We start from the raw sequence: 72,089 nt of genomic DNA on the forward strand, positions 1-72,089 counted from the left end.
CTATGTGTAGTGGATGAGCTGCAAAATGAGGCGTTTTGCGTCATGTGACATTCAGTAAGCAAATGATAAGTTTTTGTTTTTGGGGTGTAATGATGTTGTAGTCCTATATATATATATATATATATATATATATATATAGGGTTAGTGTCAATTAGGAACCCATCATTAAATTAGGAACTCTAGGAACCCATCTTGACCAATCAAAATTTATTATTCATTTCTTTTACTTTTTTTTAAATGAGGGTAATATAGTCTTTTGAACAATAATAAATATTCACGTAGTATTATGATCTGTTGAAGACTCCTATTTTCACTCTCCATTATCATAGGAAAGTTACTAAACACAAAATCATAATATTATTTATCAGATTCAATCGTATCATCAAGATCCATCATCAACAAAATCAATTTCCATATTATCAGGTACGTATGAATTCCTTAATCGCCATTCGCCAATTGTAAGAGTTGTTGTAATTATATTATATCTTAATTACTACGTTTGTTTCAATCTGGGAACGTTATTAGAAAAAATAAATTGAATACAAATTTCAATTCTTTAACATTGCATCACTAAAATTGTTCTTCAAAATTAATAAAAGGATTTTAAACGTAATCTTTAAAGTTAATAAAATGATTTAAATTCATATTTTGCATCGATTTTTATCCCTTACTATGATCAAGGAATGAACATGGTCAAACAGTTCCATTTTTTGTTGGTGTAAATCGATTTTTGTGGAAATCGATTTTGGTGGTGTAAACCTTCAAGGAGTTAACTGTTACAAATCATTTTGTAACAAATCAATTATAGTTCTTAATTATTTTGAGTTTAAAGAATGAATTAACTTGGTCAAACAGTTCCATTTTTTTTTCATATCAAGGTTGTTATATATTAACAAGATAATATTGTTTGTCTTTTGTAGTTATGGATAAAACGAATTCAGATTCGAATATGGATATTATTCCTATTCAATACCAACTTGAAGAAGCTATTCAGGTTGTTCACGAAGACGTGATGGATAATGATGCTGGTGAAGTACTTGGTGTTGAAGAACGTGGTGATCAAAGAGGTAGTAATACTTTTTTTCGTATGAAGATGGCAAGAAGATTTTGTATCAAATGTGGTCGTTTTGGTTATCATGATTATAGAAATTGTCCATTTAAATAAATTTTTACTTTGTTTTTCTGTTTTGTGTTAAACTCTAATTTTGTTCATTCAATAAAATTATCTTTGTTTTGCTATTGAAAAAGAATGTTGTCATTTGTTGATTTATTTTCATATATGTCAATTATTAAATGTTTTTACTTAATTGTAGATTTGCTTGAAAGTGATAACGAAAATTCATCATACAATCAATCATACACATCACCTAATGGAACAAGATATTGGTTGCCCAACGTTGTCGTTGGCCTTAAACCAGTTGTGGGTAGGATATATCCCACATTGGAGGATGCTGAATCAATGTATAAGTTGTATGCGGATAAGGCTGGATTTGATACACGGTTATCTACAATCAAGAGACGTAAGAGTGGTGTTATTACTAATAGGTATATCCTTTGTAACAGAGCAGGTATTTATCGTGGCAAAGATGTTGATACACTAATTATAAAGTCTCCACGTAGCGTTAACTACAAGGTTACCCACTGCCAAGCACGTGTTAGACTAAGAGCTGTAAAAGGTACCCTTAAGTTCGAATTATACGAGTTTGTGGAAAGTCATAATCATGGTCTTGTTGCTGATGAGAATAAGGACTTAACACGGAGTCGTCGTCAGTTGGATTTTAGCGACCATGAATATATACACAAAGTTCAATTGGTGAATATTGGTGCGACAAGAGCCTACAACATACAATCTGCGTTAAAGGGCGGTCATCACATGGTTCGAGGTACAAAAGTAGAGTACACAAATAGTTCTAGGACTGTGAGAGCTTTCATAGGAGATAAAGATGCACAGATGGTGTTAAATACCATGAACGGACGTGTGAAGAACTTGCATAATTTCTCTTTTTTTCACACTGCTGTTAAAGGCGAGTTGCGGTCTTTATTTTGGGCTGATGGCGTTTCAAAAAGCAACTACATCACATTCGGCTTAAACAATGGGTGGCGCTAATGACAGAATTTAAATTGAATGATCATGATTGGCTTAAACAAATGTATGATATTCGTGAACAATGGGTCCCTGGTTATTTTAGGGATATACCCTTGTGTTGTTTGATGAAGACCACGTCTAGATGCGAGAGCTCTAATGCTAGTTTTAAAGTTAATTCTAGCCCTTCCAACACACTTGTACAATTCATGTTGTGTTTTGATTTATCAATGGGTACACAACGGGAAAAGCAAAGAGTTTTGCATAACAAAACTATCACAACAACTCCTCGGTATCGTCTTAACACTCCTATCGAACAACATGCTGGTTATGTATACACTCGGGACATTTTTTTCGAGGTTCAAAAAGAGATGATAAAAAGTGCAACATCGTGTATGATAGGTATTCTTGAAGTTGTAGATGATACCAAAGTTTATTTGATTCATCACAAGAACAAAAGATCTGGTTTCGTTGGAAGGTTTAAGGTATTGTTATATGTATATTAATCATTAATTTTTTCTTTTTACATTTACATACATTATTTATAATAAGTTTTTACTCTGGATATAAAAATGTAGGTTTCCATTAACTTGATTGATACGACTGTTTGCTGCCCGTGCATGTTGTATACGCGTATTGGATATCTATGTCGTCATTTGTTTGTTGTATTCGGAATGGAGAATATTGACAAAATTCCAGATCATTACATATCTAAGCATTGGGACACTTATGCGCTACCAAACAGTGTGTACAGCATCGAAAATAGGATTGGGGTTGACAACGACGAAAAATCAAGGACTAGGATTGAGGTTGTTACTGATGTGCAGAAGTGTTTGGACCGTATAAGGGATCAAGATGAACGACTTAAAGTATTTGCTACAAAGATTAAGGAATTGAAGAACGAAATTTTTGAAGAATTTCCACACAACCCAAACCATAGAAACAAGAAAGCCATGATTGAAGAATTGCTTCAACAATCTCAACCTGAAGAGGTTTGTGTTACGGCCCCTAAAGGTATTAGGAACAAAGGTAGTGGGAAATGCAGGCTAATCGGCGCACGAGAGAAGGCGGTGGACAAGGCTAAAAAGAAAAAACGTTTATGCGGTTATTGTGGAAAATATGCCAATCATGACACAAGAAATTGTCCAAAAAAGAAAAAAGAAAGAGGGAGAAAACCAAAACGAAACTGATGATGAATCGAGTGATGAAGAACATGATATTGCTTCTGAGTGATGCTCTTTTTTTTCATTATTATTTTTGTTCAACATTCTTGTTTAGCACTTCTTTAATTTTGTGTACTTTTGATTTTGATGGTGGTTTAAAACTTTTTTTATTTTGTGTACCTTTGAATTTTTTTGTTTATTATGCATATTTAAATTTTTGAAAACTCTTACCTGTATTCTATTAAGATTATACAAGAATTTTGCATTTCATCCCATTTGTCCAACATCATATTTTAAGCATTTATGTAAAACATTACATGTATGCAATTATCGCTTTTTTATCAAAATACAACGGTTGGCTGGGTATGCAATTATATATTTTGCATGCAGCATGGGTATACAAATCAGCAAAGAATGTAATCAAACACACACGAGCTGCATCATGCAAATTACCAAACTATACCCCTGCAAAAACTGCGTTACCAGCTTGTACCCACAGATCATCACTTGCAGCCTCAGTACATGACCAGATTGCAGTATCCTTCTCGAATTATGCAGCAACATACCAGCACATCAGCAGCTAACTGTTCAGTCAAAAACATTCAGTTTTTCAGTTTGTACCGGTACAGATTTTACTATATTACCCCAGCTGCATCAACATGTAATTACCAAAACTGTCCCTTCCCGTAATAACCCGTCCCGAGGATACTCGACAACCGAGCAACCTGAATCTTAATTGTAATACGGACCAGTTATTGGATGCACAAAAAATAAAAATAACCGACCCGAACTACCCAAAATTAGGTGAATTGTGGATGCTTTGATATATTATTATGTATCATGAAAATATACTGATTTATGCATGATATAAATTAGGTTAATTGTGAAACTTGGATCTTTTCAGATAATTGTGGATGCTTTGATATATTATTATGTATCATGAAAATATACTGATTTATGCATGATATAAATTGGTTTTTGTTTTTTTGCGCAGACGCCAAATTCAGGAGCTGGTGACCGGCCACTGGCAGAGATTCAGAAGTGATTTGTTTCATTTCACTCTACCTGTTTATTTGAATCTGGTTGATTTGACATGAGTTGTGTGTATCTTAAAAGATGTGTATCTGGAGATGGGGATTGAGAAACATTACATGTATGCAATTATCGATTTTTTACATATATGCATTATAGCTTACAACATTTAAGTTATGAGTTATTACCATATTTATAATATACAAGATTATATCAAAAACTGAACTATTATTTAGTACAATATGTCCAGGCAATTTTATATCAGAACACGAAATTTGTGTCGACAATTTTGTACATATATTTAAACTGGACTATTACCTATAGTAATAGATGTTTGTTTTAGTATGTACATATATGTAAACCCAAAAAAACCAAAGAAATAACATTCATATTCAAGTTTCGTTCATACCATAAAATCAACCAAACAAATTAAATAAAAACATTCAAATTCAAGTTTCGTTCATACCACAAAATCAACCAAAAAAAACGACCTAATTTAATTGTGAGCAGCCCTGAAGCAACTTTGCCATCCTTAGTGCTTTGACTTTGTTATCTAGCTCAATCGCCCCCCTTGTCACGACGTCCTTATGTAGGTTGATATCAGAAAGCAATATCCTTGCAGCATATTTTTTCCTCAACCCTGCTATTTGTATCTTCAGTCCCGACTTTTCAGCTTTGAATCCACAATCCCAGTTCTTCTCCATGCTGCTCTTATACTTTTCCATGTGCCTCATGACATATACACCACAATCCAAGTAATTTTTCTTAGTTGCCCAGCCAATTTCTAACTTCTGTGGTATGACCTGGTTCAAGCAAACCATTTCCCATTCCCAACAGATTTCCAAGTAGTCCACAAATATGTGTTCCTGCAAACAATTATATTGGTTTGGTTTCAAATTTTACACACATGTAAAAAAGTGTGTGATAATATTATATAGCTAAATAACACAAAATTTAACCCCTAGAACATACCACTTTTATAGGGGTGTCTTTTTAATAAAAATCCTTGCCGTCCTTTAATCCAACCGGGCTTATTGATTCATGCATGTTGTCTTCTATGATTGCCAAATGCCTCAAATCAAAGCACATTAAATACCAGTGGTGGTTTTCAATTATTGGAAAGAAAACCATGTCATATGGCTTCAAATTCAAGAGACTAGCATCCTGATCAACAACAGCTAACATATTTGTTCTAAACAATGATGTCCTCCTAACAGATGCAAATCGCTTCCCAACGAGCATATTTCTTTTCTGAATAAAAAAATTAATATATATATATGTATGTATAAAAACCAATAATCACATCATGTATTAGAGTTACTAATGAACATAGCAACTTACTATAACACACGAATGACAAAAAAGCCTGTGTAACGATTATGAGCCTCGGTTCCTCTCTTCATAGTTTAATACTGCAGCCCAGCAATCTATAACATTGCTCTCAATCTCAACTTCCGGTAACAACGACATCATTAAAAAACTTGTCGTGCCAATTCTAGAATTTGTTTCAAAAATTTTATCGCAACAAAACATAAATTATAAGATGTTGTCATATAATTGACACATACATAAATAATTTATTAGTCACAACCATACCCGAATTCCCTTGCCACTTCCATCATTTCTTGTTCAACTCTGTTCTCACCAGCCCTGCACATTGACATTTAAATAATTAGTACCATTCTTAATATATGCACCAGAAATCAATTTACACTTGTGTATTGTTAAAGCATTTTTAATGTAAAAATCACTAAAATTATAGAAAACAAGCTTATTATTCATAATATTCTTACGGTTCGATCATCTTCTGATGAAACTCCTTTATTCATGTTGATAGGTCGAATAAGAATTGGGGACCGTAATTTACTTGGAAGATGTCTCAACCTTATTGGGTTCCTCTTGTACAAACGAACTTTAATTGGACTTAATCGATGTGGTGCGGTATCCAATTTTGGCCTACTTGAAACACAGCCTATATTATTAGGCTCTATCAAAGGACAGTCTTGTGTAAGACCTAAACTAAAAGTAGGCTTTTCTGTTTCTATACCAACCAAACCGTTATCATATTTTTTTACACTATCGACGATTTCTGTGTAATAAGTGTCATAAAATTGTGTCCATTGCATGTTATCATCTTGTACGTTGTCCTCTTTTCGTTCTTTATCATCACTTTCTTCTTGATTTGGGCCTTTTGAACCATTTTTATTTATTCCATCCTCTTTAACACCAACCAACCTTATAAAAGTACCATTGTACTTGTCAATCAACTCATTTATCTCTGCATTTCTAGGATACTTCTCATTAGCCTCAACAGCTAACTTTTCAAATAATTTTGTATCCTTAAAAATACAATCAATAAGCTCTTTCATTTCCCCAACATGCTCCTGTATTTTTAATAACTCAGTCATCATATTTACACAAGATATCGATTAATATTAAACTGATTCATGTAATAATACACTTGTGTAAATTTGAAAATGCATCAAATTGCAATCTAGGAAATTTTACATGGTGAAATCCGAAGAAAGACAACTTTATTTTTAAACTATAATTATAACCTACAATAACATAAACCTAATACTAGAAACCAAACCCATAATATTAACATTGACATCTATAATTAACATAAATTACACCTATGTAAACCATACAAACCAGAAACATAGTAAGCTTGATTTTTTAATTAACACTGATCTAAACCTAATACTAGAAACAAAAACAAAACAAATTGGCAATTAAATACTTCACTTTTACATTGAATAATTTGGTCATCGTTTTCACATATATGTGAATTGATTGTTACTACATGAAAACAAAATACAACTGCTACAATACACAATATTAACATTGTCGTCCTTTAATTTTTACTAAATGATTATACCAACCTACCATTTTTGTTATTTCAAATAAGAATTTATGAGTCTTTCGTACCTTTAAGTGATCCGTCTGATTCACATCAACAACTAACTGCCTGCCATCATCAGATACTTCACGAACTTCACCTAGCCCAAACCCTCCACTCTTCAACTCATCAACTTCTCTCTTGCTAAGTTTTTCAAACGTCCAATACTCGATTGGTTGAACTTGACGACACTCACCATTTAACTTGGATGTCATAGTGTTGACATATAGAAGCTACAGATAAACACAACAAAAATAATATCAACAATTCACATGTGCTACCCTATATAACAAACAATATTTTTTTTGATAGGTATAATGAACTAATAGTTTAAAATACGAAGCATACGGTTAAAATGGTTAAAGGACCACAGAAAAATGTTTTCGTACTTGCTCTATCCCATTTTTTCTTGCACTTCTTCATCAATGACATTCCATACCTGCACCAGTTAAGGGCTGCAAAATTCGTTTCTTCGTCTAAATAACTCAAAATATGAAGCTTGCACCATCCGTTTACATGAATCTGGAACATTGAGTTGCAAAAAAGAACTAAAAAATCTATCACAAACATTATACTATCATCATCTGCAGAGTCTAGTATATTGTCAACAATCATTTTAGTAGAAATATTTTCTTTATCAAATCTTCCTTACCATTTTTTACGTATGCTCGACTTGTCGTTTCCTTTTTTTAGTGACGGTATATCTAAACCGGCATTCGGTATGCCCAAAAGATTATGAATGGCATAACTATCAACACTTATCTTAACATCACCAATATTTATTTCCATTATTGTTGGCTCGAACTTATCTACCACATAATGTCCCAGTTTTGCAGGAATCCCGTCCACTTTAAATGATAGTAAACTCCCAAACCCCATTTCAATGATTTTTAACTTTTGTTTTTGTTTAAGTCCAGCTATACATCTATTTAGCTGGTGAGGTGATGAACGTGTCTTTATCCCACGCCATTTTACATATCTTGCAGCATTCTGTTTTGCTTTACTTCCTGCTAGGAACCACGTACCATATAGAATTTTGTTATTATTTCTCAATTAATTTACAAACAATAACATAACTAAATTCATAATTATATTTTACGTAAAGACCTTTTCCAACACTCTTCTTAATTTTCTTCTTAATGAAGTCTTTCGCATCATTTTTATGTTTAAATTTCTTTACCTTCATAACACTTTCACCTGTCATAGCAAAATCACAAAACAAAATAAGAAAAAAGAGAGACTTTCTCTAAACGTAAAGAAACTTTTGGTTAATAAATCAATTACACTTAATTTTGTTTTAAATATACGTATTGATATGCATTCATATCATATTCGCATATATAATAACAATTAGCACTAAACATAAATCAATGCTTATAATAATAATAAAACCCAATATCATACCATTAAATTTTAGTTTCCGACACCCAGTAGAAACACGATCTTTTAAACTCTTTTTCCTCTTAACATGTAAACCTTTCTTGTTCTCTGTACCAGTACCACCTAATACATTGAAATAGAAACATAAAAATAAATTACATTTATTTTTGTTTTAAATATATGTATTGATATGCATTCGTATCATATTTGCATATATAATAACAGTTAGCACAAAAAATACATCAATGCTTATAATATTAATAAAAGGGGAGGTGGGGTATGGAGAAATATTCACAATATGTAAACAAGTTTGTTACCTTCAATCTCCTCAGCTTTTGCAACACTTGTATATACAGCGGTCACCTTCAGCCTTTTTGAATCACTCACTACAACCAATTATTATCCACTCATTTATATTTACATCCCTAGTTTTGGATATATGTAAAATTCACACAGAGTAACAGCTCACTGACCTTTATTATGATAAACATTTACACCATTCAAATGTGTAGTAGTCCTTTTACTCCTTTTTGACTCACTCACTACAACCAATTATCAAAAACTTCACACTTCTTAAAATTTAACATACTAACGAAAACGCAACATACCTCGGCTTTGTTTTTGCATAATATCTATCCATGAACAATTATCGATGACAAAGTCTGTACACATTAACACAACAAGTTGAAATTGAATCCATACTTTACAAAATCTAAAAAAGTGTTACTAATAACATATCATTACCATCATTGTTGTTCTCCTCTCCAATTAATATGGATGATCTTTTCAAAGATCGTTTATTACTTTCGCGACCTAATTGCAAAACCAATAGTGAGTTAAACCATGTGATCTATATATTTTCCTCAAATTATATCAAACCAACAGTCATTGCCACTTACTTTTTCCCATATCTCGGTTGCTTTTCCTACATACATGATAAAACAATATTGGTTGATTCTTTGAAAGTTATGATAGAATCAGCCATTTTTTAAAACATTAAAAACAAACTCTTAATATTAGCATCGACATCTATACTTTACATAAACTTACACCGATGTAATCTATGATAAAATCAGCATTTTATCTAACACATAAAAATCGTACCCATACTATTTATATTAACTAAAACAAACTAAAATTTACACTAGCATATACATAATTCAACATGGTATTTTGATAGTCCAGGTTCAATTAACATTCACACTTCCCAATCAATCAATTCAATCACGAAATCTGTATTAACAAAAAAACTAATCTTTACACTATCATATAAATAAACCAACGGAAATACTACAATGAAAAGATGTAATCGACCGAAATCTAACACAAAAAATACATAATAAAGCAATTGAAATATACTGAAATCTAATACATAGAATTAATAATTAATCAATTGAAATCGATTACCCTGAATTGAAACCCGCAGAGCGCAACCTCCAAGGAGTTAACTGGTGGAAATCGGTTTCCATATGGCTGAATATATACTACTATTAATCAGCATAAATAGGGATAACCTGATACAAATTTGAATTTCAAATTGCATAACTATCGGTGGTGATAAATTGGTCGTCGTCTATGTCTTCTGTTCATGTCTGCACCTTTTTTGGGATTAACCCTAATATAATTCAGAAATACCAGGGGAGGGAAAAACATATTTACGTTTTACATATAATTTTAAGACTATTATACCCTTTACAGATTAAAAATATAACTTTTAGTTTGATTAATAATTACAAATATGCCACAGATCTTATTAACCATAGATATGTGAATTAATGGATGTGATTGGTTCTTTTAGTTCTTAAGGGACGGTGTTGACGCTTAATTTCGTCCAAACATATCGGCCACTACACTTGGCCTTATAAATAACACCATATACAATTATACAAATGAAAACACTTATGGTTAATTAGATATCTTTATTGTTGTTCGTTAATATAAAGATATGCACATGGAATTAGTGTACTAAAGATCATCTATTGTTTTAATATAAAGATATGCACATGGAATTAGTGGACTAAAGATCATCTATTGTTAATCTAATTTCTTTTGTAACGTTAGGGAGTGTGGCTTACTCATAACTTTTTTCCCACTTAGAAATAATCTAAGAAGATCGTGACACATGACAAATACGAATGAAAACTTTGATTGTTTATTACTCTCTTCTTTTCTTGTCGTTCGTTAATAAAAACCGTAAGGTTGTATGTAATTGGGAGGAGTAGATTAAGATTTCTCTCTTATTGTTGTAATTTCTTTTGTTTTAGGTTTGATTAGCCTTTCCTAGTCTAGTCTCTTGACACGGTTGCGAAGAATCCCGTCAATTATTTGGGAAAGCCTTTCTATATATACGTACTATAAATAGATTATAACGAGTAAATTTTATAAATATTATATAGTTAATTTATATATTTGATATCTAATAAAGGATTTCTAATACTAATAACGATGATTATAATAAATATAGAAATCAAACCTCCTAATAAAATAAAAATTTAAGTAGAAAACCATGACAAATAAGTACTTTTTTGATAATGGCTAAACCAAACTAACAAATTCTACTCTTAAATGTACACCTTTGGCCATTGTAAAACTCGAACACTAAATGTAACCCGACTTTGACAAATTTGATTTAGAAACTAACATGATTTGTAGGACTTCAAATTTTCATTAGTTTCTAGCATGATTTGAACCATGATATTGTTATTATTGAATTTTTGATGTCCCGGTCCCCAAAAATAGCAATAATTCTCATATGCTTGAAATATAAGCTACAATTTTTTTATTTGTTGAGCCCACCACCGAGTCTCGCCTTAGTTAGTCTCGAATTAAAACCGAGCTGGTTCAGTTTGGTTTTGAAAGAAAATTGAAAACTTTTTGAGCACAACTCAGTTTCAAGAACGCCAATAGTTTAAGTTACCATATAATAGTTAAAAAAACTTATGCAAAATAAGTTCAACATAATACATAAAAAAATAAATTCAAATTAAGTTCAACCGAATATAAAATAAGTTGAAATAAACTTTAAGCCATTACATAATAATCAAAACAAGTTCAACCGATTATAATAATATATCCAGGGGGTCGGTCATGTGAAATATTAAGTTACAGAGAAATGCGAGCAAAAGGATATAGACCATTGATCATGTGTAATCAATGAATTATAATAATAATAATGACAAACTTGTAATTAACAAAAGATTAATGTACCAATATTTTAGTGAAAAATGGTAGTTTGGTATTTTGTGTGTAGTCTTTTTGAAGTTAAACATGACTTATCAATAACATTTATTTAGTAAATACACTTGTCTTGGGCTTGACCCGTTTACAAACCGAGTTAATTTCAACGAGCATTTTACAGGTTTTTTTCGAACAAGCTTCGAGCCACTTGACAATTTTTTAATAATCTTACTCATGCATGTCTGTCATACAAATTTAACAAGTCATCATATTATTACATCATATGAATACATTGTGTAATGCGATTATGTTAATTCAATGCAACCTACATTACTCTCAACAAACTCTCATGAATTTTATGACTTTTACCAACAATTACATATGTCATCTTTCTTTATTGCATTTCTCTTGCCATTTTAAAAACCAACTTTGAATCATTTCATCAACACAGCTTGGGTTTAAATCCAACTTTGCTCTCGGACAGTTCGATCTTGTGGCCTAAAGGTGTGTTCATATCTTCGAATTTTTAAAAACATTATTGATTTTGTGTCGGTTTCAATTTCGATTTTAATGATTTTTTTATCAAAAATTAAAAACATTTTTATAAAATGAAAAATAGACGATTTTAATAGGATTTTTCTGTTCTTCTTTGCTTGATTTTTCATTTTCTTTTTTTCTTTCGTTTTTTTTTTGTTAAATATATGCATAAGGATATACTATCCATATATTTTTATTTAATTTTTTGTATTTATTTCTATATCTAATGAATGATTTTTGTCTTTGCAGGTGCTAGCAACTTCAGGTATATATCAATTCACTCTCCCTCTTGTAATTTCACAAAGTTATTTATTTTTGTGTTAAGAGTTTACTTTTGCTATTTGTGGTTAGATATACATATTTTAGTTTCTAAAAATTATATAAAGTTTATGAAATTGTTTGTTTTCTTTTTGAAAAATCGCTATTTCTTCACACACTTTGCACACCAAGTTGAATCTGCTATTTCAGATGGCGAATTCAATTATATATATATATATATATATATATATATTTCTAGTTTTTAATAATAATGTAATTAAGAGTTTTCAAAATCTGAATATATAATTTTGCTTAAAGTGTCTATATTTTCATTTAAGTTTTATAAAATAAGTTATATTCTTAGTAAAGTATATTTTGAAAAATTAAAAGCCATATGTTATTGAAGAAAAATATATCATGTGATAATGAAAGTCGTACAAAAGAAACATGACTAAACTGAAATCATTATTTAAAACGTGAATTCAATTTTTTATTTATTATTTTTTAATTTCAGTCTCACGTGCAAAGTTGTTTGAAAAACACCTATTAAAAATAATAAAAATATGTATTAAAGGATCTTCTTCCGCGATTTACTTATAAACATTGTTATAAAAATTCCGACTAGCTAGACGCTAATTAATTTTGATAAAACACCTATTAAAAATAATAAAAATATGTATTATGGATCTTCTTCCGCGATTTACTTATAAACATGGTTGTAAAATTTTCGACTAGACGTCAAATATTTTCGATAAATCATTAGTCCTTATTACACCGTCCGACTAGCGACTATTGATTAATATATAATTGTTTATAAATTGATCCTTGTCATTATATGGCAGGATGCCAGCCAATGCCTTAGGTTTTTTTTGCATGTTTTGCACCTTATATCAAGTCACATGTCCTCTATTAGATATCGACTAAATTTACATGCTAATGTAGTATGATGATGTTGATGCCTAACCAAAAAAAATAAAATAATGATATATGTGTTTTTAGTAGAACTTTATTTATTTACTTTTAGTATTATCATTTTTTATATAATCAATATAGGTTGATTATAGTTGATTATAATGATTAATAAATCGATAGCAAATTTAATAGTTATTATTTAGAAAATAATAAAAGTTAACTTTTAAGACATACATTTTTTTTAAATAAATGAAATTAGTTTTACTGGTATGTAATAAGTTAGATTAATTATTTTATTAATAACTGTTATGTTGATTTAATTAATGATTACTTATTTTAATATTATAATCTTAGTTAATAATTTATATCTAATGAAATCTTATTTTCATAATTAATGATAAATTTAATATGTCATAAAAACAGGTAAATAAAACAATTAAAAGCACATTAAATTATACATGTTAATCTTTTCTTACATGCTTAATAAATGGTTGAAATATATTGGGTTCAAATTACTAAATGAAATAAATTCGCCATTGAAAAAAAAGTGCTAATAATAATTATATTATTTTACAATATGTTGCTTGTAGCATGCTCATCCTTATCCCTTTTAACTTGATGATTGCAGCTGTTTTCACTTTTCAGTATCTTAACAATTATTATAATTTTTTTTCTTGGTATTTATTAGATTATCTAATAAGTAAATTATTTGCAATAACACGTTTCTCTTTTTAGCCAGTTTATATCTTTTACTCAAAAATTGTTTATAATATAAATATATAAATACAAAATAAATGGTAAGACAATTAATAGTATGTTTAATTTTATTTTTACTTTTTATGGTATTTATAAATCATACAACTTATATCTCATAAAAAGAAAACTATTAAAATATTGGAAGTTTTTTTTCTTACCTATTAATTTAAAAATTAAGACTTATTAATACTTAATAAATATACTATTATTATTAGTTTAAAATAATTTATAACTATGGAAATATACGTTTCTTTCTAAAGTACACTGTTTACATTTATCCATTTATGGAATGTACTTCCTAATGAATAAAGAATATTTGTTTCATTGAAGATTTGTGATTCTTGTGTACTTTGTTTTCTAAACTCCAAAATTACACATTGCATCCTTCACCCACAAAAGTTGGATGTTCTAACACGTTATTTCGTTATTTTTCTTCACTATTTGAAAAAAAAATTATTAGGTAAGTTCGGGTCAAGTTATGAATTATAAATATATTAATAGTATGCGAATTTATACAATAAAAAAATCATTCGAATCTAATCAATAATAAAAGTTTATAACTACTTTCAAAACGTTACAACTATACTTTATTTTGGACGTATCGTATCGTCATCCAAGATAAACGTTGTCGTTTTCCGAAAATATATGAAGTCATTTAAGTACAAATATGTCACGGTTTGTTGTAGCACGTGACACTTCCCAACATAAAGCAGCGTCGTTTATAACCAAATCTTTATCGAGTTCAACGAGGACAACCGTTTTCATATCGAAAGCCCACGTGTTGCTAGATTTATTTAACGTTGACATTCCTTGTCTTAAATAACACAAAACAAGGCATTGTCAACTCACATTATTAGACCATTATTTTGTTAGGTGCTTTTCGCTTTCTATGCTAATACATTGAACATCTCATTTGCTTTCTTGATATCAAAAAATGTTTTCCGATTCTTTATGCATTGAATTACGTTACGTTATGTAGGTAACCAGTACACTCTTTTATACCAATTACAGATTCATAACCTTTTACCAGAAAAAGTAAAATAAAGCTATAGAAGTATATAAACATAATTTCTTTCTATACACTCATTCTAATTCTTAACAATTTTCTTTTACCTTCAGAAGAAACTTTACTTAAATATGAATGTGAACACAATTACATGCGTCGCTATTAATAAACCATTATAAATTTTAGATGCGTCTTCCTTAAGAGTGCAATGTGTATAGAAATAGCAAGATTCCCACTTTCCCAGGGACTAGAAATGACTAACTATCATTTTTAATAGAAAGATTTTCAACCGAAATAAATGATAAATAATATTAATTAATATTAAATTAAGAAAAAAAATTGAATTTAATAATTTAATAATAATGAATCACAATGTGGTTGTGTTTCATGTGACCTATGGTAAATTCCTCCTGATTTTCTGCACCCTTCATTTAGTTACGACATCGGCGGTACTGGGTGATAAGATTAATGGAAGACTAAATGAGTACGACCGTCTCTGAGAACCGTAAAATTTTTTTGGGTTGATGACGAAAAAAATTTGGGTCTTAAAATAAGTTGAGTAGTTGGTTTAAACATTAAAAATACGTTTTTTTTTCAAAAAAAGGCATTATCTAAAATAAAAACTCGGGTCTATTCAGGTGTTGGACCCGGGTCCGTCGAGGCGTCGACCACCAGACCCTGTCTCATAGCCGACCTTGTAGACGAGTTTACGGGTTTTATCTCGTCGTACTGTCGTGTTTTCGGACAAGTGTTCTCGTATTAAAAGGCGTGTGTGTACGGATGTGACTTTAGTCAGTAGTCTGTTTAGAAATGAATTTAGTCAGTAGCCCGTTTGGACCGTTCAAAAGATATAATCTATACTATTTAATAAATAAGACTTTCGTTTGCCATGTGTCCACTCATCAGCCCTCCTCACCCTCAAAATCCCGCCTTCCACCCCACTTATTTTTACAATCAGCGCTCATCCCTTACCCGGCCCAATTTTGACATTATAAGTTTATAACCGATTATCATCTACACCTGCCAGCTTTAGATTTTCAGTCTTAAACTGTCCTTTCCATCGATGCCCTAATCCTTGAATCTCTCGCATCTATTTATTTATTATCGATCGTTTTCAATTTTCTCGCTCCCACATCGTAATTCCATAATCGATCTTTCTATCTACGATCTGTCCTTCAACAACTTTAATACATGGTTCAACAATTTCAGTTGTGTTGTTCTATATCTTTATTCAGGTTAGGGTTTATTTGCTTTATGTTTCAAGTGTTGATTTGTTAGATATTGTTTTCTTTTTGTAATCTTCTGCAATCTTTTTATCGAAATCAAAATCTTATAAATTTGTTTGTTAATTGCAAATGTATTTAGTTTTTCTTTGGCCCTGTTCATCGACCATTATTTAGGATAAAGTTAGTTGTAGATATTTAATAGGTAGAAACATTGATGTATATATGTAATGAACTAACACGGTTGAAAATAATGAATATTTTTTGTGATTTTAGAATTCCAATATGTTGTTGCGAATGGTCTCTCCCATTTTGCTTGCCATTGAACTTATATTGGGTTTAGTTTTTACTGTTTTAATTGTTTATTTTATTAATTTAAATGAAAGTAGTCAAAATTACTTTTTGTGATCCTTGATGACAGTATTATTGAGATTGGTCAATCACTCGTCGTGTGAACATTTGAGTCCATGTTTTAGTTAATATTTTTGGACACATAACTTAATGATTGAAGATTAAAGTATGTGCTATAAAGTGTAAAGTTTCTTCTGATCGAGACCAAACTTTTATACCTCACTCAGTTTGTTATGTTACTTATGTTGGTTGTAAACATTCTTAATATTGATTCATACTTCTTTTATTTGACTGGCTATTTATGCTGGAACTGGTAAATAATGGGTCAGAACTTAAATCATGAAATGGCATGGCTACTATCCTTACATGTTGGTTGAAAGCTCGGGGTAAGGCATTATCCCCTGATGCTGAGATGGATACTATTGTCATGCAACCCTTGTTTCAGGATGGTTCAGTGAGCATCAAAACCCGTATAGTCATTGTCTTTTTTACTTCTTTTCATACTGTTGTTATGTTAATATCTTCATGGTGATTAGGAATGTTAACTCTCTTCGCAACATGTGAATTTATAATGGCTTTTGATTTTATATTGATCTTCATTACATTTCTTTTGTAGACAAAGATAACAAAAGAATGTACTTCAATAACCTTGTGTGGCGAGGTATTCATACTTTTGATCAAAATATAGATAATACCATTATATTAGAGAATTGATCAAAATCTAGAGAATTCCATGATCTTATTTTTGCAAAAACATACACATGAATTGTTATTAATAATCAAATTCATTACCAAATTTGTTTCCTAGAATTAGGGATGGGCAAATAGTACTGGGTATTTTCGTACCGATACATAAAGTTTTTAAGAAAACAGGATCGAATAATTCGGGTTCGGTACCAATCAGTATCGGTGTTGGAGTTTACTGAATTTTTGCCTACGATACCGGTACCAAACCAAGAATTTTCAGTACCCGTACCGATACCAAGTTTTTAGGAAATTCAGGATCCGGTCCGGAATGATACTGAGCTCATCCCCACCTAAAATCATTGCAATTTGCAGTCAGTTGCGTGTTATACTAAAATCATTGCAATTAGCGTTATTACCCTACTTAATTAAAATCATTCTCAAATTCATTTTTATGACTTTCTATATAATTAATATCATATATAAATAGTACAGTTTACACACCAATTATAGATCTCTAACTTTAGCAGGTTGACTCTTTTAATTTCTGTTTGAACTTTAAATGTCAACTTATCTTATTTACGGAGTATATGTTAACTGCAAATTTCGTAACGTTTTATACAAATATTTTAGTCCTTGGAAAAACCTTTTTAAAAAATAACAAAACTTGTCAAATTATTTAAAGCGTCAAAAGTTTTTGCCTTGTGTGTTATTCAATTAATTGATTTTTCAAATTCAAATAATGTAACCACCATCTAAATAACTGTAGCTGATTTAGCATGTTGACTCTTTTAATTTCTGCTCGAACGTTATATTTCAACTTACTTATATGGCATAGTAATATACAAATTATGAAAATTATATAACTGCAAACTTTCTGTTACAAACTTATTTGTACAAATTTTGTGTCTAAATTACATGTAATTGTTCAATTACATTACAAACTTATTTATGTTTTACAAATTCCATGACATTTTATACAAATTATGGAAATTTCGGAGAAGACAAATTCCATTTTCAGTTGTCTTACAATGACAATTAATAAATGTCAAGGTCAATTACTATAAAAAATGGGTTGTATTAAAAACATCAGGTTTTCAGTCTTGGACAACTACATGTGACATTATCAAGACTCAAAAGCATAAAGAGAGTAAAATTATTAATATTACATATGGTAAAGTTACAAATAGGATTCTAATGATAGAAATTTATTATTTATATTTAATGTTTGTAAATATAAATGTAACTTGATTTATTATGATTTAATGTTATTCATCGTTTTTATGTTTAAAAAAAACCTTTTGACATGATTAGTTTGCATAATTTATAGTGTACATTTTATTGTGCAACAAGCCTATCAATTATTCTTTTCTTATAACATGACCATTTAATATGATCAAATAAGTTCTCTGATAAATCAATAATAGTTATTATAAAGTATTTATATCATAGTGTATCTAATGTTATATGGTAACAAAGGAAATATCTCATGAAATAGTAACAAACTTTCAAAAGTGTTTCAATTAGGTCACTCATATATATTTTTTTCAAATCGGGTCACAAAATCTTCAAATCGAGTCATACTGATTTTTGTGTGTCAAGAAAGAAATAAAGGATAAGATGTGGGGGTTGGTATTTGCAATATATGTAGTTAAATTTTAAAAAATTTAAAAATGTTAATTATATTAAAATTCAAAAATATAAAATAAAATCTACGTCGTCACTCAACGTCAACATAAAAAAAAGATAAAAAGATTTCTTATGTGGAACATAAAAGAAAAACGCTAAAAATACATGTTAAAACATTTAATTTAATAAAATATGAAAATTTAATGACTTAATTGTAACAATTTTTAAAGTTGATTAACCTTAATTGAAACACTTTTAAAACTTGATTACTACTCTATGAAATTGCCCCGGTAACAAATGCAATTATTTAATCAACATAGTTTTTTCTTAGGAGTAGTAAATTCCTTACTATTATTATATGTACATATTATATAAACATAGGACATCTATGATCTATTATATGATATTTGTCGATTTATGATCAATATAGAAGTCAAAAAGATATTTCAATTGTTTTGAACTTACAAAATTAAATTTGTTAAAGGCGTGTAGTAATAATAATAAATAGGAGTTGGAGATGAGGAAAGGTTTACCCTTTCCCCGCCAGCTGTTTCGTTCCAGCAGCAACTCTACTGTGTGTAACTGTGTGTAACTGTGTGTGACATGTATTTTTAGAGAGAGAAAGAGAGAATCTAGAGAGAGAAACATCTCCCGCTCGCTATTTTCTCAATAATAATAATAATAATTCTGCATTCTCATAAACCCTAATTTACTCGTTTTCAAATTTAGTGTCAATTCGGTTTATGTTCGATTTGATTATACGCATCTGGATCGCACCGAATCCGAATCTGTTACAGGTAAGTTGTAATTGACTGAATGTGAATGGATTAGAATAATATAATATAATATGCATTGTGTTTGAATTGTAGTTGTGGTATTGAATTGTGTGATGTTTGAGTTTGATCGTGTGATTGTGAATTTGAATTTTGTGTAGAGTTTGCGATTGATTCGGAATGACGGCTGGTGTGGAGGTTGTTTGTGGTGAGGTGGCTCGGAAGGTTGACATTGAGGTGAATTCAAGTGTTTTGAGTGGTGGCGGTTCGGTTGATTGTGGTGTCGGTGGTGGTGGTAGTGGTAATGGCGGTAATTTGAGTGGCGGTGGTGGTGGCGGTACGGTTGATTGTGGTGTCGGTAGTGGCGGTGGTTTGGAGTGTGTGGTTGTGAATGATGGTGTTGAGGTTAGTGATGGTGGTACAGGGGATGTTAGTGTTGAGGAAGTTGGCCGATTTAAGGAGGAGGAATTAGGTTTAGAAAATGAGGAAGTGGTGGTTGTTGATCCGTTGGTGTCGGAGAGTGATGTGAATATCGAGAATGGATCGGTTGTTGAATCTCCTGTGGTGCTGGTGAGTAATGGTGTTGATGTGGATGTGAATGGTCATGGTGAGAAGATCTCGGGGGAACATGATGCGGATGTTGAGAGTACTGAAGAAGTGGACGGGCTTACTGAGTCGACTCAGGACACTGTAGCAAGCTCTCAAGTGACAGTTTCTGAGTTAGAGGCTGCTGTTAATGTTGTTGAAGTTGACGAATTTAAGAAGGAAGAAGAAAATGAGGGGGTAGTTGTTGATGCGTTGGTGTCGGAGATGGAAGTTAATGGTGTGAATGGCGACGTAAATGGATCTGTTGTTGAACTTCCTGTGGTTCCGGTGACTAATGGTGTTAATGTGGATGTAAATGGTCATCTTGAGAAGATCTCAGGGGAACAAGAGGCAGATGTTAAGAGCTGCAAAGAAGTGGACGGGCTTACCGAGTCAACTCAGAACACTGTAGAAAGTTCTCAAGAGACAGTTTCTGAGTTGAAAGCTGCTAAGGTTGATGAAGTTGACCAATTTAAGAAGGAAGAATTAGGTTTAGAAAACGAGGGGATAGCGGCTGATCCATTGGTGTCGGAGAGTAATGGTATCGTTCTTGAGTCTACAAAAGAGAGTGTTGCTGAGGTGAAAGCTGCTAAAGATGATGTGAATCTTGTCAATGGATCCACTGTTGACCTTCCTGTGGTCCTGGTGACGGATGCCGTTGATGTGAATGTAGATGGTCATCTTGACAAGATCTCAGGGGAACAAGATGCAGATTTAAAGAGCAGTGAAGAAGTGGACAGGCTTACCGAGTCAACTCAGAAAACCATAGAAAGCTCTGAAGTGACAGTTTCTGAGTTAGAGGGTGCTACTAAGCTGTCTGATGTGACAGTTCGTGCTGCAGATTATGATGCGATGGTTAATGATGGACCAGAGTCTATTATCAAACTTGTTGACAATTCAGAATGTCAAGCAACTGTTGATGACTCTGGTAAGACATCTGAAGATCTGCAATTTCAAGTAACAGATGATGGATCAGAATCATCTGGAAGTCTAATTGAGGGACCGAAAGGTAAAGCAACTGTTGATGTGTCTGGTAAGCCATCTGAAAATTTGGGGAGTCAAGTTGCAGCTGATGAGGCAGAGTCTTGTGAAAGCCCAATCAAGGAACAGGAATGTATGGTGTCGGTTGATGGATCAGATTCCATTGCCTGTTTTGTTGACAACCAAGAATGTCCTGTATCAGTTGACGAGCCAGAATCTGATACAATTGTCATGGAGTTAGATGGAAAGTTAGAAGAGCAACAGAAGCTGTTAGTTTTTACCTCAGTGGCCAATGTAGAAGTTGAACCAAATCATGCCTGCAACGTGATCCAAACTGAAAACCAGAAAGCTGAAGACACAGAAATTCGATCAGGCCTAGAATTAGAAGAGAATCAAGATTCTGGACTTGTGTTGACAGAGGAAGTGGATGCTCTGGCCAATGGGCAAGTTGATAAGTTTGATAGGATCTTGGAGGCGAAGGAGCAGGTCAAAGTAGAAGATGAGATTCAGGAATCTCAAACAGTGGTTATAGACAATGTTCAAGATGAGTTGAACTTGGAGGATAACACAGCAGAATCTGCCAATGTGGCTGAAGTATCATTAGAAGCAGAAACCAACACTGAGGCTGTCATTCATGAGAATACGTCTTCAGAGTATGGAGTCAGTAATTGCATTGATAAACCTCAAGAAGGCTTGCAACTGGAGGCAAGTGCTGAAAATGTTGAAACCACCAGCAAGTTGCTAGTTGAGAAGGACGGTGATTCACTTTCTAATTCTGATGCCTTGACAGTGGCTGAGCAGAAGGTTGAAATTTTATCTCATGTGGATACGGAGGTCAAATCCTCTGAAGGTGTAGATTGTGGATCTGGGATTGAAAATGTTGATGCCTCTGATGATAATGAAACTGAAGTTAAGGATTGTGAAACACCGGTCGAAAATGTTGTTGTATTTGATAATGAAGAAAAAGGAACTGAAGTTAAGGATGCTTCAGTTGGAGATCACTCCACATTAACTTTCTCTGATACAATTGTTAACCATGGAGTTGTGATTGAATTCGGCTCAATTGGGCGTCACGAGTCAAAACCTAGTATACAGAACAAAGAAGTGGAAAACATGAATGGCATTCAAAGTGATAAGATTTCCAACTCTTCTATAGAGGGTGAAGTAGTAAATGATGCAATTGATGCACAAAATGATGAAATTGAGGTTTTAGAATACAACTTCTTGGTAAAGATTCCTAGGTTTGAGGATGAAAACTTAAGGGAGCAGATTAGAAGTGCGCACGCGCTAGTTGTGGAGAAGACACGCCTTCGCGATTCAATCCGATTTGTGGGTCAAGAAAAAAGGGTGAGAAAAGATATCCAGAAGTAATTTTTTACACATTTTGTTATAAATCATAATTCATAAGTATGATGAATGCTATTTTCTTGATGTTTTCTTCTACAGGAAAGGTTAAAAGTCTATAACCAGGAATTCGAGGCTGCAAAACAGAAGGAAATTGCAGCAAGACGGGTAGTTAAAGCAAAGAGACAGGAAATAGAAGCTGTCCAGGCTGTCATTAACAGATGGAAGAATGCAATGTCTGTGGAAGATATTGATTCAAGGGTATGATTCACTTCTTTTGATCATAAAAATTGCTACTTTTTATATAGTAGAGTTTTGAATGTATGTTCTTAAAGCAGATATATGGTGTGGAGTATATGATACAACATGAAATAATTCAACTAAAAGATGAAAAAGAGTTCATCCGTGAGATCAGACAGCTGAAGTCTCTTAGAGATCAACTCGCCTCAAACATGGGAACACCAGAGGAAATTCGACATGCTATCGACACGAAAGATTATAATGAGAAGCGCTTGAAGGTTCAATAATCAGTATTCATATACACATTTTTGTTTTGGTTAGATTTTCAATTGATATGAATATTATTATACACAGGTTTTAAGAAAGGAATTGGAGGACTTAAAGGCCGAGGTTTCAAAAGTTGTAGCGGTTCTAACAAAAATTGTGAAAAAATATGAGGAGTTAAGTAGAGAGGAAAGGGAATTGCAATGTCGGTTCAAAGCTGCGGATGAATTTCGCCAAAAAGCGTATGCTCATTTGAATAGTTTGAGGAAGCTATCATATGACAAGGTTTGTTGTGACTTTTCATACTACATAAATCGGTAGTCAACAAGATAATGCTTTGACTCTGTAGCCATGTGGTTTTTACATTTTGAATAATCACATTATCTGTGTCTTAAAATTCTGTAATGTTTTATTTTTACATTTTGAATAATCACATTATCTGTGTCTTAAAATTCTGTAATGTTTTATTTTTTTGGAGTTTTATTAATATAGCTACTATAAGTTGACATTCTAATATGGTAAATTAGTAAACATGATTAAATACGCGTACGTTATAAAAGTAATGCATGTTATCTTATTCAAACATGTATTTAATTATTTGACCATATAACCGATCCATAGATGATATGCATTTATGAATAATCTCTATTAATAACTGTTTAATTTACAAATAAATGGTTAGGATCACCAAAATTAGACACTATAAAAGGAAAACAGAGTATAAAGACATACATGTATGTGATTGCAATAATTTGGTTCATCATCTAAACGATGAAAATGAGGACTGTATCTTTGTATTGACCCTACTATTTCAAATTTGTGAACCATAATAGCAAAATTAATATTATTATAGGAAATATCTCTTTTTCCATCGGTTATATACTTGTTTGATATGATTAATAGTTCCTTATGAAGTATATTACTATTATGGGTTTGGATCAGATACAAATGAAATTAACGTGCTAAACGTGAGAATCAAGTAGAGTAATTATATATATAAGTAGAGTAATTATGTAATTACTCTATGATGTAATTACATAATTACTCTACTTGATTCTCACGTTTAGCACGTTAATTTCATTTGTACGTTAACCTTCCCCTTACTATTATATAGATTCACATTTATAATGATACGAAATTATTAATTGATTTTCCTTGAATTTGCATATCCTTAGAAATTTTGATTACACTTATACCTTAGATGATGTTGCAAGTCAGTTACGTGGCATGGACCTGTAAAAACCGTTAAAACGAATACCTCATGCCATATATACCTGTTGTCAAAAGGGGTGAATTTAGAAATCGATTCTTATTCCTGTTTGCAAATGTGGATTTTCTTAAATGATGATTATGATACATTTTTTAGTTTTTTTACCGAGTATGTTTGTTTGTTTGTTTGTCTGTCTGTTTGTTATATATTTTTATTTTTTAAAACTTGCAATCAGAAGTGACAATAGTATAAATGCCGCTCACACGCACACACAACCAACAATATGATTACTCGTTATACATTTAATGAACCATAATAGATTTTGTCGTATGATGATTATGAGCACGTGTGATCTCCCTTGAGTGCAGTACATTTTGAAATTCTTATAAAATGCGTATAATTATGATATTAAATGATGCCCATTTACACGTGCAGAACACAAATTTCCGCCAGTTCAAGGGGGACTTAACAACAGCAAGGACTTATCTGTCACAAGGAGACCAAGACGCGCTTCATCGTTTATGCGCAAATCAGGTTATTTAATAAATTCTTTTGTTTTGTCATGCGCAAGCATACATTTAATATTTGGATTAACACGTGAATCGTTGTAGGTGGAGACATTTATGGAACAATGGAACAACAATGATGAGTTCAGGCAGGAATACATCAGGAGGTGCAATTGTATAGCTAGCAGGAAACAAAAGGCGTTGGATGGGGCCCCACCTGTTTCTGTTGACGTGGCACCCGTGCTTCCCAGTAATGTGATTGAACATGTTAATATGAGCCCGGTTTCTCTTCCAGCTGAAGTTAAACACGTGGCGGTTGTCTTACCTGTTGAACAAGAAAAGGATGTTTCAGTTTTACCGACCGAAAATAAGAACGTGTATAATAATGAGAATGCATATAATAATGAAACCCGTAAGCCTGTTGAGAACAAATCTGGCCCGAAGAAGCAGGAATTGAAAAACAAAAGTGTCATAAAACCGACGAACTTGGGAAGTGCTGACGTGGCAAAAGAGGAGGCTGAGGTGACAGAGAATGTTCCGACAAAAGAGGAGATCGAGTTGGCTCGAAAGGCAGAGGAGTTGAAAAAAGAAGAGGCTGCCAAACTGAAAGAGCAACGCCGCATGGAGGAAAAGGCCAAGGCAGTTGAGGCGCTCGAGAGGAAGAAACGAAATGCTCAAAAGGCCCAACTTCGGGCTGAGCTGCGTGCCCGTAAGGAAGCTGAGCATAAAGAGAAGGTACGCTTTAACTATTTTTGTTTTCTTTCTATTGGCATTTTGTTTGTTTACAATGTTACTCGATATACCTATATTGCATTTTAGTAGTTGGTCATGTACTCATTTATGACTTTTAGAGTGTAATAATGTCTACCGCTTCATTAAAGGATTAATGTCTTCAGAGTTTGTTTGGTTTCATTATGTCACTCTACAACTGTTTTTATAACGACAAAACTTTTAAAGTTGAGTGATTGTATGACGACAAAATACAGATATCTGAAAAAAAGATTTCGTCATGTATTTTGGAAACAGTCTTTTATTAAAAAAAATACACCTTGTTACATGTACACAGAATTTCCATAAATAAACAGACAAAATAAACAAAAGAGTTGTTTTTATTTTTGGGTGGGGGGTGGGATTGGGGTAGGAAAACAGAAAACTAAATGGGTTGATGATGGTCATGATCCATCTATTTGATTAGCTGGCTCAATGGTCAGAATTTAGGGGTGTTCATGGTTCGGTTTCAAACCGCAAAACCGCCCAAACCGGCCAACGGTTTGGTTTCACGGTCGGTTTTTTTACCTAACTTTCGGTCGGTCGGTTTTAAAAGTTTCAAACCGTAGTGAATGGTTTGGTTTACGGTTTATACCGAAAACCAACCGTATTAAACCGGACCGGACCACAAGAATTTTATATATTTAAAGTTCTGAGATATTTCATATATATATATATATATATATATTAGACATGATTATAAATTTATAATTAAAAACTGTATTTAACTTCAGTTAAGTTTAAACAAATCAAAAGTAAGCTAGCCTGCTTATTTTGTTCTCAATTCAGTAACTTCAGTGTGCTTTTAAAGTTGTGGGTTTCCAACGTAGTAATTCTCATATGCTCATTTTATGAAATCATTATAAATTATTTATAAATGCCCATAGATTCTGTGTTATGTGACTCACGTTGAAACCGGTTATGTTCCTTTTAAACTTGTTTATGTATCTAGATTCTTTTAATTCTTTTGTAGAAATCGTTTATTTTGGACATCTTGTATAAAAACCCAACGAGGTCAAACCGCGAAACCAAACCGGAACCAAACCGTTACTAACGGTTTAGTTGGTTCGGTTTAAAAATTATACGATTTGGTTTTGGTTTACAAAAATAAAAACCGTTACTAACGGTTTGGTTTACGGTTTGACCCAAAAACCGCGAAAACCGGACGCGAACACCCCTAGGTCAGATCATCTATTTAGTTGTGTTAAGGGCGTGTGTCAGTATGAAATTAGTAGTGACTTGATGCACATACTCCTTGAAACTTATAATTACTACATATATTTAAAAAGGTGCACTTTTAAGGACTTTAGTAGCTAAATTGTAAAAATAAACCATACATTTACGCTAATGTTTTCAGAATCGAATATAGGGCTGGCCTAAACGAGTCACAAAACTCCACAATTTTCGATCCGATTTCTTTTGCGCTGTTTTTTTTTCCAAAAAAGTTTGTTGGGTTTTGTCTCTATAAAGATAGAATACAGTCCAGATCACATAGATTGGTATGAATTTTGTAAAGATGCAGTTTTTTCAGTCAGTATAGCCTCTTTCGGAATATTTATAGCATTCTTTTTATATAAACCTGTTTATTCATCTTCTTAAATTTAGACTTAATTAATTCATTTATTAAATTGGGTCCTAAGAGAATTTTTTTTGACAAAATGAAAAATGCTATGTATGATTAGTCATATAATCAGGGTTACATAGATGCTTTTTATGGAACATTATTGACTGCAGGGATGAGAAAGTTGGCCGAATTCACTCATTTTTTTGATAGACGAATAATTGATGGAATTCCAAACGGCTCAAGTCTAAACTAAATGAACTGGCTTATTACATGCATTTGATGATAAATCACGTGATGCTTACTATAATAACAACGATGTGAGTTTGTGCAGGAGAGGGAGAAGCGCTTACGAAAGAAAGAAAAGAAGACAGATGGGAGCTCAAATGGAGAAGAAGCACCGGGCTCAGAAAACGAGGCTACTGCTAAAGAGATTGAAGCCGCTGCTATCAAGAAAAAAGGGAAAAAACCGGCAGCTCATTTCTTCTCTAGGCAGCTGAAACCGAAGCCGGCCCCAGTCCCACCACAAGTTTTAAACCGAAACAGGAGGTGGTGGCAACAGGCGGGACATGTGGCTCTGGCCGCCCTTGCGGTGCTTGTTGTGTTTATGATGGTCAATTTCGGTCTGTTTTTGGGCTCCAAGCCCACTAAGCTCAATCATATGCGGTTCTGAATCCTGCCCTATGGAAAATGTAGAGAAGTTTTCGTTTCGGGTTTTAAGTGCTCGATACAAATATGCGTTAAAGAGATATAATAAAGTGTGGGCTTGCTTTTTTTTCTTTTTTTTAGTTTTAAAAATAGTTTTCGGTAGTTTGTTATATGGTATGGTTCGGTTGAAAGTTACAGGAGACGAACCTTTTTAGTATGTTTGTTTGTAAGCATGCCTATCCATATACATGTTTTTATTCATCTTGCCTTTGAACTAGTGGGGTTGGACACGAGTCACTGCCCGGAACAAAACATCATGTGATGGTTAAGGCGTAACCTAGTCGTGGGCTTTAAACATTGTTAGGCTCAAGCTTGATTTTAACTTGAAAGTCTGAGCTTGAAACTTCGCACGCGCTCGGTTGCGGGTGGATTGGTGACCTCATATTTTGTTAAAGAGATGCTGCAACATAGCAAAGTGATTATTAAGCACATAAATAAAGATAAAAATAACCTATTTATAAAAAAAGTTTTTACAAATGGCCGATCATATGTTGCATTATCAAGAGCCTATTACAAGTAGGACGGGGGTTAGACCCTTGGCTCCATCGGTTCTGATGTTTTCTTTTTAGAAAACTAAAATTAAGTTACTTTATTCAAATTTACGTTGTTGCATTTGAACTTTAATAAAGTTACTTTATAATACGTAAACTTTAATAAACTGTTTTGGTTAGGTTTTTTGTTTTTTACCTAAGTTTTTGAAGTTCTTTCCGGAATTTCTTTTTCTCTTGCTTTGTTGCTTATCTATGATAGTTGATTTGTATGTCAAGTAATAAGTATATAAACAAGAAGGAAAGAAGAGAATGTCAATTTCATGAAACATGTTATACATATTTGACTTTCAAGAGGACTCCTTAAATAAAAAGTACTATTAAAACATTATGACATTTACTCTACACAGTCAATTGTTTTCATGGAATGTGTAATAAAACATCAAATTGTTTAGAGTCGTAAACAATTCGGTTTGATCAGTTATGGTTAATCGGGTATGATCACATTCGGTTTGATCCTTTTTGTAGTGTGATCATCCTCCTAAGAGAGAACTTGATCTAACGAGGAGTCTTACATTTATTACCCGGCTCACCCATTTTACCAGCCTTAAAGGTCTTTAAAAGTGGTGATATATGCAGATTATTGGCCAAATTTTAAGCATAATTTTGATGCTAAGGCATCAAGACCGCTGCTTGCCCAATGTGTAAAACTTGTGTTGATTTGGGAGAAAATAGATTCCGGGTGATGTTTGTTTAGATTCGAATAAAGAGACAAGGCGGGTCAAACCCGGGTAATAGTTTCATGTCAAACCCTGTATTATAATGTAGATTCACAATATCTGTCGAAACACGAAACGAATCTAACCTGATCTATGACGATGCTTCCACGGATTTTCGAGATGAACGAACCACGTCTTGATCTTCTTCTTCTTCTGCGGCTGCGCCTGAGACCTGCAAATGGTTTCGGGGGTGTGGAGGCGACTGCTAAGATGATCTTGAAGATCTCTTGTTCACAGACACAAAAAGTGGTGGTGGCTCTTATTGAGCATGACCCCATGATAAGGAGGTGGAGACCTCCTTATATAGAGTCTCATGGCCACCATCATGGTACCCTAATGGGCCTAGCCCAGTTAGGGTTACCTCCACAAAACCCCCTCGGCCCAATAACATTGTATTAGTCCATGCGATAAAATAGGCCAAACATAATAGATTTAGGGTCGTAGAACCGGGTTTTAGTACCATACCCCTACAAGCCCCCCCAAGTCCAGTGTTGCTCCTGGGCGCGCAAGCGTCTAGGTGGAGCGCTGGACTTTATAAGGTGTGAGGCGGTTTTTCCCCCTTTTCTTTGGCCTTGTCTTTATTGTCTGAGTTTTGAGAGGCTTTCTTCATGATGGTGACATGTTGTAATAAAAGCCTGCGCGCGAGGCGACTTACGAGCTATAATAATAATGAAGCTCGCGCGTGAGGCGACTTACGAGCTATAATAATAATGAAGCTCGCGCGTGAGGCAACTTACGAGCTATAATAATAATGAAGCCGGCGCGAGAAGCGACTTACGAGCTAAAATAATAATAATGCCTGCGCGCGAGGCGACTTACGGGCTGTAAGAATAATAACAGCTTGCGCGCTAGGCGTCTTATGAGCTGTGAATAATAAAGCCAGCGCGTGAGGCGACTTACGGGCTGTAAGAATAATAACAGCTTGCGCGCGAGGCGTCTTATGAGCTGTGTGAATAATAAAGCCAGCGCGTGAGGCGACTTACGGGCTGTAAGAATAACAACAGCTTGCGCGCGAGGCGTCTTATGAGCTGTGTGAATAATAAAGCCAGCGCGTGAGGCGACTTACGGGCTGTAAGAATAATAACAGCTTGCGCGCGAGGCGTCTTATGAGCTGTGAATAATAAAGCCTGCGCGTGAGGCGACTTACGGGCTACTTTATGTCACGCGCCACGTGCAGATGTTGCATGCACGTGCGCGTAGACTTTGGTTTTGTGTTATGCGCCACGCGCAGATGTTGCGTGCGCGTGCGTGTAGATTGTGACATGTGCGAGCATGTGATGCGTAAACATGTGATGCGTAAGCATGCGTAATATGCGTGAGCATATGTGATGCATGAACACATGGTATGAGGATTCCCAACCCCTAAGTTTGGCGTGTAGCCATATGGGATCTAAGGAGGATTCCCAACCTTGGCGCGTAGCCATATGGGATATTAGGAGGATTCCCAACCTTGAAGTTTGGCGCGTAGCCATATGGGATATTAGGAGGATTCCCAACCTTGGCGCGTAGCCATATGGGATATTAGGAGGATTCCCAACCTTGAAGTTTGGCGCGTAGCCATATGGGATATTAGGAGGATTCCCAACCTTGGAGTTTGGCGCGTAGCCATATGGGATATTAGGAGGATTCCCAACCTTGGCGCGTAGCCATATGGGATATTAGGAGGATTCCCAACCTTGGCGCGTAGCCATATGGGATATTAGGAGAATTCCCAACCTTGAAGTTTGGCGCGTAGCCATATGGGATATTAGGAGGATTCCCAGCCTTGGCGCGTAGCCATATGGGATATTAGGAGGATTCCCAACCTTGAAGTTTGGCGCGTAGCCATATGGGATATTAGGAGGATTCCCAACCTTGGCGCGTAGCCATATGGGATATTAGGAGGATTCCCAACCTTGAAGTTTGGCGCGTAGCCATATGGGATATTAGGAGGATTCCCAACCTTGGCGCGTAGCCATATGGGATATAAGGAGGATTCCCAACCTTGGCGCGTAGCCATATGGGATATTAGGAGGATTCCCAACCTTGAAGTTTGGCGCTTAGCCACATGGGATATTAGGAGGATTCCCAACCTTGGCGCGTAGCCATATGGGATATTAGGAGGATTCCCAACCTTGAAGTTTGGCGCGTAGCCATATGGGATATTAGGAGGATTCCCAACCTTGGCGCGTAGCCATATGGGATATTAGGAGGATTCCCAACCTTGAAGTTTGGCGCGTAGCCATATGGGATATTAGGAGGATTCCCAACCTTGAAGTTTGGCGCTTAGCCTGATGCGCGCATGCACGGCGATAGAGTGGTGACTCGCAAGTGCGTGTGCATGGCGGAGGTCTCTTGCGCAAAACCCAGATGGTGGATTCCGCGGCGGCACATGCACGGCTGCGGAGTGAGAACCCCCGGGCGTGCGTACATGGCGGCGGAAGTCTAGTAACTTCTGGATCTGCAATTTAAGAGTCAGATCTGCAACTTTAGACCTAAAATCCAGGTCTGTAATCTAGACCTAGATCTGTAAATCAGATCTGGACAGATCTGAAGATTCGGAGCAGATTTAAAACCATCACAGATTCGGAGATCCTGAATCACAGATTCACAGATTCGGAGATCTGATCATTCAAATCACGGATTTTCCTTCTTGCCCAGATCTGGAAGCCTCTTTTTAGATCTATGGATCTTTTTGAGCTTTAAATAGAACAAGCTTTGAAGCCTTTTTCTGTAAACTTCCAGATCTGCGTTTTTCTTGGGAGAGATCTGACAGCCGAGATGAAGATCGAAGGGCAGTTCGTTGCCGTCCCACGGATGGCGCCAATGTCGAAACACGAAACGAATCTAACCTGATCCATGACGATGCTTCCACGGATTTTCGAGATGAACGAACCACGTCTTGATCTTCTTCTTCTTCTGCGGCTGCGCCTGAGACCTGCAATGCTGAGACCTGCAAATGGTTTCGGGTGTGTGGAGGCGACTGCTAAGATGATCTTGAAGATCTCTTGTTCACAGACACAAAAAGTGGTGGTGGCTCTTATTGAGCATGACCCCATGATAAGGAGGTGGAGACCTCCTTATATAGAGTCTCATGGCCACCATCATGGTACCCTAATGGGCCTAGCCCAGTTAGGGTTACCTCCACAAAACCCCCTCGGCCCAATAACATTGTATTAGTCCATGCGATAAAATAGGCCAAACATAATAGATTTAGGGTCGTAGAACCGGGTTTTAGTACCATACCCCTACAATATCATACTAATAAATGATACGAAAATTAATCAAATATATAAAACCTATAAGAGTTATGTTTAATTTGTTGTTGTATCATACTAGTTATAATAACTAAACACAATATTTATGCTATATAGCTAGTTATATCACAAATAAACATTGTCTACCGATTCAAGTCATCAATATTTACAAAATCACGTTTCTTTTTTTTCTTCTACTCCCAACAGTACCTTGCACGCTTTTTGTTCCTTTGTGGCTCGTCTTGAGGCTCGAAATTTCTTCGTGCTCCAGCCTCAACAGCATAATCAGAGTTTTGAGGATCGGTCTTGATAACAATCTCAGCGCAACAGTTGGTGCACTTAAAATAAAATCTAAAAGTTTGAATAGTTCCAAGATACTTCTCACCGGTGACGTTTTCTTTGCGTGAATTGAATTTTGTACCTTTGTAAATATAGCCGCCACAAGTGCTACATCTGATGCTTATAGGGAGCATCATTCGAACTTTTAATATGTTGTTGTTGGCTCTTATTCTTAGACCTTCGAGGAACTTTAGCGGGATCGGATAGTATTTATTCACCACCTTTCTCTCCGACATCTTTCTTTCTTTGCTTTGCTTAGGTTACTAGTAACTCGATGATGATGCTGTAGGAAATCGTGTGTAATGTTTTTGTCTTCGAGTCGATGCTGATACTGGATCGCTATTCACTAATAAATTGCAAACATGTAACGAAGTTGATGACAATGAAACCCTGCATTATTGGACCCTCTATCTTACATAATTCCAAGATGTAAGTTATATTATCTTCTTCATGTTCTTGTGATCTAATAACTTTCTATAATCTAAAATAAATAACTTATGACTACGGCATAAATTGAAATAAAGCAACCACAATCATATCCGTCAATGTATGTCCTTTGTATGACGTCACTAATATCTTTAGCAATTAAATGACTAAAAATTATATATCCGAATAACCGATAATTAGATACGAGCCAATTGGTTCACAAATCACAACAAAACAAATTAACATGGCCCGTCCCTACCAAGTTTGCCATAAAATTTGTTCAAAAAAGGATGCTAGGATGTAAATGAATCAAACCACTACAAGATACTTGCGATCAACTTGTTAAACATTATACTACCTTCCCTTACTGACCATGCCACAAACTTTGTTGGAAAAGAACCTAGGGTGTAATTGAACCAAAACACTCATTTAAGATTGGCTTGTTAAAAACTTAAAAAATCTGAACTAATGAAATTGAGCTTATTTGGACCTCCTTTAATAAACAAGCTTAAGTCTGAGTCCGAACTTACGGTTTATGTGCTCAACTCATTTAATAATACACACTCCTTCAAACTTATAATTACAAGAATAGATTTCTAAAAAAAGGTGCACTTTTAAGGACTTTAGTAGCTAAATTGTAAAAATAGGCCGTACATTTACGCTAATGTTTTTAGAATCGAATATAAGGTAAACTCATTTAATAATACATACATCAAACTTATAATATTGGGCTATTGGATTTTAATAATTCAAACTTTGTTATATTAGTCGGTGCTAAGTCAAACTTTAAAAATATAACAATACCAAGTTTTGACTTATTGGCTACCAATAAATTTTTCACTAACATGGTTAGATTCCGTTAGTTTTTGATGACGTGTATGATTATGTGGCAAAAATAGTGACGTGAACTGCTTATGTGTAAAAAATAAATTTTGAATTAAAATTAAATGATACTAACCAACATAAACGAGCTGAACTGTTATTTTTTAACAAACATAAACAAATCGAATATCCTTTTTAACAAAAAGAAACGAACCACTTTTTTCAATAAAAATAAATGAACTGGACCACTTTTATTTAACAAAAATCAACGAACCAAATCAAACCAACCTTTTTACAAAAACTAAATGACCCGAATCATTTTTTTTAACAAAAGTAAATGAACCGAACCACTTTTTGTTACCAAAAATTAACGATGCAAACCCCTTTTTTTAACAGATTTCATTGACCTAAGTTTGGTTGTTTATATTTGTTAAAAAAAGCCGTTCAGTTCATTTATTTTTGTTAAAAAGTGGTCCGGTTCGTTTTCACTTTGTACTCTCTTCGTCCATCAATATTGTTTATTAATGCTAGTTGTGTGTGTTTAAGTGTAAACTTGGAAATTGGTTAATAAATTTTGAAAGTGTAAATTTGTAATGGGACAGATAAAAAAGAAAATATGGACAATTTTAATGGGCGGTGGAATTAATATTTTGACTTTGGTTCATTGCCGATATTCTTATTATAGTAATTCTATCACATATATAAACACCTAAAGTGTAACATCCTAAATTTTATAATATTAAATAAAGAAAGATTTCGTTGAATGGTCGGACATTTAATAATATTAGCTAATATTAAACAAGAAATGATCATGGACTTGGATTCAATTGAGATAGATTAAGGGTAATGGGCCTTAGGTCTATGGGCTATAAGGAGTATAAATACTCCCTTAAACCATCCTTAAACCCTAAATCTTCATTCTTCCATCCAAATCCCTACACATTCAAAAACACACACACCCCTACACCATAAACCTTCGGCCGAGAGTGAAGGTGAGATCCGAGCCACACAAGCATCGATTCTGGATATATTCTCGTGATACAAGATAGATTCGAGGCCTAACTTTCGTAACCAAGCTATACCGTAACCTTCAAACGCGTTAAAGGTATGTTCTCCATGTTAAAGTTTACGTTTTCATGAACGGTTAGTCTTGAGACTTAAACCCATAGTAGATCGGGCCTAAACTAGTATTAAAGTGGCAAACTTGATGTTAAAATGAACCTAACGAATTTACGATTATGAGCGGCCCGTTAAAGAAAACCTTATTGAACGTTTTAAGCCTAAAGGTCCAAACTTTACGTGTTTTCGGGTCAAACCTTATCCAAAAACGACCATAGGAATGATCGCGGGTTAGTCAAATACCATACCCATGGATTTCTCGGTAAAACGATAAGGATTTTGAGGATTAAAGGTGAATAGCGGCGGCTGCTGACAACTTCGCCTACAAGCGAACTTCGCCTGCAAGCAAGTTCGCTTGTAAGCAAGTTCGCCTAGCTGATAACTTCGCCTAAGGCCAAGTTCGCCTAGCTGATAACTTCGCCTAAGGCCAAGTTCGCCTAACTGATAACTTCGCCTGGTGATAAGTTCGCCCATGATAACTTCGCCTGGCATATGTTCGCCTAGGGTTAACTTCGCCGATCACTAACTTCGCCTATGCTTAAGTTCGCTTAATGTTAAGTTCGCTTATTGTTAAGTTCGCTTAATGATAAGTTCGCTGGAGTTAGCAAATGAGAAAATAAATTAAAAACCTAATGAAAAATGTGTTCAGACAGTTAATGGAAATAAAATTTTTCCAAGCTGACCTGGCAGCTCGACCCCAGCCAGGGGCTCTGCCCCTTGGACCCTGCTAGGGGCTGCCGCCCCTAGACCCCGCTGCCAGGGGCGCTGCCCCCGGACCCCCGTTCGTTGTGGGTTATATAAAGATAGAAATACAACATGAGTAGTAGTAGTTAATTGATACATGTAAATATTATACAGTTAGCCGTGCACAGCTCAAGAAGTGAATAACGATTAACGGAGAGCGTAACAGGATTCAGGTGAGTTTCTAGCCCCACTTCTTTGTTATGTTTTCGGGGCTGTGTGCATACTCGATGTGATAGTTAATACACTTATCTTAAGTGGTAAGTGTATGCCCTGTATGATTTATGTATGATGATTGCTTGACGGTGCGTGAACGATCTTCGGATATTGCATGAGCCGTCAGGTGGTAGTATGAATATATGATGTATGCATAATGTATGTATGTTATGATGATGGTACGTGAACGCTCTTCGGAGATTGCACGTATTGTCAAGGAAAGTATGTATGAACAGGTACGGTACAGTTACACGAAACAAAGGGACCAGACCCTTATAATATCTGTGATGTTGGGGACCAGACCCTAATAATATCTGTGATGTTAGGGACCAGACCCTTATAATATCTGTGATGTTGGGGACCAGACTTTAATAATATCTGTGATGTTAGGGACCAGACCCTTATAATATCTGTGATGTCAGGGACCAGACCCTTATAATATCTGTGAGGTTATAGGGCGAAAGGCTCTTTAAAACGTATGATTATGTATGTAAAGAAAGTATGAAGGTAAGAATGAAAGTATATGCACTTATGTGTGTATGAAAGAAAGTTAAGAGGTTAAGTAAGAAATGTAAGAAGGTATTGTATGATTATGTGATTAACTAGAACTCACTCAACGTAGCTGACTTTTAGTATGCACGCAGGTGAGTAGAATGAGGCAGGTAGCTTGAGGAGGACACATGGCAGAGTTGGACGAAGCTGACATCTGAAGATTTTGCTATGATGTTTTATTTTAAAAGACTATGTTTTGTTTTTAAATGACTATGAATGCTCGATAAGACAAGAATTATGGTTATGGAATGTAATAGTTTGAATGTTTTAAATGTTCCGCGAATGTTTTAATTAACTCTGATATTTAGAACTGCGTTTATGAGTAAATCCAACACGAAAGTAGGGCTACCGGTAACGGGGCCTTACAAGTTGGTATCGCGAATGTTTTAATTAACTCTGATATTTAGAACTGCGTTTATGAGTAAATCCAACACGAAAGTAGGGCTACCGGTAACGGGGCCTTACATAATGACATAAAACTGATTTTTTTTGTTGGTTGTTAAATACAAAAAGTTAGTTTTCTTTTAACCCCCCCCCCCCCCCTCCCCCCCATTTTGTTTGTAAGATATAATAATCACGTATATATAAAGCGTGATTATTTCAAGTTCTCATCCAAAGAATTCACTTCTTTGGAAGCATGATTTATACAAAGGGTTTTAGTATTTGCATTTTGGACTGAACTACGATCAAATACTAAATAGGGTTAATAATGTGTCCAACCTTGAAACATTCGGGATGGATAATATGACGACAAGCATTCGGATATGTTTTTTTTCCGAACAACCCATTTATTACACCCATTAAATTCACATAATATCACAGTGGGGATCTAACCATTATCCTATAGAATAGACCAATCCTGTCAGGCCAAAGCCCTTTGATGAGTACTTGGATATGTGAGACCAAGTATAATTTCAAAAAGTTTCACTTGTTCGGGACAACTATGGTGTTTAGGGATACCCGTTTGATTACCGGACCCTGTTTACCCACATATTAATATGTTAAGGTTGTTAGAAACTTGAAATTGTTAGAATTATAGAGTTATCACAAGAATAATTGAATGTTTCATATTTTAAATACAGTTTTTAGGTGTCTATATGACTATATGCGAAGGTGGATCCAAGTAGAATTTGTCACCCGACATCCATGAGTGTTTTTGCGTGCTATATGTGTAATCAAACACCGAATTTGTCACCCGACACCCATGAGTGTTTTTGCGTGCTATATGTGTAATCAAACACCGAACAACACTCGCTAAATTTTGACACATAAATCCATAAAAAATTCTGTGACCAATGATAAACAAAAACTGATTTGAATTTTCTTATTTTACAAACTTATTGCAAAATAAACAAAAAACTAACAAATATAAACCAATAATTATACAAAAAATAATAATAATAATAATAATAATAATAATAATAATAATAATAATAATAATAATAATAATAATAATAACAAATTTAAACATGTTAAAACACTGCATTGGATCATTATCTATTTTAAACCCATTAAGCCCATCCCAAATTGCCCAAGACCCAATAGTTCAATAAGTCCTAAGCCCATCTCGTTTCCCAAATTGCCCAAGACTCATCTTCATGTTCTTCCAAAATGTTGATATATTAGTCATTATATCTTATAATATGAAAATTTTTAACAAAATTAAGTTGTTAAACAAATTAAAAACTCAATTAAAAAACCTTTGATCTACACTCAAGAACCCAAAAATATCCTAGATGACCCACTCCATTCAGTAAAAAGGCTAAATGACCCAACTCGACGATAAATCTCTCTTGACAAATATCTAAACCCGAAAATGTCCAACATATACATTAAATAAATAAATACAGATTCATGGCCCATCAATAGCTCTTAATAATTTAATATTAAATATTTAATCTTTATTAATAAGACAACAACAAGAGGTTATGAAGTATATTTTGTAAAAAAAAAGTAATTTAGGTATTAATATTCATGTTATTTTTTTAATTAGAATACTGATTAAATTACATCGAAATAGAAGACAAACGAGCAACAAGCTACGAGTCTAGACCATTTAATTTGTAAAACCAAATCTTTTATAACATACATTTCATTATTCCTTTTTTTTTTTACAATTTTATCATTATTATAATTTTATAATAATATGTGATTTAATATGGTATGATGGGGCATGACCGTATGAGCCCAAAAAGGTTGTTACGTGGATGTGCACACAACATCGATAGTCGAAACCGTGGGCTTTATCCTAAATATCTTACCTCAAAATCTGTTACGCTACCTACCGACATGCCGCCAACAAAAGATATTAATATTAACTAACTAAATAATATCATGGGTTTTGAAGATCATAAAATATCTAAGATTACATTTTGATGTGTGACATTGGTTTCTAACTTTGTACTAAAACAATCATCCTCTTTTTCCATTAACTTTTATATTTCAATACTAAGATGGTGCTTTAAGTCACACGCTTACACAATTTAACTATCAGAATGTCATTTCTGTAACAATGTAAATATGTAAGTACCGACTTAGAAATAGTACTAATGTAATTAAGAGAATTCTAATTTCACGTGTCAGACTAAATAAAATTAATAGTTTTGCTAATAAGAATCTCTTAAAAGACAATACATGTATTTAGACATTTGTTTGCAAAGGTTAGATCTTATGATACACATTGTTACTCAAATTTAATGTTATTATTTCGTTTATTCTTAGTGGTAAAATTTAACGAGCCAAAGCTAGGATTTGAATTAGCTGAAGTAGACACTGAAGATGTAATTTTGCATAATACAATTGGATCGTTAAAAGTTTAAAATTGAATTGATTAAAATAGTTAATATGAGCACGATTACAAACTAAAGTTGATTTATTACTTTTGTTAACGACCAACGAATGAAGCGTGGGTACCTGGGTTACCCTAATGGCAAAAAACGACCCCATATGACCGTGATAGTATACGGCGCTTGGTAGCCCAAGTTCACTATCTTCAGCTTCGAGAAAAACACACTACCTGAAGACTCACTATTGTAAAACCCGACTAAGACCAGAGTAGAACTTGAGACTTTACAGCCACTAGTTCAAATCTTTACTCTTAAAATGCTAGTTGAGCTAAAAATAAAATTTATTATAAATTAAAAATGCTAGCCCCAGACCGACCCATCCTTTAAAAAGGCCCCATGGTTTTCTTCAAAAAGATTTTATATATACATGTATTTTTTGCTCATAGACTTCGCTTATTGATTAGTAAGATGAGAGAGAGAACGGATTTTGATTTTCTGAAAATTTTCCGGTGAGAACGAGGACGGTAGAGGCGGCGGCGGTAGTATGGTTCATGGAAAAATGAAGAGGACGACCTAAAATTAAATTACAGCCTCTCCTATAATATTTATTTTGGTTTAATATTTGAACGGCGGGAATTTCGAAGATCTGTTATATTAATTAACAGGAGACAAACTTTAATATTTGTTTATTTATTTTTCCTTTTTTTGTTAATAGATTGTAACCTTCTTTTGCATCTTATTAACCTTTTATACCGTTAAAATAAATTAACTTTTTATAAGTATTTATTTATTCATCATTTAGTTTCTAAATATAATTTTATAAAAAAAACTATAATATTATTTATCGTATCCTATAAACACCAACTAACGTAATATTATACAAAGGCGTAAAGTATTCTCACGTATAAATGACATTTCGTTGAAAAAGCTACTGACAAACACTTATGTCCAAAAACAAAGTTTTATTTAGACCCTTTAATTAGAATTTATTAGTTTCACCACCGCAACAAAGAGCGGGCGATGAAGAATTATAAAAGATTACCTTATTATTGATGTTTGACGGCTATAGTTAGATCAAAAAAAAAAATAGAAGACAAGTTAGATTAATTTGCTAAAAGGAATTTTTGTTTTGTTTATTATTAACTTATTATCATATTTGTTTAAATTATATAAGAGTTTGAGTTTGTACTTTAGGGCCCTTTTCTTTTCATGTCCTAGGCCCTAGTTTTTTTACGAATTCTCAGAGACGACCCTGCCAATTATGTAGGTTAGTGTTCTGTTTTTCCATTAAATAAACGGTTAGGAACCATTAACTGGTTTGAGCGTTTGATAATAACTAATTACGGTTTTGACTGTGTGCTCTTGCAAGACGTTAGAGAACACCTCGATTAAACAAATGGATAACAAACATTCAAGAAAAAGAAAAAGAATCAAAACACGAACACATACTTAGAACACAAGAAGTTTTCATAAATAGATTTCAAGGTCCTAAAAACAAACGACCGACTATTTCAAGTTCTATAAATGAAAGATAATATTTTTGTTAGCATGAAAATATTAATTAAAGTCTAAAGTACATAGTTTAAAATCATCTACTAGTGTGATTTACCGATTCAATCGTTCCAACGAGTTCAAATGAGCTCAATCAAACCAATTATATAGGTCAATTCTTGGTCATTCATTTATAAGAAGAACGACCGAAAATCTTGTGTGAATTTATTTATTAAAATTTGTAGAAATATGGAAAACGCCTATCAAATGAGTTTTAGCTAAACTAGTATTGCATGGAAGTGTAGATTTAGACTGCAAGCTACAAGGTCTCTAGTTCAAATCTGATCTCAACAGGTTTTTACCACAATGGGCCTTCAGGCTACGGGTTTTTCAGGATCAGGGGATGGTGATTCTGGGCTACCTAGCGATGTCTTTAATCGCAGACGTGTATGGATTGCTTTTGTAATTAGGTTACCTCGGGTAGACGGGCTTCATGTGTTGATTGTTAATAAAAAATAACATTTTAGTGTGGATTAGGAGTGTGCAAGAAACAATCGATTATTCGGTTCGGTTTATTCCGTTATTTTTCGGTTTGATTTGGTTCATTTCAATTAATAACCAAAAACAAATTTGGACTAAATTTTTAATTAGAAATACTTGAAATAGAGAAACAAAATTTATAAAATAGTGGTATAAAACTTAAGATAAAAATATATTTATATATATATATATATATATATCTATTCTATATTACATTATAATACAGATAGACACCTTCTCATTTTTCATTTTTCATTTTTCTCTCTCTTATTATTTATGATACCTCTACCGCGGGCCAACTCAATTACTCTTAACGATTTCCTCCGGCGAACTTCGTCAATTACTGCTTAAATTGAACAATTGATTGCGTGTTTTAATTCTAATGTCAATCAATTCCGTCTGAAGCCATCAAGATGAATACTGTCTGTTTCAGTTCTCAATTGGGGATGGAAGATATTCAATGAAACAAAACCTAGCAAATGCTTAATTAATTCAGGTCACAAGCCCTATTTCAACTTCCAATTGCCGTCTCTTTTCATCTCTAATCGCTTCCTTCTTCAACAGCCATTATCCAGGTATTCAATTTCGCCTCAAATTCATGTTCAGGGTTTGTAGTTTTGTTATATTAGGTTTACCTTTGATTTTTTATGAACTTAATTGATTACTTTTAACAACTTTCATATTTTGTTAGTAATTTCTGCAGCCTTTATTACTTTATGGTATTTGATTGATTCCATTGAACAGTTTTGATGTTCTCAATCTTAAGCACACCATTTTGTGTGTAAAGGTTTGGTTCTGCACAACCATGGTTGCCACAAACTAATGCATGCATCACTTATCAATGGTTGTCTATGAATTGTTCTTGATGTACATTGAAGCTGCATTGGGTTTCATCCTCACCAAATTTGCACATGGCATTGCACATAAAACAGTTACGGTATGTTAAAGATATCTGTATATTTGTTTCATATTTATGAAATTATTATTATTATTTGATTGTTTATAATTTTTAAATTTCGTAAATTTTAAATACAAAGTTGCATGTTAAGTATATAAAACCCATTAAACTAAATTGTTCGAATGCTCGTATGTCTTTTAAGTTTTAATTGTCTTTATATGCATGTATAGGTTATGTGTAGGTAATATATAAAAAAATAATAATAATTTGTGATGGTTTTATTGGTTTTAATTTTCTGATAAAAAATTAATTTTTTTTATCTGTAGTTCATAATTTTAGAATTTTGTAATTATTAAATACAAATTTAAATTTGTATATCTACCTATACTAATAAAAGAAAATAATTTTGTGGTTAATTCTCACCATCAAATTCCCTCCAAAATCACTTTTCTTCTATTGATGGAAAAGAAAAAAAAGCTTGGTTCTAAATATAGTATTGATTATAAATTTAGCATATTGTATTAATTGGTCAATCTCTATTAGTTGAATTACTAATGCCATAAATTATATTTTCTAAACATACTTAATATAAAAAGAAATTAATATAATAATTATGTGTCATAAATATATTTTCTCTGAAATTGAAATGTATATATAAAAGAGTTTACGTTTGTGGAGTACATTAACATTTAATTTTTTTAGACATCTTCATATTGAAGAAAACTATAATAATTTTTTAAACTTTTTTTTAAAATATTCAGTCTTAAAAAACATAGAAAAATTTTTCATTTTTTATATTTATTATAAGACTATTGTGATAGTTTAACAACATCGTGTTTATAAGGACAACATGAAAGCTGTTCAAAAAGGAAAATCTGGTATCTTTTTTGTCTATGACCCGGTATGGAATGTATAACATTTTTATGAAAGACTTTAGCTACATCGTTCACATCGAAATGCCTCATTGTTTTAAATGATGCTTCCAATGGCATTGCTTCAGGCCCGTCTCAACGTCATCGGAGGCCTAAAGCTAACTAAAACGTTAAGGCCTTTTTATTTTTTTCTTTATGCGTATAGTGTTAGAGAGTATACAAGAATTATAGAATATGGATGATATGCCGTGATAATGGGTATGAAGCAATCATCCTTAACTTTGTGGCTCATCATTGAGTTACTAATTCTAAAAGAACTCTACTTTCAAAATCTCATAATACGTAACTCTTATTTAAGATGGAGGCCCTATAAATCGGGAGGCCTAAAGCCATTGCCTCATTTAGCTTACTCACGAGACTGCCCTGCATTGCTTCATCGTTGAATATCGTTGGTAGATCAACTCATTCTCGATTTAAAATTCAAATATATTTGATGATATAAAAAAACTATATCTGTAAAACATTTTTTTACATAATATAAAGAGACTTAATTATCTTGTTTTATTTGTATTAAATTATTTATTTTAATTTATATATTAATTTATCCCGTGTAATACACGGGTTTCTAAAGCTAGTTAAGTATATAAAAACCATCAAACTAATTTGTTTGCATGTATTTTAATTTGTGTATAATACACATGCATAGGTTATGTGTAGGTTTATATAAATGAAATATGTTATTAATTTTTTTTTTTGTTGCATTTGAGGAAAGATAAATGAAAACAGCATATTAACTATTTGTTATGTTTTAGGAATTTGTAAGATTTTAAAAAATAATGATTTATGCAGGTGGCAAAGGATGAAGGGTTTGAGCTACCCGCATCGGGTTTTAGGAATTTGTAAGATTTTAAAAAATAATGATTTATGCAGGTGGCAAAGGATGAAGGGTTTGAGCTACCCGCACCGGGTAATTTTGTTGTGGGCATGTTCTTCTTGCCAACTTCTGATACCAGAAGGGAGCAGAGCAAGATTGTGTTCACAAAGGTATTTCAAGAATTTAAATGATGAATTATTATTACTTTAAATATTTAAAAACAAGGTTTTTGATCTTTATACGGTTTATGTTGAATTCGGTTTAAAAGTTTACATTTTTGGTTTTAGGTTGCTGAGTCCCTTGGGCACACGGTTCGTGGTTGGCGTACGGTCCCGACAGATAATTCTGGTTTGGGCAAATCCGCTTTACAAAACGAACCCGTTATCGAACAAGTGTTCCTCACTCCCACCCCTAAGTCAAAAGTCGATTTTGAGCGACAGGTATACGTTATTAATTTCCTTGCATTTGACCATTTTAACCTTTTTAAATGTGAGACGATCTTTATATTTATATTTTGTCTAATATTTGCAGATGTACATACTAAGACGGGTTTCAATGGTAGCCATTCGGGCTGCATTGAACCTTCATCACGGTGGGGGTCCGTGACTTCTATATATGTTCTTTATCATCTAGGTTTGTTTTCCTTGAGATTATTAATTATTGACTATTTAATATTTATATAATTTATTTATTTATTATTATTTTTTCATTGAATGTAGAACTGTGGTGTATAAAGGTCAGTTGAAACCGAACCAGCTGAAGGAGTATTATCACGCGGATCTCGGGGACGAAAGGTTTACGAGCTACATGGCACTGGTAAATATATTTTTTCACAAACTTGATTCTTTGTCTGCTGACATGACACTTAACAACAGCATTGGATCAACCGGTTAACGGGATGCTGGATTGGATTCTTCAGTGGTGAGTTGGCATTAAGAAGTGTTTTGCTCACTTCTTGAAGATGAGACCCGTGTTCACCATCCGTATATTATTGGTTCAGTCACAAGTGTACTTTGATGCTAACAATTACAGTCATTTTAATAACGTTATTGACTAAATAATATCGGGTGTACAGATTCATTCTCGGTTTTCAACCAACACGTTTCCTAGCTGGGATCGTGCACAACCGATGCGTGTTCTTGGACATAACGGTGAAATTAACACGCTTAGAGGAAATGTTAATTGGTAAACACTTTATTTTGCACTCTAATGTGTACATTTATATATGAAAAAAATAATTAGGTGTTTGTTTATTAAGGATGAAAGCGCGTGAGGGTCTTTTAAAATGCAAAGACCTCGGCCTCTCAAAGAACGAGATGAAGGAGCTTCTTCCTATCGTGGACGCCAGCTCATCAGATTCTGGTACGTAATAATGTCTTTACAGCATTTGATAAGCATTGTTTGTTTTGATTGAATATTAATATTTTGTTTATTGTTTAGGTGCTTTTGATGGTGTTTTGGAGCTTTTAGTACGAGCGGGCAAAAGTCTACCCGAGGCGGTTATAATGATGATCCCCGAAGCATGGCCAAATGACAAGAACATGGATCCTCAAATGAAGGCTTTATATGAATATTGCTCAGCTTTGATGGAACCATAAACCGGTCCAGTGTCCTATGCCTCACTCTTCCCACCTCATCAAAGTAAGCCTTTTCCACTTGTTCAACTTGTTATATGTTTTAGTTGAATACATGATATTCCAGTCATAATAATAATAATAACAACAATATTAATAATAATAATAATAATACTCAATTAATCATATAGGATGATAGAATGCAAGATTATCGGTTTTCATGTCAAACGAAGTCAGAAGCAACTCATGGCTCGCTTGATATTGGATCGTTTGTAAACGAGACGAGCGGACTCCCTTTGTAGTCCAAGGGTTTGTAACGAGTGAGCTCTAGCTAAACATTTCAGTTCGCTAAAATAAACAAGCTGAACTTATTTTCCCTTTTTTTCCCTTATGTAATGACTTGTACTTATTTTCCCTTTTTTTACCTCTGTTTTTTTTAACTTGGTCGTTTTATTATTTGATGAAACAACATATGAAACGTGGTATGGTTAAAACGGGTTCTTTCCAAAAACATGAACAGTCAAATTTTTTTACCTTCCGTACGGATTTATTAGTAAATGAGCCAATCCCGAGCCAAGGTAAGATTGACTCGTTGGCTCGCTCATTACACTTGTTTACCTTGTTTGTTGCCTTGTCTAAATTAAAGCCCAATGAACACCTTGGATTTCTGGGGCAAATTAGTCATACTAAATTGAACTGTAAAGAATCGGTAAAGGTTTATGTCAATAGGGGTGTGCAACGTGTCCGACCTGGACCGGAACCGGAACCGATTTGAATAATTTCTCAAACCCGGAACAGGACTTATTACAAATGGGTCGGTCCGGGTATATAAACCGGTTCTGCGCGACGGATTTGACGGGCTTAACAAGTTCCTTAACAAAATTCAGAAACTATGGTAAACTCTTTGTTTGATTGGTTTCTTCCCAATAAGCCAAATAATATTTACTAACATATACTCTTAACTAACTTTTCATCTATCACAAAAAGTACATAACCTGTTGCATTAATAGTGACAGCACATAACCTGATTTTGAAAGTATGATAACAACATAACCTGAATTACATAAAAAAAAATACAAATTTATAATACAACATCGACAATAAGCAGCTCCTGCTTTGGTCAGTATCTTTCGGTTTCATGCACACCCATTGACTCATCAATTGGATACCATAAATTAACTTTCTGTTTCTTGGAAAGGTTTGACCGGTACAAGCTTGCAACAAAATGCCCAAAATAGATTTGACTCTTAATGTCAAAGTCCAAACACAACAATTAAATTGCAACTCCAACCCCAACCATAAAATTTCAAGTTACTTGATCTTTTATTTGAGTCAGTTTTTGAATTTGTTTTATAGTAGGAGTATTATGTTGTTGTGGCAGATATAGGATGCTGGAGTTGGCATAACATGAATCTGCATCTACTGATTGGTTTGGGCTGAAGTTTACAACAAAAATAGAAACAATCTGTGGCATGTTGAGGACCTGAAACAAAGGTCGAAGTCAACAGTTGACCAAGATTCTAAAAACATCGAAATAGTAAAACAGGTAGTTTAGTTGATTCTAGACAACACATTTAATTTCAAGGTATAAGAGAACCCATGATCGCCGTCAGCTTTTAATGGCACTATATATCCCTTGACATTTTATAAGCCTATTTAACTGTTTGCTTATGATCTCTTAAATATATAATTTTTTTGTATACTATGTAAAGGCAAAAGATATTATCGTATTGTTTACTTATATCATAGTTAAGTTTGTTTTTTGATCATTTTGTTTGCCTTTGTTTTGTTTTAGATATTTAGCTTTTTCTTTCATTAGATTTATTTATAATATTTGTTAGTAATTAAAAGTTAGTCCTTGTTTTTACTCAGCCTACACTAGCATATGTCGCATTAACCTATAGAAAACTACTGTGCCATCACAACCGTAACGACACCATCAAATTTCCGTCGCGTCTATGTTGGGAACCTTACTCATACTGACCTAATCTTCATGGTGTCCCGCCGCAACGCGCGGACACATCTACTAGTATAGATAAAGGATCCAATACAATAATCCCTAATCGTACATTACGTACGCGGCTCGTATCCCCGTTGATTTCAAATAACACGCGATGGCAACGCAGTAATTTTCATCAAAAGTTTGATAAAAGAATTAATAAACAAGATTATTGAAAAGGATAAAGGAGTTGTAGCCACCACAGCAACACGTGGACCGCCCTAAAACTAAAACAGCTCGCCCTTCTTTTCTTTATGTATTCTTGTTCTATAAATAAAAATAGTTTTATCATTTCGTTGTTTTCATATTGAAAATAATATTTATTTTAAATGATAATAGGTTAGAGTCTTGGATATTACACGGACTGAAAATTAGTAATGTCATACATTTAATAATAAAAAGGTTGTCTTTAAAAAGCTCATCTATTGATTGGGTTGAACACAACTGGTGTTGGAACATGAAAAGAGCTAATAAGCCAAATACCAAACAACTAATAATCAAAAACAGTTGTTCTTCACCAGAAGCAGTAAAGAATAAATGATTGCTTTCAAAAGTCTAATGCCATAACTGCTACTACAACAAACTTTTAATGAATGAAGAACTACATATGAAAACAAAAGTCAATGAAGAGCAACTGACGATCTATTCATAAATTAATTATCATTTCTCGTTAGTTTTTAGGTTTACTTTGTATTAAATCACTAGTTTGACAATTTAGCAATATCAACTGTTTGTAACATATCTAGTAAGCGTCGCTTTCATCTTAGCTCATCAATAATTTCACACTTATATAAATTGACCATGAGAGTCCCATAGTCAATGACACTGAACACACACCCCAAATAGTACAATTCATTTGTACCTTTCCGAGAAGATGAACTACGGTTGAGGGGGGAGCTTGAGTCTATAAAACAATACTATCAATCTTACAAATATTGTGATGATTCTTATATCCCTTATGACATCGTAGTTAGGGATTGTTTAGTAGCCTTTTCAATCTTAATGATTTCATTAAGAGGTTACATCTGAACTAATTAGCAAACCTATTAACTATATCGGCATACTCAGCCAAGACTGGCTTAGAATATCTTAGCTATTCAGGGCTCTTATTAATTCATCACTTGCTGGTGTAAAATTTGTCAAATAGCACCCTTAAATTCATTATTCAACTACACATTGATTATTAAAACATAAATTGAATTCAATCATTATGAATCTAACACATAACAATTAGAACAAACTCTAAATTATGATACATCTAATCCAACAATGGATAACAACTAGATCTTTAAATTTGATCGAACAGTCGACTTAGAACCAAATTTTAAATACTCAAATTGTTGTTGCGTCAAATTCTAAACAGATTTAGTTGGTTCATTACAGCTAGGGGTGTTTGAAAAAATCAGAATCTGAAACTGAATCCGAAATATCTGAATCCAAACTATCTGTATATTCGGATTCGGATAGTAATTTTGAAATTTTTAGATATTTTCGATAACCGAAAACCGTTTTTTATATATTTAATATATATATAAACATATAAACACCACTGGAATTCTAGAAACCCTAAATTCATCCTAAGCAAGCGCCGCTTCTGTACTCATATCATCAGATTGGCCTCATTTTTCATCAGATCAACGGTCACCTACTCGGCAGCCGTCACTCGTGCTGGTTGACGCTGGTTATCGTCGTTTATTACCTCTTCTAAGCTATTACCAGATTCATTCTCACGAATTAGGTTTCTCAGTTTGGAATTGTTTCTGAATTATTGTATTGTAACTACTATTTCTTTGATTGGTTGTATGCTTGGTTAGTTGTTGTATGTTCATAATTCATACGTCTTCCTTGATTTAGTTTTACCAGGTTGGCTTTGAATTAAACAAATTGAAATGTTAGATGTGTGAAGATTAAATTGTCTATTTTTTCTTTTAGATTTCAAATATCTGGTTCACTGTTAGAAAAGACATTTGAAATTTCAGATAAGGATTCGGATAGTAAAATTAGCTATTCGAAAATTTAGATATCCAAATTTTTGGATATCCGACTTTGAACACCCCTAATTACAATCCATTTCATACTTTGTTTTGTGCATAATTTCAATTTTTCAAAAGTCACGTGAAGTCATGTCAATCGTTCATGATTTATAACATGGGTTCATCCACAAAGCCATTGATGATTGTGCAAAAATCATACAACATATGGCAAAAGCGGTTGATTCGCTTCTTTTCAAACCAAAACGTGTGTTGGAAGTCGGCTATGAGCGGACCATGTGTTCCCGAAATTCTTGATCTTGAAGATAGAAATAAAACAAAACCCAAAGACCCGAAAAACTATCATAAGCAAGATTCTCCAAAATCGGAATTAGATGTCATATATCATGCTATGCTCGCAATGGCAATTCCAAAACGAAATCTTTGCTGGATTACTCCATTGTTCAACTATGAATGAGTTATGGGATGAACTGAAAGAACTATTCGATGGAACACTTGAGGTTATCAAAAATACCCGGGAAGTCCTCACTCAGTAGTATGATTTTTTTGTTACTTAAAAAGGGAAAGTCTTACTCAACAATAGCAATTCATTCCTTTGATTAGTGAATTAAGATTGATTGATGTTACATATACACATGTTGCTCTTAACAACATATTTTTGAGGTCACTACATGATAATTGTCATAATCATGCTATTGTTTTATGAACACAACCTGAATTTAGAAAATCAATCTACCTAATAGTTATGGCATGTTATTGACATTTGAGATAGAGGGGGAGAAACCAGAAGAAAAGTCTTGGTTATAACAACAGTTGATGATTAATCTCCTGGTACGGGTATGAGGTCCATGGGAACCAAACTACTAACCAAGGTTATGACTAACATACAGACATAACTACTGATATTGGTTGGGAGTTAGGAAATCAAAAATTTGCTACTTATAATAATTCTCAAATTATGTTTAAAAATCTTATCCTTCATCTTGGAAGATTTGCATCATCTTATATAATAACCCACAAAATAAGAAAAAAAGAAAAGTGAAGAAAATAAAAGAAGTAAATTCCATCTCATATTGGTGGAGGAAAGAAAATAGAATTCTTCCACATTGGTATAAACAATAAATCAAGTCCTTTTTCCACATCGCTATATTATAAAACTAGTAAGCTCTTTATAAGAAGGTTAGTTTATATGATAATATTCTTATAAGACAAATCACACATAGTGGTCATAGCGGAGGGTGTGAAGCACCCGACGCGCACGGGCAAGGGCGAAGTGCGATGGGCGCAATGTGGCGCTTTGATGGTACAGGCGTAGTGTTTTTGAAAACTTGTTCATTCGCGCTACGTGAAGAAATGAACTCAGGCCCCTTCACGCTACACGAAGTCTTATAGTTATTCGGAAAATCTCTTGTCTTTCACACTACGCGGCGTGGTACTAACACAACGGTGAACTCAGGCCCCTTCGCGCTATGTGAAGTCTTATAGTTATCTGGAAAATCTCTTTTCTTTCGTGCTACGCGAAGTAATCCTTCGCGCTATACGACGTGGTACTCGCGCAACGGTGACACGTTGCTTGCCACATGGCCTAGCTAGGTCTGACTCGACAACTCTATATTCTGTTCGCACTACGCGAAGTGTTTATTGGTGTTGGTTCGCGCTACGCGAACTGGCCTAATCTTAAGTATAAATAGGGTAGAAATTCAACTTTCATTCCTCGTCCCACATCAATTTTTCTCTATTTTTTATGCTTTATTTAAGTATTAGTATAATACATGGGTGGTCATAATGTCACAACCCCCGACTCCTATACACTGTGAGGGAAGCCGTGAACATTGATTGATGGTATCGGTATTTATTAAATTATTTTGCAGCGGAATATTTTAACAGAACCGTAGTTAGGAAAAATTATTAGAGTTATAAAAACACTATGATTCGTATTATTATAAACTAGGAATTTAACTATTTTTATACAAATTTTTTTATATAAGAATAAACCCTAATTTACAAAACACGTTTCTTTATTTTAGTGACAATCCACTTATTTAAGCTGGAAGGTCGCATGCATCATTCATTTGTCTTTAACAAATCATGAAACATATTTAAAATATTTGATCAGCAAAAAATACTGGTGAGTACATTCACATTTTACATTTACAGCATTAAGATGTATTTACATCTGCATGTTTACAAATTACTGAAAGGTACTTGTCACTCGATCGTATCTATGATTGTGGTCATATTACTTATTGGCTAACACTTGTCCAATAAATAATGTGTAATAACCCAGTAGGCAAGCCTTGTATACAAAATCCCATAATACAAATAGTAACCATCCCGTAAGTCTACAGAGACTTAATCACTGTAATATATTTAAAATACTTTAAAAATATATTTGAAAACAATTAGACCATCTGCCATGCATTTTATAGGTTTTGAAATTAACATGACAGTGTCGGAAAAATTGTTGTCTCACGCAAATGTGAGTTGTACAAAAACTCGAATGTCTCACCTTGCAAGTTTACAATTAAAGAACGCTTCTGGTATTAAGCACTTAGGTTAAACACAATATAGTATATCTAGATTAGTATAAAACCAATAATCATAACGATAATCACGAGATTAGAAACTTTACCCAATGGCACAATGTCTTACCTTGATAGGTAGAGCTTATGGATTCGCGTACATAAGTTTCTTTCGATCGGATAGGATATCGCTACGTTCACTCGGGTATTATACATCCTAGAAAGAGAATTGAGAGAGAAAACATGATTTTGGTGCAAGAATGAACGTCCCGTTTCCAATCTATTTATAGTTGATTTTGGAACTCGTCGCGTATCACGATGGTCATAAACAAAAGCCCATCGCGTATCGAGATGAGTCTTGCAGCATTGCCGAGTCAGCCCTAGGTAGGCTATGTGGCATACCACGTGCCTTGTCTGCGTAACTTCAACGTCGCGTCATCGCGTAACACGATGAGACTAATTTAAACCTGTAGCGTATCGCGATGGGAGGATTATTTAAAAGTTTTAATTTTTCACAAAAATAATAAGACGGCCCTTAAGCGGCTCGCGACGATGCGAGCGTGCGAAGTGCGCCATCAAAGCGCCACATTGCGTCCATCGCACTTCACCCGAGCCCATGTGTGTTCGCGTTCGGGTGCTTTGCGCCCTTCGCTAGGATCACTGGGTGTGATTTGTCTTAATTAACTTATGAGTTTTCTTTCTTATAAATAGCTCACTAGTTTAACGCCGACTACATTGCGCCGTGCCGTTAAGGGCCTCGCATTAAGGCCCAACGTTATGGATGGCTAGTTAAGTGGTTACGAGCATGATAACTAATGAAAGGAACAACCAATCAATTTTTGTCTTCCGGACTCTTTACCCTTTTAGATAGAAACGTGGACCCGAGACACTGCCCTCTAACCAATAAAAGGGTCGGGTATAAATAAGGGTTTCAAGGGTCCAACCCTTTACCCTTTAAGATCGTAATCACATCTCATTTTCTGCATTAATCTCTTAAATGACTTTAATATATAAATCCTAGAACAATTCTACTTTCATTTAATAACATAGTAAAGTGTAACTTCGAAAGTTTATCAATCATTTAAACTGATACAAACAATATTCACATTCTAAATTACTTGTAGAGAACAATACATTAATTTCTGTATATATGTTTCCATTCAGTAGTATGACCATTAATTTTTATTTTTCTTAGTAGTTGGAAAATTTTTGATGAATCTTATATGAAATACAAACCTCTCATAAATTTCAGATTAATCGTGAATCTGATGTATATCTATCTAGTAAACGGGTCAAGGGTTTGAAAAAGGGTCGGACCCTTAAAACCTTTTTACCCTTTAAGACGAAATTTAAATACCCTTTACCCGACCCATATTATTTATTCAGGTCTAATTAAGGGTTTTAAGAGTCGAGTAACCGGGTTTTAAAGATCCAACCCTTTTCTTGCTCACCACTATCTACAATCTATATGGTAATTACATAACGTTTTAACTAACTTTTACCCATAGCCTATAGAAAGTTTTTCAAAAATAGCTTCTTTTGTAATAGTTGTTTCAAAAATGGTATGACTTTAATAGATAGTTACAAAAATGTGTAACCGTGGTTTCATTTTTATATGAATGTGTCGGAAGAGAATTTTAAAAAGTAATAATTTTGATTAAAATAAGGCAAGTTGTGGTTTCAAACCACAGATTGCATAAAAAATAAAGTCTAATACCACTTCCAGTTTTGTGGTGGTTTTGCTATCAAGCCGTGGTTTCAAACCACGATTTGATCTTTTACTTATTTTTAATTCGATATGTATATATAGTTTTGTTTTTTAGTCAACCAGTGATTTCAACCTAGGTTTTGTTTTATTTTCTTTTTTTTTTCTTCTTCAATTTATTTAGAATATTCAAGCTTATTTTGTTTTTCTTCTTTGAGATGACAATTACTATTAGTCAATTGTAATATTTTGCATAATATACATGCAATATAGTCATGTGTGTGTGTGTGTGTGAGAGAGAGAGAGAGAGAGAGAGTGTTGAGTTTGGTATATTCATTAAACCCTTCATAGAAATTATCAACCTATCATTTGCTAAAGTAATTCTTAGGAGCTTCATATATACCAGTGTTGTGAATAAGAAAATGAATCCATGAGTATTTTCTGATCAAGTAATTCTGATTTGTTATTTTTAGGTGAAGATTATCGAGCCTATCATTTGTTCCATAATAACAGTTTTGGTCAAGAACCCCCTAGTAGTTCGGTGTGGCGATCAGAAATTCTGGAAATGCATTAGACGTAAACCTATATAAGAGAACGTCATGCACCACGTAATGTAAAAAAAAAGTTTGAATGTTACTTATATTACTCGGCATTTAAAAAAATAATTTAAAAGATCAAACTGTGGTTTCAAACCACGGCTTGACTTACAAAACAACCACACTAACACGAAAAGCGGTATTAGATTACCACTTTTGTACAATCCGTGGTTTAAAACCACGACTTGACTTATTTTAATCAAAATTATTATTTTATGAAATTTCTATCTGACACATTCATTAGAAAATACCTAAACCGTGGTTTGAAACCACGGTTACACCATTTTTATAATATATCTCTAAAACATACCATTTTTTAAAAAACTTTTCGAAAAGCACTATTTATGAAAAATTTTCTAGGCAATAACACAAACTAAGAAATACACAGATAATATTATTTTAGTTTGACGATGAGAGCGCATTACACGATTACTGGAATGACTAGGTGCAGGCGGCCGAATGTGATTCTGATCGAACGGTTGAGAATAAGTGGGCCCAGTTGACCGAATCATAAAAAAATTAGGTTACCTAAAAAACATTAATGATCGGATGGTTGTCATTCAATACCGAATGTTCTTTCTCACTTCACATCCGTTGATCATATCCTTTGAAATCTTTCCATGATAGTGTCTTCAAGTTCCATATAAACCCTTTTACTATCTAGGTCATTCACATCTCCCCCTTATGTTGAATTCAAGTACTTTCATCTTACTATATTTAATTTTCAAAATGTCCCCCACATTATCCAATCACCATTAATAGCATCAGTATTTATTATACATGGATTTTTTGATGGCGAATCAACACCATATCTACCCTCCATGTCAAGATTTAAGCCCCTAGTTTCTCCCAAAAAAAACACAAGCTTTTACCACATGTTATGTTCCCGAGTCTCATTTAACAGATTGAGGGAAATGAAAAGAGAAGAAAAGATAAAAAAATCATGTTTCTGAATTTTTTTAGAAGGCGAGGGAATGAGAAAGGAGGGAAAATGATGGAATTTCCTCTCAAATTGAAGAGATTATGAGAGAAAATATTTTAATTCTTATCAATTACTAAATTACCTTTATATTATAGGTTACTTAAAGGGTAGAAGTGGAAAATTGTATTTTCTTTTATTTTCTTTTCCTCGTAACTCGGGAACACCTAAAATGTTTAATTTCCTTATGTTTTATTTTATTTTCATTAAACTCAGAAACACGAAATAAAATAACACATTTTACTTCCCGTAGCTTTATTTCCCGTTCTAATTCTCCTTCCTACCCCACCCCCTCCTTAAATGTTAAATGAGATTCGGGAACTAAGTGTTAAAGATGAAATGACATTATCTAAATCAAATTATACTACACTTAATACACTTCATTTTCTTTTTCTGATAGAAAGGGGTAACAAACTAATGCCTCTAAACCAAGGTTTGATAACTGCACACATGTAATATTCGATCCCTTATATCAATTAATTTTTGTTTTTCTTATCAGAATATATAACTTGTCTTTTAGTGGATGTTGCATATAACGAATTTAACCCATTTCATCACATGTAATTAATAATTATGAAGTTATCCTTTCATTTTTAGTCAATATGTGTCCAAAACGTGTTAATGGTAACTAAGGTTAAGATTCTTTCTATCCGTGTATCTCGTTTCTAAAAAAAGAGGCTATACACATTACATAAGATGTCACAACTAAATATAGATTATTATTCACTAAGTTGGAAGATAAGAACGGATGATAATTATTATTTTAACAATCATACCCAATAAACAAATATGACTAAATATATTTTCTTACAACTTTTTATAAAGCACACAAATATCTAACGTTTTTAAAACATACAGCTTATACTTTAAGAATCATAAAATCTTACTTTTCTTTACATCGAATAACTGGTTCACCACTTTTTCGATTCCCTCTAGACATAGAACCAGAATGTTGCTATGTAGTTATAAAGATATGAAAAAAATATACATAAAGTCACTTTCACTTTGATCATAACTTTTTTCATTATATATCCTATAAATTAAAAATCACACAACAAATCCACCACTATTGCAAATAGTGGAGCCGTGGAGGGTGTAAAGTGAACCTAATCCAATCTTTACAAACTTATAATGACTATTAATTAATTAAATAAATAAACAAATACTTAAAGATAATAACTTTTTTTAACAGCCAATTAATCCTACAAATGACCTTCTGACTGAATTCATCTTATCGAACACACTTGTTTTTTGAATCGAAGAAAACCTTCACTTAAGGCCAACCACCGTGAACACTCACTCAAATGCGGTGAGAAAAAACATCAGTTCAAGCGTCCAACTACTGAACACAACTTACTCGCCTAATCTCACATTATCTCCTAGAGATGGGAAAATAAACCGGTTAACCAAACCGACCCAAAAATCGAACCGAAACGGTTTGAAACCGGTTATGTAGAATCCGGTTTGGAAACGTAGGTTCGGAACCGGTTTGTTATTTTCTCCACCAAAACTGAAGATGGTTCCAAATCGGTTAACTGAACAAAAACCATACGAAAACTGGTCAAAACCTGAACCGTAACCGATCAAAACCCGGATCGAAACCGATCGTAACCTATTCAAGAAACCGGTTCCAACCAGAACCGAAACCGATCATAAACCGGATTTGACTTTTGTTGACCAAACCGAACCGGTTTCAACCCAAACCGATTTTGAATTTCAAACGAGTTTGTGCACTTCTATTATTACAAGGTGCCGGGAAAAGTAAATAAGAAGAACATAAATCGACCCTAGTAAAATGAAACACAAAGTCTCTTCCATACCTCTCTACACCAGCTAATTAGTTAATTAAAATAATATTATTTTAAAAATAATAATAATATTAACACGTACAACCGCCTTACAAATTCCTTTCAATCTCTTTCGAGCTTCCCCAGTCTTTCCTCCTCCTTTTTTCAGTCTTCACCATCTGCCTCTCATTTCCCAGGTACCCTTTTATTATTATTCATTATATTATTATTATTATTATTATTTACTCTGTTTTCTGATTAGGGTTTCTGAAAAACAGGGTAAAGATTGAACCTTTCAACTTTAATTTCAAAACCCACATGGTAATTAAACTTTTCTTATTGAATCTTTATGTATCTTGATTGATTGATTATTATTATGTTAATATGGTGTGGTTAGGTGAGTCCACTTGGTAAAATGGAGAATCAAGAACTCGGTCCGCCTTGGCTGATACCAATGTTAAAAGCCGATTACTTCGTTCCGTGTCGATTCCACGGAGACGCTACTAAGAGCGAGTGTAATTTGTACTGTTTGGATTGCTGTGGCACCTCTTTATGCTCTTATTGTTTGTCCCATCACAAAGATCATCGCGTTGTTCAGGTAAAATTGGCTACAAAAGTTAATGCCTTTCAAGTGTTTGATGAAATGCCTGAATGAAATGTGTTAATTTTTTTTTGCTTTTTTTGTTGTGGTTGATTAGATACGGAGGTCTTCGTACCATAACGTGGTGAGGGTGAATGAGATTCAAAGATTTTTGGATATTACTTGTGTGCAAACCTACATTATCAATAGTGCGAAGATTGTGTTCTTGAACGAACGATCGCAGCCTAGGCCCGGTAAAGGAGTCACCAACCATTGCAAGATTTGTGGACGGAGCCTCGTTGATGCTTTTCGGTTTTGTTCCCTTGGTTGCAAGGTATAAACTAGCTTTTCATTTGGCATATTATCAGTTTATTCGGTTCTTTGATCTTTGGTGGACCTTGTAATGTTTGGTTATAGAAAATAGTGGTGTGCATTTGGTTTTTTAGTTTTTGTAAACCGAATCAAATGTCAAATACATAATAAAAATACGTCAATCGCCAATACAAAATAGTGGTGTGCACTGTGCACACACTTAACTTAAAATCTCTAATTTTTCAAAACCTTTGGTTTAAGTTTTCTGGTTTGGGTTCGGTTTCGGTTTTTTCGTTTTACCATTTGGGCTTAAAATTTGCGGGACACAATTTTTTTGTCTAAAATTATAAGCAACTTGGTCTAAATTTTTTTGTTAATTAATAATTAATTCATTATTATACATTTGTGTTAGAACTTAGAATATTCGGGTTACATTATTTATGAATTATTATAAATCACATAAAGTTCAAAATTAACAATGAAGATATGTTCGGTCGCTTCGGTTTTAATTACATGCAAAATTTTGGTTATACGGAAACATAAAACCAAAAAGTCGGTTTTTGCTTGGGTTTGGTTACTTTGGTTCTTTTAATTACATGTCGGTTTTTTCTATTTCATGCACACCTCTCTTAGAAAATGTTTTTATTTTCTTCGGTTAAGATTGTTCTACATTACTAATTTGAGGTTGTTATATGGTTAGCTTGGTGGCATGAAACGTGGCGATCGAGAACTGAGCTTTACTCATCGGATTAAACATGGCCGGGATGGTTACGAGCCAGACGAGCCATTGACACCAACACCAAAGAAAGCAAGAAGATCAAATCTGTTCAATCAGCTTATCGACACTCACATATTTCACTACAATCTTTATGGGCGAAATGGTCATTCCGACATTTCATGTTCATCTACATCAGGAGAAGAAACCGCAACCATGTCTCCCCGGACACCGCCAATATTCAACCATCGGAACTCTAGTCGAAGAAAGGGTATACCGCGCCGTGCACCATTTTGATGATGGGGTGAAACATGAAAGAAGTGAAGGGTAGTATGGTAATTTATGTGGTGAAACATGAAAGAATATACATATAGTTGTGAAAAAGAAAAGATGATACATGATGGTTAGTATAAGTTAGTATTAAGGTTTTATGTTGAATTGCATACATATTTATATCAATGTGTATTTTAGTTTTGAAGTTAGGAAAAAGAAAAGGGGGGAAAGTTAGATTGTATATGGGATTGTACAGAAGTTGATACATAAAATGTGCACATGTATATGTTGTGAGTGTTTTATATGGTTTATAAAGAAAAAGTTTATAATATATGGATGTGTATATTGATGTTTGAGGCTGTTTATCCAAAGAAATTCACGAGCCGAAGTGAAGCATATGGAAAGTTAGGAATAAGTTAGGAATGAAAAGGTTTTCGTCAATATTTAACTTGTCCGGACAAGATGGACAAGGTATACTGAAAGAAATAACGATGTTAAGTTTTCTTTTGGCGATATCAAGATCCAAGCTATTAGGCTATGTTTAGTGGAGGGGCTACAAACTGGAGCGAATTGCGACACGTGGCAGCCAGTCAGCAAGGGGTGAGAATTTGTTTTTGAGGTGTAATGGTGTAAAGGCTACAAATAGTAATATATATATATATATATATATATATATATATATATATATATGTATAACACACATATGAATATAATAATAATATTTCCTTTCTTCCTTACGGCGACAAAATCCTCTCACCCCGCCCCAAAATCAGCCGGGGGGGGGGGGGCGGTGTTACCCCCCCCCCCCAAATCGCCCCTTATCACCCCTAAATTTCGCCCATTACGAATGGCCTTAGGGGCAAACTTTGATATGATAAGCTTGTAGGCATGTAAAAATGTAGAGCATGCTGTTTGATTACTCTTGGGAAGTATGTATGTATTTATGCCAGGGGCGGACCTATCATGGTGGTACGAGGTTTGGTCGTCCTATGTGAAATTGTTTTTTTAGTATTATTGTAGTTTAAAAATCTCAACCAACCCTTGTGAATTTGTAGCGATAGTCATCTGAGAAAATTTCTGACCTATGTAAAAAAATTTCTTGATTCGTTACTGATTTATGTGAAGGTTGTATGTGAATGTACAAGTGTTTGAAGCATGAGAAAAGGGTGTTTATGCATGTATGGATATATGTGGACATACAAGTGTGAAGTGGTTAAAGCTTGATGTAGAAGAGTGGTCAAATTTGTATTTTTGGATGATGAAGAAGAGGCGTGAAGGATCAGAAGTAGCTTTTGGGAAATAAAATAAATGAATGAATAGATTAGAAAATGATAGATTTGTTGGGTAATGTCAATACATGTCACTTTCAAAACTTTCATGGTTTGTGTGTACATTTGGTTCTATGTTAGTCGTTTTGGTTTCATTAGAAATAGAAAGCACATATGTGGCTTGTTCTAATTACAACATTTGCGTGCAAACACGGTCTTAAACAAGTGAACCACTCGCTAAACAATCAATCGATGTGAACGTCTTTGTGTCTTATTTTCTCATAATTGTAAAATTAAATAGATTTACCTAATTCGACTGATAAAGTTAAAATCATGAGATGGGAAACAATAGTTTATATTCTATAGTTTATATTAATAAGACAAGTTACAAAATCCATAGCTTTTTTCTTGGTTTCGTCATATTGCCATAGACTTATGTTGTTCAAACGAAACTGAAGCGACAGTTGTCTACTAAATGTATATTAAGTAATGTAATTAACCTTAAGAGTCCAACCCATATTATTATCTATTATTTAAATACATAGCATGTAAATACTAAATTGGACCACGTCATGTGTGATGCAAATAACGCGGCTAAGTTTGTTAATTTCCCTTATTTGCTAAGATATGTATAGTGTATAATATAATGTATAAAGACAAAAGAAATTAATTCCAGTAATGACCGGTTGTGTCACACAATGAGTCAAGGGGTGATAAGGCAAAGATGATAAAAGAAAAGTACTAGTATGTTATAATATATATAGTTAAAAAGTCACCATACTAGACTAGAGATGTATGATGTGTATCTAGATGTGACTTAATGTTTGGTTTAGGCCGGATATAAGAAAGTTTTGAAAACATACTGATTTATTTATAGGTTATCTCTTAATGTGTCATATATTTTAATGATTTAACAAATGATTGCGAAATAACCGGTCAATCTAGTGCACAACTCCCTTCTATATATAAGAGTTGAGGTGTCCTAATTTTTCACTACATATGTTTTTCATATGAAGTCATCAACGTTATATTAGCTTTTTATTTGTATTCTCATTTCATCTCTAAACCATGAAAATATCAATCTTTTTCATCCTTCCCATCCTCTAGCCTTTCAAAATAAATAAATAAACCTATGTAAAACTATATAAACACTAATTTCATTAAAAGAAATTTTACAAGACTATAAAAATAAATGTATTTTATTGAAAAGAAAAATAATATAACTAAAATGTCATTATTGTCCCCAACACGTTTGATACTTGATTTCTTGTTTGCATTGTAGTACTTCTATGATGCTATCACTTGAGTGTCAGAACAAATAGTCGTCAGGCTTTCTTAACATGTTTTCATTAGTCATGACGATACATGAATATTGGAGTTTGTGTTTTCGAAACAAATTGAGATTGTGGACGAGATAGTTAGACATCATTGCATTCTTGTTGCAACATAATTAAATTGCGGATGAGATTGATATTAAAGTTGGTGTAGTAAGAATACTGCGCTAGATTGCGATTGTGGTTTATATTGAAGTTATCGAGGTGAAAACATTAGGGGTAGGGACAATCAATATTGTGCATAGTACTGGCACCATACCGGTACTAACCCACACAATCGCCCGTATTTATTTTTCATGTACTTGATTTCAGTATCGAATATTTTCGGTTTTTCAGTAGTACAGGGTTCAGACTAGTAAATTTGATACGGTATTCGATTTATACTTTCACTCGTTTTCTATATCGTTATTTTCGATTCGGCACTGATCTACGTACATCGGGGTAAGGGTAAATACTGGCGTTTGGAACAAATCAAGTTATTTATATAAAGCTTACTTAATAATTGGGGATGGTCTCCCGGACTCTCTAAACCCCTTTTAACGGGTTTCCTATTATCGTAGCTCGGTTTCAAGCCAACCTGATCGGTCTACACGACTTCGAAACGTTACTCGACAATCATCGTTGTCACAACATATATATTACTCAATTATTGTTACTAAAAAAGTAGATAGGAATGATAGTAAATTATTATTGTATAAACTTTATATCGTAAAGGACATTTAAATAATTCCCGTGTCGATATCATAAGTTTTGACATATTATTCAACAGTTGAAATTGCTAACAAAGAAAATAAATAACGCCCAAAAGGAGTTTGAAAGGGCTTTAAGTTGTGCGCATGGTTATTTATTAAATTCCAACATAAAAAAATAAATAAATAATTGTATATTTAATCTGGTGAAGATGATGAATGTAGTTTTCTAAATAGATTGGATGAGTCATAACCCGTGTAGGTAAAGTTAAATAAATATAATCTTTTTAATTATATTGTTTAAAAAAAAGAGACTAGACTAAACTGTTTAATACAACGTTTTCTAGCACTCCGGGTCACGAACAAGATGTGACATTCACTTGCAAGCATTTTACAGAAAAGCTTGTCTTGTAGAGTTTGTAAATGACCTTTTACATCGAAGACGTTCATGGCTACTATTAGGCTCACGAGCAAGTTTGAGAAAATATTTGGGTGAAGGATAAAAGCGTTCCCGATAGATCAAGTGTTTTAACTATTTTTTCTTGAATGATGAGTCATAGATAACGATTGTAATATTACCTTACCTATGAAAGTTCAGTCATTATATTTTCATAATTGTTTCAAACACTTAACAATTAGTTAAAATCTTAGTTGAACTTCACTCCAAATCTCACTTCACAAATCATTCATTACATTTACCAGTATAATATCACTCATTAGTCATTACTTGAAGCTAAAGCTGCTAAACGCCTAAACATAGTTCATTTGACACTCAGGCCCACTTCACGAACCTGTTCTGACTTCTGACCACCAATCACATAAATTCTTGGATATGTCACGTTTTCACCAACCTATTCTATTTTGTGTTTTTATTAACACTTAATATACTAGAAGTGAAATAATAAAAAATTATTACGTTATAATTATTATTTTATTACTTAGCTAATATACCTAATTAACAAAATGCTTAACATTCTATAGAAATCTGGTAAGTTTAAAGAGAAGTCATTAGTCACTAGCTAAGAAGATGAAATATAATGGGATGAGCAACCTGTTAATCTGTCATGGACTCATGGGTGAAGGTAGTTGGGACTTGGTGGATGGCCCACGCAAAGGAGCCCAGATGATATAAAAATAGTTTATAGATTTATAATAGGGAATGGGATGGTCTCTATTATAATGTTTTGTTACGTTTTTTCTCACAAGGTTTAGGAAATTACATTTTTAAGTAGGGGTGATCAAAGCTTTATACCAGACCCAACCCGTAGTAAGATCGACCTGACCTGAAACCCAAAAATTACAAATTGTTTCACACGAAGACCTGACCTTATGAGGTATATCGGGTTTTGGTTCTACATCAATTCGGTTTACGGTCATGTCCCATAGACCTAAACCGAAGTTAGTTCCAATTCAGCCTTTCATCTTATAAATTGTGTTGTGCGAATTCAAGGCTATCATATCATCGAATTGATAACTAATACATCCTTAAAGATCTCCTCATCACGTATGCTTGCATAAAGTTTATTCATTCATATTTTCTCAATCTTCGATTCATTATCTATATGTTTAATCACTTTAATCAGATGATGATTCAATAGGTTTAATTGTTAAGTACCACATGATTTTATAATTTTAGCTAAAACTAAAACAATTATAAAAACCCATTATAGTTCCCAATCCCCACACGTGGACGTTCCAGACAGACCAAACCCCATGTTTGGACTTATTTTATTATTATCGTTACTAGGTTAGAACCCGCGTAATACACGGGTTGGTAATAAAACAAATTGAAAATAAAGATATCAAATATACAAATTTAAGTAATTACAAACAAAAAAAGTCAAATATATTTATGGATGCCAAGCTAAACAGATTATTTTCCAAATTTTGAGAATCCAAAATCCCCAAATTACCTCTGAACATGAACCAGTTGTTGAACCACACAGGGTCCATACTAAAAAAATCATGTTTGACTAACAAACAGTCAAAAATTAACAAATTTCCATTTCTACACCATCTACTACCAATGATTGAACAACCGTTTAACATTTCAAATAGCTTCAAAGTGTTATGCCCATTTAATATTGTTCACTAAAGGCAAAACCATGATGCAAAAAAGAGTGAATAAAAGAAAATAATTTTAAAATTTTAATTCATTTACTTACGACTGGGACGATTTTTGGCGGGTGTGTATGAAACCGGAACACGCCTGTAACTGAAATAACCTACATAATCGAGCCAGCCCAAAGTTGACTATTTTGTTAAATATCTTTCATAAACCGAACTAATAGTTTCTAAAAAGAATTTAAGCTGGAAAAAAAGTGTTTCTACCTGACGGTGTCTCGTTACATAATTCAATTGACGTAATCAACACTGTCCAAAGACAATACAGATCAACCAGACTCAAAGAAAACAGCCTGATATATGTTATATCGGTAGAACCATTTGATGAAAAAATTTGTTGAAATTTTAGAAATTTGCCTGATAATATCTAGAAAGAAACACGTCCTCGGTGGTATATAAGCTGGTAACAATAAAGTCCATAAGCTAACTTAACTGCAACAAACATAACATTATGATATAAAATGGTTACAACATAAAACTATAAAAATTTATATTAAAAGGAGTAGACTTCGTAGCCATTAACTGCCCACCTCTCAAAGAATCATTAAAAGCAATTCCAAAGGCTTTGTGGAAGAATGCCTAATGCATGATGCAGTGGTGAACTAAGTAACCACAAAACTGAATTGCACTAAGGCTGAGGGGTGTGGAGCGCGACAGGGGGCGCGTGAGCCCATCCGCTCGCGCCCCGGGGCGCGAGCACCACACCACCGAGGCGCGAGAGGGGCGCGAGCGCGGAAAAAGAGGCAGGCGCAAGAGGGGTAGCGGCTGGGAATACGCGTGAAGGAGTCTTGGGTTGCGTAAATAGAGCCGTTGGGCTCATAATGTTTATTAAAAAATTTTTTTTTTCTCTATATAAACCAATATCACATACCACACCCAAAACCAATATCACATACCAATATCACATACCACACCCAAAACCCAAAATCACCCCATCTTCGAAACCTTTTTTTAAAAACATGGCTGGAAATTGGTACCCAAACCTAGATTCAGATTACAGTTACGACGATTTATGGTCGGCACCTGACCAACCGATGTTTTATTCGGGGTCGCAACAATCATCCGGCTTTCAACCATCCAACATACAACCGTCTCCTAACTTTGTTGTTCCGGAGACACAAGAACCAGAAGGTGAAGCTGCGGGACAAAGAAGACGCGTCCACCGGAAAAAACAAGTTGCAACGGACGGGTCGGGTTCGGCTTCGGCTTCGACTGGAAGGACGAAACGGAAAACCACTCCGTGGTCATCGGATGAGAAGGAAGCCCTGTGTCGGGCTTGGATAGTCATTTCTGAGGATCGGCGTTGCGGTAATTGTTTTAACGTTTTTAAAAATGATTTTTAATAAAAAAGTTAAATAAAAAAGTTAAATGACTTACAAATTTATTTATGCATTTTGCAGCGGACTACCAAAAGAGCAAGGTCTTTTGGACAAAGGTTAGGGAGACGTTCTATTCGCTCGTTGGGAGTACAGAGCGGAACGCCGATATGATTTCGGGTCGGTGGACCGAAATCAGAAAATTTGTCGGCTTGTTTACTAATCTGTTCAACAGGAATGCCGGTCGTATGAGACCAAGTGGCAGTGGCGATTTGGCGGTTTATAATTTCACTGTCGAAGAGTGGAAGCAGGAGTGCCTGCGGAGGTATGGGACGGTGAAGACGTGGGACGATGTAAATGTGTGGGAGAGGTTGAGAAGGTGTTCTAAGTGGGTTGAGCTGGTGGCGCCGGACCTTGATGCGGAAGTAGGGCCGAAACGGACTAAAACTAGTTCGTCTGGAGCGTATAGCACTTCCGCCGGGTCGGATTGCCGGGTTGGATTCGACCTAAACGTTGCGGGATATGAAACGTCTTCACCGCCGAGGAGGCGGCCATTGGGAAGGGACGCCAGGGGGAAAAAACCGGCTGAGGGGGAAGCCGTAAACATCACCGATCTTGTTGAATCCCTCAATAAATTCAACAAAACCATGGAGGTGGTCTCTAATGACAAAAAAGAAAAAAAAAGAATGAGAGATTTGGACTTCCTTACAAGAGACTTCAGTAACCTAAATCCGGTCGACCAAATGCTGATGGAAAAACAAAAGGAACGTATCCGGAAGAGGTTGATCGAAGAAGACCAAGCCGAAGAATAAGAATAATGTTTTTTTTAGTACTTTAATTTTTTTTTTAGATATTAATGTGTTTTTTTAATTAATGTGTGTTTTTTTAAATAATTTATGAGTTTTTTTAATAATACGTTTTTTTAATACATTTATAAAAAAATAAAAAAAAACCGCTCGCGCCCCTCCACACCATGGCCCGGGGCGCGAGCACCACAACCAACACCCATCTTATCAAATTTCTCTCTCTGCCACACGTCACAATATTATTGGCTGGAGCCCCCACTCGCGCCCCCTCTCGCGCCCCACACCCCTCAGCCTAACACTTCTAGACGCCTACCCTGTTAGCACCCAAGTCCCAATCACTGCCTAAAAGTTTAACTAATCCATACTTGACAACATAGATTAAATCAATATATTTAGTTAAAGAATGAAATACTTAACTGCAACCTACTACTATTGATAGATAATATGCTTTCAATAATCAGCATCCAAGGATCAAATCATCAAGAAAAACAATTCAAATGTTACCAAAAGGTCCAGAAAGTGTCCAATTTATCAAAATTAAAAAAAAAAAAAACAACAATCGCTAATCAAGAAATAATCAAAATCGATTGTCCAGTTCATCATAATCAAAATCGATTCATCATTATCATCATCGTACTCAGTATATCCCACCAATAGCAATGCTATGGTAGGGTCTGAGTAGGGTAAGATGTAGACAGCCTTACCTCTATCCCATAGGGATAGAGAGGCTGCTTCCGGTGAGACCCCTGGCTCGATAGTAGTTTTGCATCAAGCCTTGGACATAAGGCACATAGCACTCAATCATCGGGACACCGGCTGATCGGTGCATGTGCCCTTGTCTTTCGGCTATCAACGCCACCACATGATGCCTGATTAACCTTCCGCCACTTTTAACGTTATTTTCACGAGATTAGTAAAATAACGTCAAAATTAGTGCAATTTTACTTTTGCCCACCCGAGGGTTCACACATATATACATTATATGCTCGCACCGCAAGCAGGGCGTAATATTCAAAATCGATTAATCAATAAATAATCAATGGCTAATTAGGGGTTTATAAGCGTAGTGTTTAGCAAAATTAAAAACAAATAATGAAAAAATCATCAATCGCTATTGAAGAATACTAATTATTTAAAGAGTAAAAACAATTAACAAACCTTGATTAAGGGATTTGGTTGCAGCACCCGATTTGCACTTCGTCGCCGGTTGAGAAGAAACTTTGTTTGTCTAGGGTTTTCTTTAGGGGTGCAAACGAGCCAAGCTGAGCCCCAGGCTCGAGCTCGGCTCGTTTAACTTACACAGAGCTCGAGCTCGGCTCGTTTCGAGCTCTATTTCCAAAGCTCGAGCTCGGCTCGTTTACCATTTATTTGTTATTTTTTAAATATATAATTATTTTTATATATTATTTTCTATTATAATTTTCTGTATAAAATATAATATATTTAGTTATTTTTATTTATTTTTTATAAATATATATATATATATTAATAATTATTAAATATATAATTTAAAAAATTATATAAATGGCAGGCTCGTTTAGGCTCGCGAGCCGGCTCGAGCTCGATAGGTGAAGCTCGGGCTCGGGCTCGTTTATTAAACGAGCTTACTTTTAGGCTTGAGCTTGGGCTCGGGCTCGATTAAGCTCGGTTCGTTCGAGCTTTTTAACGAGCCGATCCCGAGTAGCTCGCGAGCAGCTCGGCTCGTTTGCACCCCTAGTTTTCTTAGAGAGAACAAATGGACTGAGTGTGATTTGCAATAATAAAGCCGGTTAAAACAATACTCATTTGGATCCCGCCAAACCCGTTTCTTAACCCCACATATTGCAAAATGGTGTTTGAAGTGCCAAGTGGACAAAAGAAAGCTTTGTGAATGCCATGTGGCATTTTAAAGCAGTATGGTGAAGGCTAAGTAAAATCCTATTGTTTTATTAGATAAGTAGAAGTAGATACTTTTAATTCTTTAAAATATAAGGTAAGAAATGTAAAAAAAGAATATACGTCATGAAGTTGCGTATATGTACGAGGTATATATATGGTTACATTAGTTTGATCCTCTCGTGTTACGGTGATTTACTTAAATTTTTGTTTTAATCGTTTTGCTATTTTAAGATGATTTATTTTATTTTTTTAACGTAGTTTTGTTTTAATTTACTACATATATATTAGTTTGTTATTATATCATTTAGCGTTTGGGTTTTTACAATTGAGATGTGTAGGTTTTTTAGATTTTTAACGAACAAGAGCATGCTGATTTTTTTTAAATGAACAAACATGAACACAAATATTTGTCTAATGAAAAAGGGGACGTTGGTGTAGTTGACGATGGTAGCCTGGTAGGTAGTATCGGAAGTTAACCAACGATGAAGATGATAGACAAGTAATGGAGATCATGTAAAGGAGATAAATGAAATTAGTGTTTCATGAAGAAAGTGTTTACCAATAAATAAGATCTTATAACCCATTTAAGGGCTATTAGAGTTTGGTAAGAACCATAACTCGTGAAAATTATTCTTTGATGATTAAGGGGTTATTTCACAAATAAATGAGATGTTATAACCCGTTTAAGGGTTATTCGGTTTTGGTGAGACCGAGAGCGACACGTAGGATTTCATGGTAGACAATTATATAGATGGTTAGATTAGATAAGTGTAATTTTGAAAGGTACATCTATATTTAAGCTTTTTAACATTTCTACTCTTATAATTAAAAGAAAAAGAAAAAAAAAGCTATTTGAAGTGGTTTTCTTGTATCTTTTTATATTTCTCATGATTCATTCCGTAACTAGTACGAGTAGAAAGAAGAGAATCGGAAACAATAGAGGCTTTTCACGATCAGAAGCAACAATAAACTGGTGGCTGGTAGCGTTTCCGTCGGCGAAGACATTAGCTTGTTGATAAACTGGCTAACTGGTTTCTGGAATACATGTGATTCTCAACTAGTTATTGGTCAGCACGGTCAAAACTAGTTATTGCAATAAACGGTTGGTAACGATTTAAACATGTCTAAATCAAAACATATAAAACTGATTAGGTTAATCATCAAACCGGTTAACCATAAATCCAATTCCAAAAACTGTTTTTCAAAACGAAAACAGAAAAATCGAACAAATTTAGCTAAATACTAGATATATAAAATAACTTAATAAAGTGCACATTATATTTACTTTTTACGTTTTAGAAATAGCAAAACATAATATTATTAAAAAAACATAGAAATCATTAATACATTTATTGTTTTTATAGAATCATCGTCATCTCCTTCGTTTAAGTGTTTATCACGAGGCTTTGGTTGGGGTTTGTGCTTCATATATAGGACGTTTTAGCTTTCATCATCTTGTAATGTTTTTTTTATCAAATGAGCTTTTAAAACGGAGTTGGACGTGACTTTGAGAAACCATGTTTGCTTCACTTGACATGTGAGCAACTGAGACCTGAGATTTTTTTTAACAGTTTTACCCTCCCCCCCTCTCTCAACCTTTTTAGGATTTTGAGAGCTAGAGAAATGATGTATTTAAACCTATACATCCGCCATATATTTATATCATCACATATGGCCGGTGCCAAATGGTATGAAAAACACTTTCATACAACTAGATTTTGTTGTTTTTTTTAGAATGGTCATAACCGGTTAATAATGTACACAAAATTATTGATTGGTAACCATTTTCCGCTTTTATAACCGGTACCTAACCTACATATACTATTGGTTACGAACTAGTTTCTCTAATATAAGCTACAAACCGATTATTATTTTGGTTAGTAACCGGTTTCAGTTCCTTAGATGATTAGAATTTGTATCTCTACCCTTATTGATCTTATTAAAACTTTGATACCACACTAGAGCCTATAGGCCTTTGATCTATAATTATTTCAATTAGCTTTCTAAAATTCTAATTCAAATATATTTAAAATATGGAGTTTTAACAAAAATATGGATTTAGTTACGAATGAAAATTATTTAACACTAGTGGTGCGATTTATTTGTTAAGTTCCGTTATTATGCTTATTATTTGTTTTCATTTATTCATTTTTATGAGTATTTCATCGAAAAAGGTAGTTTTGTTTATTTATTTCATGTGTAATTAATTAATGTAATATTTGAGCATGCTATAAAATTAGACATCTTGTTAAAATAATAAAACAATTATTAACTTTCTGTTCCCGACATCTTATTGTGTTCCCGTCTTCCCAAGTTTCATTAAAAGAAAGAAATAATAAAATGTGTGTTCCCAATTGTCATTAAAGAAAGAAAAGAAATAGAAAGATACGAGAAATAAAGAGTAATTTGGGAGGAATCTCTTTCCTTCCACATATTGAAATGAATTAAAAGAAAAAAAAGGAAAAGAAAAGAATAAAAAGGAATATATTTCTTTTCCTCTCTTTCAGTCGATAAATGAACTTAGGAAGAAATACTCTTTAGATTTTACTAACTAAACATAAGTCACGAATTTTATTGCAATTTCGCTTCCATTGACCTGATCTTTATAAACTACCAACGTTCTAATTTCTAGATAAGTTGTGTGACACATCACACAAGTATGCCTCCACCACTTGTGCAATAACAAATCATGTTTTCTTGTTGAAAAAGGCTCCAACACAACATCAAATGCCTCTCTTATATTCACTAATGACTCACCCCATCATTGCAATCAACTACTACTTAATTGCTTTCCTAAACAAACCCATGATTGTTGACCACAAAAGCATTCAAATTTAATACTTAAAAGCATCTATTAATATACACTTAACTTGGTGGCACTTCAAGATAAAGCTAATCCATCATCAAACTTTCAAATTCATGTGTCTTAGTGGTGGCATGGACCCACCTAACTAAAGCAAACATCACAATTGATTAAAATGCATATATAATTGCTAATGGTGTATTCAAACCCATAATCATACACATAATCACTTGAATCAATGGATATAGATTAATATGAATTACAACCATTAGAATATAGGTGGGATGATTAAAAGTTGGAAGCTCTTTCTATTGTGAGATCAACCTCTTTTTCTTTCATAACAATCTAACCCCACAAAGGTTAAATTTGAAGGGTGGGTGGGGGTCCAAAAGACCAATCATTCAACATGTTCATGCTTTAGCTAAAAGTACTCTTATCACTCATCACTATGTGCATGCTTGGTTGGTCTTAATAAGTGTTCAGCCAACATTTATCCTGTCTAAAGGTTCCCTTTTTCTAGAGATGAAATATTCTCTAAGCATAGTAAAATATATGTTTTAATGTTTAATTACACGACATTAAAAGCGTAGCCTTAGATGTAGGTCTTGAATCTTGACGATGATCAA

The 72,089-nt window shown here is 33.8% G+C and overlaps 4 protein-coding genes across 14 annotated transcripts; all 4 read left to right on the forward strand.

Annotated features, from left to right (window-relative positions):
• The first annotated feature begins 2,106 nt into the window (after nt 1–2,106).
• LOC143540781 (protein FAR1-RELATED SEQUENCE 5-like) lies at nt 2,107–4,291 on the forward strand. The gene is made up of 4 exons (XM_077033750.1): nt 2,107–2,568; nt 2,662–3,187; nt 3,637–3,764; nt 4,241–4,291. The coding sequence occupies exons 1-4, from the start codon at nt 2,107–2,109 to the stop codon at nt 4,289–4,291; spliced, it is 1,167 nt and encodes a 388-aa protein (XP_076889865.1).
• Nucleotides 4,292–11,954: 7,663 nt separating this feature from the next.
• LOC143540809 (uncharacterized) lies at nt 11,955–28,247 on the forward strand. Of its 4 annotated transcripts, none has more exons than XM_077033789.1 (10): nt 11,955–12,241; nt 12,524–12,539; nt 20,028–20,604; nt 20,905–22,779; nt 22,879–23,037; nt 23,115–23,294; nt 23,371–23,565; nt 24,926–25,024; nt 25,102–25,731; nt 27,660–28,247. In XM_077033789.1, the coding sequence occupies exons 3-10, from the start codon at nt 20,047–20,049 to the stop codon at nt 27,996–27,998; spliced, it is 4,035 nt and encodes a 1,344-aa protein (XP_076889904.1). In that variant the 5' UTR covers nt 11,955–12,241; nt 12,524–12,539; nt 20,028–20,046; the 3' UTR covers nt 27,999–28,247. The 4 variants fall into 4 exon arrangements, with proteins under 4 accessions (XP_076889904.1, XP_076889905.1, XP_076889903.1 ...); XM_077033790.1 differs by lacking the exons at nt 11,955–12,241; nt 12,524–12,539 and adding an exon at nt 19,633–19,890 and having other exon boundaries at nt 20,905–21,484; nt 21,533–22,779; XM_077033788.1 differs by lacking the exons at nt 11,955–12,241; nt 12,524–12,539 and adding an exon at nt 19,633–19,890.
• Nucleotides 28,248–44,145: 15,898 nt separating this feature from the next.
• On the forward strand, nt 44,146–47,442 carry LOC143540787 (glutamate synthase 1 [NADH], chloroplastic-like). Of its 8 annotated transcripts, none has more exons than XM_077033759.1 (9): nt 44,146–44,382; nt 44,500–44,652; nt 44,744–44,845; nt 44,932–45,028; nt 45,088–45,218; nt 45,288–45,397; nt 45,471–45,574; nt 45,653–45,853; nt 47,168–47,442. In XM_077033759.1, exons 5-8 carry the CDS (start codon nt 45,174–45,176, stop codon nt 45,808–45,810), a joined length of 417 nt encoding a protein of 138 aa, XP_076889874.1. In that variant the 5' UTR covers nt 44,146–44,382; nt 44,500–44,652; nt 44,744–44,845; nt 44,932–45,028; nt 45,088–45,173; the 3' UTR covers nt 45,811–45,853; nt 47,168–47,442. The 8 variants fall into 8 exon arrangements, with proteins under 8 accessions (XP_076889874.1, XP_076889875.1, XP_076889873.1 ...); XM_077033760.1 differs by lacking the exon at nt 47,168–47,442 and adding an exon at nt 45,978–46,226; XM_077033758.1 differs by lacking the exon at nt 47,168–47,442 and having other exon boundaries at nt 45,653–46,226.
• Nucleotides 47,443–57,465: 10,023 nt separating this feature from the next.
• Nucleotides 57,466–59,586, forward strand: LOC143540789 (protein RGF1 INDUCIBLE TRANSCRIPTION FACTOR 1-like). The gene is made up of 5 exons (XM_077033767.1): nt 57,466–57,562; nt 57,644–57,686; nt 57,763–57,963; nt 58,064–58,279; nt 58,958–59,586. The coding sequence occupies exons 2-5, from the start codon at nt 57,684–57,686 to the stop codon at nt 59,267–59,269; spliced, it is 732 nt and encodes a 243-aa protein (XP_076889882.1). The 5' UTR covers nt 57,466–57,562; nt 57,644–57,683; the 3' UTR covers nt 59,270–59,586.
• Nucleotides 59,587–72,089: the final 12,503 nt, after the last annotated feature.

Source organism: Bidens hawaiensis, unplaced genomic scaffold (assembly GCF_021521415.1).
Source record: "Bidens hawaiensis isolate Kalapana, Puna unplaced genomic scaffold, B.hawaiensis_p1.1 tig00012335_1, whole genome shotgun sequence".
NCBI classification, from domain to species: Eukaryota; Viridiplantae; Streptophyta; class Magnoliopsida; order Asterales; family Asteraceae; genus Bidens; species Bidens hawaiensis.

Excerpts from the sequence above, each read along its gene's own strand:
- LOC143540789 (XM_077033767.1), top strand. Across the intron at positions 57,964-58,063 it reads AAGATCATCGCGTTGTTCAG|ATACGGAGGTCTTCGTACCA; the intron begins GTAAAATTGGCT and ends GTGGTTGATTAG. Across the intron at positions 58,280-58,957 it reads TTTGTTCCCTTGGTTGCAAG|CTTGGTGGCATGAAACGTGG; the intron begins GTATAAACTAGC and ends TTATATGGTTAG.
- LOC143540781 (XM_077033750.1), top strand. The coding sequence starts at position 2,107 with ATGACAGAATTTAAATTGAATGATCATGATTGGCTTAAACAAATGTAT. Across the intron at positions 2,569-2,661 it reads GTTTCGTTGGAAGGTTTAAG|GTTTCCATTAACTTGATTGA; the intron begins GTATTGTTATAT and ends ATAAAAATGTAG. Across the intron at positions 3,188-3,636 it reads AAAGAAAAAACGTTTATGCG|CATGGGTATACAAATCAGCA; the intron begins GTTATTGTGGAA and ends TTTTGCATGCAG.
- LOC143540787 (XM_077033759.1), top strand. The coding sequence starts at position 45,174 with ATGAGACCCGTGTTCACCATCCGTATATTATTGGTTCAGTCACAA. Across the intron at positions 45,219-45,287 it reads TATTATTGGTTCAGTCACAA|ATTCATTCTCGGTTTTCAAC; the intron begins GTGTACTTTGAT and ends TCGGGTGTACAG. Across the intron at positions 45,575-45,652 it reads CGCCAGCTCATCAGATTCTG|GTGCTTTTGATGGTGTTTTG; the intron begins GTACGTAATAAT and ends TTTATTGTTTAG.
- LOC143540809 (XM_077033789.1), top strand. The coding sequence starts at position 20,047 with ATGACGGCTGGTGTGGAGGTTGTTTGTGGTGAGGTGGCTCGGAAGGTT. Across the intron at positions 20,605-20,904 it reads AGTTAGAGGCTGCTGTTAAT|GTTGATGAAGTTGACCAATT; the intron begins GTTGTTGAAGTT and ends AAAGCTGCTAAG. Across the intron at positions 25,025-25,101 it reads ATCGTTTATGCGCAAATCAG|GTGGAGACATTTATGGAACA; the intron begins GTTATTTAATAA and ends GAATCGTTGTAG.